Below are 62500 nucleotides of genomic sequence, written 5' to 3' on the forward strand. Positions count from 1 at the left end.
GCTCTTCAGAGTGCAGTTGGTCAGCGTTTTTACTGCAGAATTAAACCAGTGTAGCAGGCAGCAGAATTGGGGTTCACACACTGAACATTCCTCTTTGGGGGAGCAAGGTGCTCTACCAGATAAGCTGAGGCACACAGGTGTAAAGTGTTTGACCCACACTCTTAGGAGAGGCTCCTAAACTGTGGTCCAAAGAGCAACTGCTGGTGATCCTTGGAGAGCTGGCTAGTCACATGGTACCGGCTCCTCCTCCTAAATTCTAGATGTTAAAATGCCTTAAAAGGAGCTAAAAATACATTCAGTAATTGCTTAATGTGACCTTTTTCAGGTCAGCGTTTGCTGCAGTTGCCACAAGCATATTATGTGACTGCAGATTGGCAGGGAGGTGATCTGCACAATTGTGAATGGATGAGGAGGTGCCCCTGAGAAAATCTCTCTGTTAAGATGTGGTCCACAGAAGGACAGTGTCTGAGAAGCCCAGTTTTGGGAATTCCAAAGGCGGCTTCTCTACTGGGGGCATACAGACTCTGATGCGATCTCCATGGGGGGAGAGCTGGACTACAGTGCAGAAATGGACATAGATATTATAATCCTGACATTCATTCATTGCCTTTCATCCCACAGCTGTGGCTTTTTGTATTGCTGGAAAGAGCATGCTTTCCCCCCCCCTCATAAAAGTAAGTTTTATGGTTCCATTGAGATAACTACTTCCGTAAATCTATGAGTCTTTAAGCCCGAATTGTAGGACTGTGCGTCTGCCAGCACCACAGGCCACACACACCAAGGGCATTTGACAAGCAGTAGGGACGGTTTACTACAGGTTTTTAATTTTACTTTTGCACATTGGGAGAGATGATGCAAAATCAATGTGGTGTCTGTGAGGTGAACGGTCGGCTTTGGGGGTTGAAAGTTCCACAGAGGTGGGCTCCATTGGTGAAAAAACACAGCATTCATTTTTGCTATTACAGTAGCTCTTGGATTGACAGCTGGACTGCATCCACTGGACAACCTCAGTGCCTCCTTCAAGGAATAGTCCAGCTAGCTGCTTCATTCAGGGGCTTGGACAAATACAGGAAGAGGATTTCACATCTGTGTGCCTGGCCATGGTTGCAGGGATCACTGCAAAGCCCCCTGGGGCCGTTTCTATTTTTGCCTCCCAGGAGTATCAAGGAAGTGGAATTAACAATCGAATTTGTCCCTAATTCAGGTGATTAACATTTTGGAGTGGGAGAGTTGAAATCAATGGAGGTTAACCTTAAATGACTGCCCCACTTATTAGTGGTTTTATCCACATCTATGCTGATCGCAGTATAACAAAGCAGAAGCTAAAACACACCCCAATTTGCCAGCTCAGTGAGTGGAAGAGCTAAGAAGAAGGTAGAGGTTTGAATCCCAGCTTTGCTCTGGTATGATGGGGACTGGGTGCTTCTAACACCGCTGCAACACTGCTTTCCAGTCTGCCAGGGTAACTCCTCCAGCTCCTCTGTTGCCACTCAACCTACTGGGCTCTGCTGCCTTCCATTCAGTGCCAGCCTATGTGGAACTGGGTCTATCCAGGCTCATAATTCGGGAGCGGGGATTTGGAGCAGCACACAAACTCTGCGTGTGTCCAAGTGCCTTCTCAAGCTAGCACAGACTAAGGAAGGAAGCGGGAGCCCAGTGTATTAATCTCCCATTCAGAGGTACTGGGATGCATTGGGAAGCACTGCTCTACAGCTCCCGCAACAGGCCAGTAAGGAACAGCACTAGCTGAGCTGTTCCGGCTTTAGCAGAGCAGCTGGTGCACCTTCCTGGCGGAGGGTGGAGGTTGCTTGCTGCTTTCATGGCCTTTAGTTTTCCCCCCTCCCTCTCTTGGTGAGTGTCTGCCTGCAGTGGGGGCAGAGGGATGCAGATCCTGGGGGATAGCCAGAGGTCAAGCACGTGAGCTTGAAATGGCCTCTGCTGCATGCGGGGGAGAAAGACAAAAATAGGATTTGGGAAAAGAACAACATTGTGAGGGTTGCACGGTGGAGAGAGACGAGGAAAATCACCACGTGCAGTTAGAGCCCATGGGATCATTGCTCCGCTGAGCCCTTCGGAGCCGTTCCTGACCCCAACCCGCTGGATTGGTTGTACTTCGCTAAGGCTGCCGTATCGTTTTACTAATCTCCCCACCCCCAAACGCTCACTCTGCTTTTCCCTTCAGTTTTGTTATTCAGTCTTTCTCCTGAACAGCATCCCCTTGTTGTCAGCACCGGGCCTTGCTCAGTCAGGTACACTTAGGCATCTGCCTCTGTCACGGAGTCCCCAGGCCATGCTTAGAAACTGCTCCCCACAAAGCCAGGCAGGACTTTGGGGAGCCTCCTTTCCCCTGGAGCAGACTCTCTGCAGGACAAGAAGTTCACACAGCTTCCACCTTTCTGGGTCTGATCTTTGGAGCATTCAGCATCCTCTGCCCCTCCGTGTGCTTCCCACAGCGAGTCCACTCAGGCGGGGTCCTGGGGAAGCCAGAAGGCCCTGCATCCCCACTTCACAGTCAGACGTGACTCTTAGCCAGCCAGTAAAACAGAGGTTTATTAGATGACAGGAACACGGTCTAAAACAGAGCTTGTAGGCAGGGTCGGCTCCAGGCACCAGCATTCCAAGCTGGTGCTTGGGGCAGCAATCTGCAAAGGGCAGCAGTTCCTGTTTTGCTCTCAAGCAGCGTGCGGAATTGCTGCTGCGGGCGGCGGGGGCAGTCTGTGTGCCCTTAGGGCGGCACGTGCATTTCCGCGGTGCGGCAATTCGGCAGCAGGTTCTATGTTTAGCTGTCCGCAGCGGCTTCAGCTAAACATAGAAGCTACCACCGAATTGCTGCAGCCGCGGAAACATGCCTGCTGCCCTAAAGGCACACGGACTGCCCCTGCCAACCACGGCGGCAATTTGGTGCACTGCTTGGGGCGGCGAAAACTGTAGAGCCGGCCCTGCTTGTAGGTACAGAGAATGGGACCCCTCAGCCTGGTCCATTCTGGGGCTCAGAGAGCCAGACAACTCTGTCTGCCCTGACTTCCTGTCCCCGACTAGTTCCAAACTGACAACCCTCTCCAGCCCGTCCTTTCCCAGGCTAGGAGGTCACCTGATCTCTTTGTTCACCTTTAGCCATCCCTTGCAGGGGGGAAGGGCCCCGGCCATTTGTTGCCAGGAGACAGAGTGTCGGCCATTTATGCACACTGGAGACTTAAGAAATGCATAGGGGAAAGTGAGGTAACCACACAGTATTCAGAGGAAACATTAAGAACAATCCCACTTTGTCCCAGCCTCCAGAAAGGAAGACGGTTTATTTGTGGTCCCCTGGTTCACCTGAGTTCAAGCCAGCTTTGAGTCTTCTTTAGCTGCAGAGCTGGCAAGTTCTGTGCAGCTCCACATGTGGCATGTTATGCAGGTTATTTAATAGAATAATGTGCATATGTGCAAAGAATTTGCATGGAGCTGTATGTTTCTGTTTATGGTCAACATACTCTGCCTCAAGGAGTGGTGGTGGTAGGGCATGTAACTGCACAGAACTTGGCAGGTGGGGGTCACCTGGGTGCTGGAGTGTGTCCGGGGTGTCTGAAAGATAGTGAAGCTGCTGGAGTGGAATGGCTGCTAGGGTAGATGGGGGAAGGGTGTGTCTGGTGCTAGCTGGGGGGCTGGTCACTAGGGGGCTGGTCGCTGGAGTGTCCTTGGGGGGCTGGGACGTGTTGCGCCCCTCGTTACCACTGTGCAGAGAACAGATGCTCCGTTTCGCGAAGGATTTTTGAGACAGGGCATTTGTTCTGAAGCAAAACAAAAATGTAACCCGGCTAGATTTTCTGTGAAGCAAAATTCCCCCAAACTTGTGTTCTGATGGTGCAAAACGTTTCATTTCGCTTGTCTTGTGTTTTGTATTGTCATTTACAATAAGCTGCCAGAAGCCGGGATGGGAAGACGGGATGGAGCTCCCCTAGATTGCCCCATTCCACACGTGCCCCTGAAGCTCTGGTGCTGGCTGCTGTCACAGAGGGGTCACTGGGCTAGATGGACTGTTGGTTTGTCCCAGCAGGGCAGCTCTTATGTCCTTATGCAGAATGCAAAGCAGAAATATTTGAAGTGAAAAAGTCATTTTGAAACATTTTGACACTGACGGAACTTTTTTTTCCTGTTTTTTTTTCTTCCAGAGTGAAATTCCAGCAAAATCAACCCGGCTTCACAAAGCGTTTGGATTTCAGTGGCACTGGAATGTGGCTCCATCTAAGTTACTCTGACCAGATGTACCTGTCACCTTTGCCTGCACCTCCTGCTTTTGCTGCTACTACTGCCTGCTGAGATCCCCGCTAGGAGAGGAGAGGTAGAAAGGCTGCCTCCGCAACATGTGCCGCTGGACCCCTGATAGCTGGGAGGAGCAAACGCAACCTGACCCCATTCCCGCAGGTACATCAGGAGCCAGCTGTGAGGTGAGAATGTATGACAGGGCCGCCAGATGTGTGGGTGTCACGCTTGGTAGCTTTGTAGCTGCTGCTTGCACCTCAAATCTGCTTGGGCTAAGGAAGCAGCTTATATGCAAGATGCCAGAGGGAAAAGGCAATTGTTAGAGCAGGGGTCCACCGCTATTTCACCACGTGAATTTGAGCAAATCGCTCACCTCATTGCTCTGTGCCTCAGTTTCCCCATTGGTGAAATGCAGATGGCAATAGTTAATAGTAAAATGCTTTGAGATACCCTGGGTTGAAAGTTGCTGGGCAGGTGCAACTTATTGTGAGTTATTGGTTTGTCGGCAAAGCTTTATATCTTTGCTGTCCAGTGCCTCCCTTTCCCTGTGTCTCTTGGTCTCCAAGATCGGTTACTGACCACTCTGTTCAAAGTGAGAACACTCAGGTCACTGTTGATCAGACGGCTCATTCCTTAACCATTGTCATGACCATACAACACCCTGGTACATCTAGTGTGCTATTAAACGGAGTCCATTTGAAAACCATGCTTCATGGTTAGCACAGGGAGACTGCCCCACCGCATGAGAAAATATCTGTATCCAAGAAGCTCTCCGTGAGTGGGCAGTCTGCAATGGTTGTGTCTATAGCCCACCTGAGGGGATGGTCCTGAATTGCTGCGTGGCAGGAGTGTCTGCCTACCAATCACAGTCATGACCTAAGCCAGTACCTTTAACAAGCACTGAAAAATTCCCTCTAATGGGATAAAGAGGGATGAGCAGCCTCATTCCCCTGCACCCTCTCCCAATGCACCCTCGAAGACACAGCCCTTCCCTCAGGTGGGAAAGGGGCCTGGAGAATGCGATTGTCAAACTCCTGGATGGAAGCCAGCGGTTAATCTCCTACCATGAGACAGCTTGCTGCAGATGCAGCCCCAGACCCCTGGGGGATTAGCGGCGTCTGTAAAGATGCAAAACCCGGATGTTCTATTTTCTAGTCCCCAAAACATGGGGCAGAGGAGTGGGTAGAAAAGCCAACTCTACCCCACTCAGCACACGTGATCTGGCCATTCCTGGAGGCTCTGCAGAGCCCTGCATGTACAGTTGGGTGCCTCTGAGTAACATGGTATTAGTTTCTTATGCTCAGAACCCACTGGGTCCTTGCCAGAAGAGAGCTGGTGCATTAAAAATAACAGCTGTTTTCTCTTCTCCTCAAACAACTTCTATGTCTTGTTCAGGTTGCCATGGAAAAAGGCATAACAGGGATCCATCAGACTGGCTAACAGCTGGAAAAGGGGCAGCTGCCAAAAGCTTCCTGTTACACTGCTAAAATCATGGCTATAAAAAAGTCTCAAACTGAAACAGACCAGAAGAAAGGTTGTGTGTCCCCCACCACCCTCCCCGGAGCAGTGTACAAAACAGGGAAGAGGCTTCAGGATGAACACTTCCAATGTTCTATAGTGTTTTACTCCGGAATATAATGCTGCCACATGAATAAATATTAGAGCCGTGCTGGGGAGCTGTCTGATCTGATGAGAGAGGGACAGAATGGGAAGTTAGGACTCCTGGGTTCTAACCCCAGTTCTGCCACTGTCACCTTGAGTGAGCTGCTTAATCTCCCGCATCTCCTTAATTTGCATAAAAGACAAGTGGCAGAGACGGCCCCCAGGTAATAACCCCAGAGCAGAGACCTTCCCCAGCTGGTGCAAAGCAGACACGAGGATTCTCTGCCACTCCCCTGCACAGCCTCCCTCGCACAGGCATGCTGGGATGGGTGCAGGTATGCGTCAGAGATGGTCGGGGGTGTATCTGTCATGCTCTGCATTCCAGCTATGCTGAGCTATAGGAAGCTGTGATGAGTTAAAGCAGATCCCAGGGTTGCTCTAACTTACCCTGGAGTCCAGGCAGGCTCCCAGCTATGCTCAGAATCTGGGGGTTGGGTGGAGTGTAAAGGTGGCTTGGAACTATCTTTACCCCCTATTGTGGGCTGCATAGGCTGAAAGGTGCAGTTCAGAATCTGGTCTCCCAGGTCTAATTCAGACCCAGTGTAAGTGGATGTAAAACGGTTTCCTTGTCTTCAAAGCAGCTAGCTAGAATGTCTTACCCACCACAGAGGGTAGTTGTGGGAGTTAGATCATATTTATCAGCTGGTTTGGGAGTCTCAGGTGTGCTTACTACAGGTGGGGGAGGGGTGGTTTTTGTTTTGCTGTATATGGTTCATTGCCTTTCGGGCCCATGGTCTGAATGGGATGCTGCTGATTGTGTGCACCTGTTCCTGCAGCTAGGCGGATACTGAGCTCCAGCCAGGCGGAGCAGTGACTATTTATATAGATATATTACACGGGAGAGCAAGGAAAGTGCTTTTCTGTGGCCAAGATTATTTGGAACATTCCTTTGAAAAGACAAACTGGTGCCTGGCCAGAAGCAATAACCAGGGGAGCCGAGCAGCTGGACTGAACATTCCATGGCAGCAGGTCAGGAACAAGAAAGGATGGAAGGAGCAGGGGGCGTCAGGTTCAATCGCGCTGATGAGACCCCAAGGTAATGTCTATGTGGAGGTGGCTGGACGTTACAGACTGGGCTGGCTGGCTTGCATGCTTTAATCTGTTAAAGGTTTACAGTGGTTAAATCAATGACTTATGGGGCATCCGGGCATATTGGCTCTGCTGCACAACAGCACAATGCAGTCTTTATCTAAGTAGAACTGCTGGGAAGAGAACGAAGGGACTCATCTGAAGATGCCTTCCTGGGCTGCTGTCCTTCAACCTTCCCTTCAAAGAAAAAGAAAAAAATCCCTCCCTCCAAAAAAGAAATCAAATCTAAGGAACAGCAGGACTTTCTCATATCACTCCAGCTTGGAACGTCCACATAGGCAGCAGAGCAAATGTTTGCTTCTTAGCAGCAAAAAACAGTGTTCTGAGTTGACTTCCATTCATCCAGGAGGCTTATGATGAAGCAAGGTCCATCTTATTAATAGATTTAAGGCCAGAAAGGGAATCATTCTGATAATCTAGCCTGACTTCCTGCATAGCAGAGGCCAGAGAATTTCACTGAGAAATTCCTGTGTCAAACTCAACAAACTTGTGGCTGAACAAGAACATGTCTTTGAGGAAGATGGCCAGTCTTGGTTTAAGACCCCAAATGATGGAGAATTTCTCACATTCCTGGTTAATCTGTTCCAATGGCTAATTATCCTCACTTTTTAAAACATGCCTCTTATTTCCAACATCAGGAAAGTGAGGCTAAGCAGGAGGAACTAGAGGTCTGATAAATAGAAGGATTCTACTATCTCTGGAGGTGGCAATAGCCTCTATCAAAGATCTTCCTCTCTCTGGAGAAGCAGCGTAGAAATTGTTCACATGATCCTGCTGTTTCTTAAATGTGGGATTAGCTGCCGATCTCTGACCCACCACAGGCCTCTCTTGTCCAGAGGGGGCATTCAGCAGTCTCTTCTCTATTGTCTTCAGAGGGAGTAGGGAACAAAATGCTAACCACAAAGCCACCTTTAACCTTCCTCAAAGTTCTCTGCTGTAGCAGAACCTGGTGGTGCATGTCATAGCGTTTGTATCTGGTTAAAAAAATGACACTTCAACTGACCAGTAGCCACAGTGGATCACATTTCCAGCCTCATCTTGTGCACTATCCTGCCCAGTTTTTCACTGTTACAGCATGTGCAGAACGGGATGCACACCATTTTACATGGGGAAATGTGTTATTTGGAGGTGACACAGGAGCGGATTCATGCCTGGTTTTATACATATAAAGCTTTTGACACCGGAATTGCAATAGCTGGATGTGCAGCTATCAGTCCAGGACCCTCCCCATTTTGGAGGGTTCTGATCTGAATCCCTGAATCCTAGGGGATCTTACGTCCCTGTCAGATCCAAAAGGAATTTGGTTCTTGGTTCAGACTTGCATGCAGCCAAAACTACATGAGACACAATCTTGCCAGAACGGCTCACAAAATTACAGCACAGTTGAATCCAAACCCCAGCACTGCTACATTAGGGTACGTCTACACTGCACGATTATTTCGAATTAGCTTAAACCAATATTACAAAACAGATCTAATAAAATCGGTTTAGCGCGTCCACAGTGGGATCCCGAAATCGATTGTTTGCGTCCATGGTCCAAAGCTACCATCGATTTCAGGAGCGGTGCACTGTGGGTAGCTGTTCCTCAGCTATCCCATAGTTCCCACTTCCGTGTTGAGAGCACAGTGCCTGATGGGGCAGAAAACATTGCCCCGGGTGGTGCTGGGTACAGCCTCACCCCTCCCTTTGTGAAGGCAGCAGACAACCCTTTGGCGCCTTTTTCGCGGAGTGCATTGAGCAAACGCCATAGCACAGCAATCTTTCCCTTTTTTTTTTCACGTGGTGGTGGGGGGAAATAAACTGAGGAGCTGTTCCCTGAACCACGCCAGACACTGTGTTTGAACCTACAGACATTGGGAGCTCAGCCAAGAATGCAAATAATTTTCAGAGACTGCTGTGGACTGTGGGATAGCTGGAGTCCTCAGTACCCCCTCCCTCCCTTCATGAGCGTCCATTTGAGTCTCTGGCTTCCCGTTACGCTTGTCACGCAGCGCTGTGTATCCTGGAGTTTTTTATTCAAACGCTTTGGCATTTCGTGTTCTGTAACGGAGCTGGATACAACAGATTTGTCTCCCCATACAGCGATCAGACCTAGTATCTCCCGTACGGTCTATGCTGGAGCTCTTTTTCGATTTCAAACTGCATCGCCAGCCGTGCTGATCAGAGCTCCACGCTGGACAAGCAGGAAATGTAATTCAAAAGTTCGCGGGGCTTTTCCTGTTTACCTGCCCGCTGCATCCGAGTTCAGATTGCTGTCCAGAGCGGTCAGTGCTGCACTCTGGGATGCCGCCCGGAGGCCAATAACGTCGATTTCCGTCCACATGAACCCTAATCCGAGTTATCACTATCGAATTTAGCGCTACTCCTCTCGTTTGGGAGGAGTTCCGAAATCGATTTAAGGAGCCGTTTAACTCGATATTAATGACGACGTCGTGTGAACAGATACAGCGTTAAATCGGTATATCGGCCATTAAACCGATTTAAAGTCGCAGTGTAGACCTGGCCTTAGTCTCCTCTGTAGCCATTTAACGGAGACTTCCTGTATCTCTTTACATCATCAGATCTCCACCTCATTTCAGATTATAGATGAATGACAGATCTTTCCCACCCCAGCCCTCATTTCTTAACTTCTCTCTCCCATTACTACCCGTATTTAACTCTGTAAAGCAATCTTGGGGAGATAGTTTTGTATGACAGACGCTCCGGTTTCCTTCTCCAGCCCTGTAGCTCGAAACTTGTACCTACCATCCACAGGAGTTGGCCCAATAAAAGCTGTTCCATCGCCCATCTTGTCTCTCTGATACTCAACAAAATAGTTGTGTCATGAATGAACACGCTCAACGTATTGACAGCCAGATTCCATGGCTTTGTTACATTATTCTAATATATCATAATTTACGCTCCCCAGCTTGTCAAAATCTTTCTTCTCTCCCTGAGCAGCATTATGTCGCCGTTCACAAGGTCTATCTGCACTGAGAGCAGTGGATTAAAGTTGGATGATGGTAGGACCTGTTAATCTATTAGGAGAACAGCTGTCTGGTATGACCCCCATCTGCTGATTTGTAGCATGTTGTTCAATGATTCAGAATTTGAAACAAATACCTGGTTGATTACAAAAACCATAAGGCAGATTTTCATAGGGTCATAAATTCTAAGGCCAGAAGAAATCACTGTGATCATCTACTCTGACCACCTGCATAACACAGGCTCTAGAACTTCCCTGAAATAATTCCTGTTTGAACTAGAGCTGATCTTTTAGAAAAACATTGTGTTGTTTCTGGTTGGGGATCCTGCTATGCAGAGATTGTAACAATCTTATCACTTGCCACCAGCTTGGTTCTAGTCTTGGTCAATTTCAACCCAAAGAAGATGAAAGAGTTGGTTACAACAGTCATAACTCCAGGTCACGTTAGTGTAAAACCAACAGACCCCGGTTGTTGGTGGGGAGAACTGAACATGGGACCTTGGGAGTTTATTGCATGAGCCTCTACTGCATGAGCTAAAAGCCAGCTGGCTCTTAGCTAAGGCTGTAGAGGAGACTCATCATCTCTAACTGGTTTCGGTGCCACTAGATGGGACAGAACACCACACCCAGGAGGTGTGTGTATTACTCTGGCCCTGGTGTTAAAGGTCCACCTAGTGAGGGAGAAGCCTGTGTACTAAAGAGAACCAAGTGCTATTGAAAGAACATGGGGAGAACTCAGATAAAAGCCAAGGATGCCCCAAATCAGTAGAGTCAAAGCACAAAGCGAAGTGAGGGTCAGAACAGCAAACTGTAAAAATGGCCCCTGCTTTCTCAACAGCTCTGACCACCTTTTGCTTGGATGGAGCCGAGAATCAAAGCTCTCTGATTTTAGCAGTGAGGTTGGGTGTGTTTTTCAATTTGTCATCAGCCGGGCACCTCTTTGTGCTGTGGCATCAGGTTCCAGCTTCTGATCATGCACCAACTTGCCTGTGACTCCCCTTGGAGCACATTTACATTGTGGCATCAGACACGGAGGACAGAGAAACTGCTGTTTTTAACCTTCATGGGCACCCGCACCCCTGCCATGGACAGCAGAATGCAGTGCAGTGATTCCACGTGGCCAGGTTAATTTTGTTTCTGGAGGGGCATGAGATGGCAGATGCCGTGTTGGGGCCTGATCCCGAGAGGTGCTGAGGACCACAGCTCTCGCTGCTGTGCTGACAGCAGTGGGGAAGATAGGGCTCCACAGCAAATCAAATATATGGAAAGATCATGGGAAGAGCAATGAATTATGTTCCACCCAGGTAGTTCCTCTGATCACAGTTAAAGCTGGGATGGTCCCTCCCCACATCCTGCATGCTCTTTACTAAAATAGACGTGTGTTTTAACTGGCTCCTTTGCTGTGGTTTGGCATCTTGTGCACCAATCCTATTTTGTGAGTCAGAAGAAATATGTATGGTCTTTCCTATGTGTTGCTCGTGTGTGCCCATTCCATAAAGAACTGCACTGCTTCCCATGGGGCAGAGTCCTCCACTGGCTTCAGTGCAGCTCTGCTGATTTACATCAGCTGAGATCTGGCCCGGGAGCTGGCTTTCAGTGAATTAAGACCCTTTGAGTCCTTTAAATAATCGCTTGCGGTCGAGGTCTGTATTTACTGTGTAATTTCACCCAAGTGATCTCACTGCTGGACGTTATTTTTAAAGTCACTTGCAATTTTTTTTTTTGTATTATTAACCCAAATACCAGAACAGCTGGGACCCAGAGATACGATCTGTGTTGTGATAGGAAAGCAATCAGAATAACAGTGCTACTAGTATATCAGTGGAGCGTAAAGCCCTCTTGTAAACACTGAGCCCAGTCCTGCTTTCACTGAAATCCATGGGAGTTTTGGAGTTAATGTCAATGTCACATTACCTGATGTCAAAGACCATTACCTACACACTTACTAAACATTCCTAATAATAATATTTAACATTTATATAGCCCACTCATGTTCAAAGTGCTTCACAGTCATTCCATGTGAAGGAGGTGAATACATTTTATCCCTGATGAATGGAGAAAGAAACAGAGGCAGTGAGGAGGAAGCAGCTTGGGCTAATGGCTAGAGCACTGGACTGGGAATCAGGAGACCTGAGCTCTATCCCTGACTCTACCACTGAGCTGCTGTGTGATCTTGGACAAATCATTGCACCCCTGTGTCTGCCTTGTCTATTTAGACTGCAACCCCCAGGTCTGCCTTGTCTATTTAGACTGCAAACTCTTTGGGGCAGGGGCAGCCCCAAGCACAATGGGGGGTCACTAGGTGCTGCTGCAATACACATGGTTAGTCACCATTTAAAGTGGCTTGCCTGAGAGCACCCCACAGCAGATGGGAATTTGGTAACTTCTGCCACGTGCTCCTTCATTCTTCCAGCCTGGGCTGCCTCCAGCATGCATTAGGAAGAAAGTTGGTTGGTTAGAAGCATCCTTTAGTGGGTCATTTCATTGTGACTTAATTTAAAGACTGATCTAAAGAGCGAATCTTTCACTCCCCCTGGGAATCCTAGGAGTTTTGTTTGTAAGATTACTCAGGCGATTTTGCAATATCTGCTATTCTGGTAAAATAGCTATATAAAGACATGTACCATAAAGTGCTATTTTTGCAAACCTGGGTTGCCAGATCTGATATCAGCACAGTGGAGTCTAGCTCATGTTTGCAGGCACACATGGGGCAAAGGAAAACATCAGGCTATTAGCGTCTAAAAGAATCACAGTTTTGGGATGTAAGCTAAACAAATTCCACCCTAGACCTAAATCCTCAATAACAGGGGAATTTTATGATGATCTTTGCAAGACCTTTTTGAATCATATAAATATTTACACTGCGCTGCCCCATGAGGTTGTTTTCCCCCTCGGCTTCAGGAACGATTAGCGCAGCTCTCTCATGCAGCAGCATCTCTGACATGTCGTCTTTGCTTTTGTTGCCCTGATTTATCTCTCCAAATACCTGGCAAGGGCTTGGGTTTGAAAAAACACTTAGCTGTGAACTGTGATTAATCTTAAACGCACGCAGCCTGTGTTTCCCAAAAGGGAAGGACTGCTAATGTCGTCCCCTTGGTCCACCTGTAGCAAAGTGGTGGCAGGGAATGGGCTGGGTGGGCTAGGGGTGCTAGGAGCTGTGTCCTTTACCCTGTGAGCTGTGCAAGGACCAAATGCAGCCTTGGTCTGTGGTCTCCCAGCATGCAAGGACTCGAGGTCCTAGCTGTGATAGAATCACTATCAGCACCATAGGGATGGGTTGATGAGCACTCTACACCTTCTTATAGGTGTTATATGCACTTCCCTACTGTGCTTTCACAGATCCTGGTCTAGATTCAATCCCTTTGCACTGGGCTAGTGCAAAGCAGCTGTAAACCAGTGAAGCCAGCTGGCTGGGCATTCCCCTAGGGCGAGGGCATCCCTAGATCATCTTAGAGTGGGAATACATAACACTTATACCCCCATCCTCTGGTGTAAGGACTGCGTTGCTCACAAGGCTGGGAGGAAGATGGCATGGCCAGAGCACTGCTATACTCTGGTAATCTCCAGTTTGCATAGTAGCCAGCTGGAGTGCTTTAGAACAGCACTGAGGCTGCTCTAAACTACGCTAGGGAGTGGGCCCAGGATCAGGGAGCTGCAAACAATAACTGTGACCCCCTCAACTGCACCTACCGCGAATTGGACACAGCAGAGCATCTGGGTCGTTGGCCCTGTCTCTCAGATCTGGTGTAGAAACCCAGGCTGTCCACCACAAGGTGAACAGATCCCTCAGACAGGAGGGCCCTCTGATGAATGGCTGTAAGTTTTGTCTTTACTGGCTACTGGCATGGCCACAGGGCTTGGGACTCTCAGCATGAGTCAGTTGTTACAAACGTTTGGCAAAAACCATTGCACAGAAGCAATACCACACAGGGGAGATGGCATGGCCTAATGGTCACTTGCCCTCTCTGAGCCTCAGTGTACCCCTCTCTGAGGTGTGTATGCGCTACTAACCTCAGGGGTGCTGTGAGGCTGAATTAATAAATGGTTTTGAGATCCTGAGGCGAAGTCACCAAGCGACTGCAGAGTCTGCTGCTGCTGCTTCAGGCAGCAGGGGGGTAGTCCATACCATGTTTTGGGGGTGATTGAAGTGGAGGCATTTCGGGGCTTGCGTTAGTTTCATTGAAGCCAATGGACTAGTTGTGATGTAAAGGTAGAGGGAGATCAGAATCAGCTCCTTTGACCTCCTGCTAGGCCTGGCACCTTTTCAGAAGGCTGCAAATCAGGTTGCTGCTCTGAATAGGACAGAGCGAAGCCGATTCACACCAGCTGAAGGCAAGGCTGTGAAAATGGACAGAATCGAGTGTGCTGCCAGGAAAGTGTTTTGGCCTGTGTTGTGTTCATTAACACATAGTGTCAGGGCTGCCCAGAGGATTCAGGGGGCCTGAGAATTGCTGCCGAAGATCCGGAGTGGAAGAAGCTCCAGGGGCCCAGGCCCCGCGAGAGCTTTCCGGGGCCCCTGGAGTGAGTGAAGGACCCTGCTCCAGGGGCCCCGAAAAATTCTCGTGGGGGCTCCTGCGGGGCCCGGGGCCTGGGGCAAAATGCCCCACTTGCCCTGCATAGTGTGAGTTTCAGGGTCTGGATTTGCAGCCCTTACTCATAGGAGCAGTCTCACTGGGCCAGATTTGGAGCTCCCTTTGGAGCTACTCCTGATTTAAGTAAGTGTGCGATCAGGACTGTTTGTCTAAAGACTGCAGGATTAGGCCCTGCATTAATTAGGCCTGGTGACCTGACTTTTCCAGTGCTTTGCCTGTTTATGTAAGGGCTTTGCTAACTGCACCATAAATTACAGTCAGTGCCAGTAATGGGTTGTAGTTAACGGGCGGGTGTTTTGATAAGACTGTTTTATGTGAGCTGCTAGAAGAATAAGCCATTTTTGCATGGGAGCTGCAGTAATGACCAGTTACCACATTTATTGAAATAGAAGTCAGTATAGAAAAATGACTGCTTCTATGGCAGTCCCAGCATGACCTCTGGATTCCCAGTACTGACAAGGAGCTAGCTGATGCATCTAGCTAATAGTATCACCAGAGCCTGTCTCCAAGGCACAGGCAGGACTGTTAGGATCAGAGACTATTTCTGGCAGGTTTAAAAATAACTCCCTTGTTTTCATGGATGACAATCAGAATAGTAACGCTGTAACGATGGATATTAAAAGAGAGCTGTTCGTCCAAAGGGAGCCCACAGCAATTTGCAAAGCAGGAGCCCAGGTCTGCATTCTCTCCCAATAAAATCCCTCAGAGCCCTGTGTGAGCAAGGCCATGTCTACATTCCGGGTTCCCAACTTGGTAATATTTAAAAACTGGACACTCCAGTCAGGGTGCTGGAACCTCCCCTGTCCCGCCTCTTCCATGAGGCCCTGCCCCTGTCCACTCCTCTTCCCCTTCCCCCTCATTGCTCGCTGCTTTTCCCCTCCCACCCCCACACTCGAGTCACCTGGCCACCCTATCTACATTACGGGAGCTATAGTGGGGTAGCTCTGGTGCCATAGTGAGGCTGGCATCACCCCGGAGTGTAGATGCAGCCTACAGCAATGCAAGGCATTTTTTCCCTCACGATAGGTAATCCACCTCCTCATGCGAGAGTAGCTAGCTCTCCGGAAGCATTCTTCCATCCCCCTAGCCACATCCATACCATGGCAAGGTTGGCATAGCTGCCGTGCTCAGGAGCGTGGATTGGTCATACCCCTGAGTGTTGTCACTAAGGCGACCTGAATTTTAGGCATAGACCAGGCCTAAGAATTGCATGACGGATTGCCAAGCAATCACATGCGTCTGTGTGATCCAACTAGACAGGGCCGGATCCTAATCTGGTATAAATCACCATAGCAACACTGACTTCAGTTTACACCACCTGCTCTGATTTACACCAGCTGAGTTTGTTTAGCTTTTGGTTAATGGCTTGAGTTTATTATTAGGGGATTTTTGAGGAGTGGAGGGGTTGCTTTGTTTTGCTTATTGTGTTGTTCCCGAGCAGGCCCTTTGGTTGGCAGACTCATTAGCCCCTCTAAAGCCTGCTGGAGCAGGGAGCTTTGGAGCTGACAGCAACAGCCAGTTGCTACAGCAACAGGCATTCTACAGATCTCTTACAGCAAATGAATGTATGGAAGCAGTGAGACCTAGTGGTTAGGACAGGGGGCCAAGATGCCTGGGTTCTATTCCTGACTCTGCTGGGAGTCGGGGGGAATTCCATGGAGTTCAGGGAAGTTGCTCTGGATTTTCACTGGCCTAAAGGGGAGTTGACTCAGATCTGCTGTGTTTGGTCACTTTCTGGAAAAAGTTGGCCTCTAACCTTCAACTAGCTGTCACATGAAAAAATATATAAACACCAGCTGAGCTATTAAACTGGGCCAGACGGATTCCCTTCCCAAAGTCTCTGAGATAGCTGAGACAACACTGCTGCTCACGTACTCTTTGTGTTATGGTAGCCCCTAGAGGCGCCACTCAGAGATCAGGACCCCTTTGTGCTAGACACCGGATATCACATGAATAACAAAAACCTGGTCCTAGTCCCCCCCGCCCCAACACTTGCAGTCCAGGTAAACCAAGTCCCACGTTATTGCTTATTTTCTTCGGATGCTCCGAGTTTATTTAGACAAGCACCCCCATAATTACCCAAGTCATTACCTGAGGACCAAAGCAAAACCTCCCTGGCTACTAAATTTCAGAAGGGATTTAAGAGTTGGAAGGACAGCCTGGTGGATAGCGCACTGGGCTACAGCTCAGGACACTTAGGGTGTCTCCCTAACTCAGCCACATACTTCCCGTGTGATCCTGGGCACCCTGATCTTGCCTGGGGTCTCTCTGTGTTTCTGTACGAGAGATGATCATGTAGTATAGACCCAGACGGAGCAGTGTGCAGTGGAGATGACATGATCACATATACATATGTATTTATTACAGAGCAACTGCACTTCCTTGGGTGGCAGCTGAAATAGTTGATAGGCTCGTGGGGAGCCATGTCATTTGAGGTGGGCTTGGAAAGAGGAGAGGGTGGGTTCCTAGAGAGGTTTTTTTCTTCTCCTTTTAACAGCTTCTTGCAGCCGCCCTTTATTAATAACGGAAGTATTAGTATTGAATGTGCTGCAGGCATGCTGTGCAGCGCAGGGTGATGCTGTAGTGTCTGGTGGGGGGTGGGAGCAGGACTGTAGCATACAGAATCCCCCAGGGGAACCACAAGCTGGTGAGTTTCTATCCCCTTTCACCGTGAGCCTTGGAGGCCTTTTCGGCAGGTTTATTTGTTTGCTGTGAGGAAAGTCCCCTGTGCTGATGGGAAATTGTATCCAGCGGAGCCTGAGAGAGGCAGCAGCTTTCCTTACAAGGAGTTTGGCTGGGACTCAGCTGGCGAAAGTTGCAGGGAGCCTGAGCTCTTTTCCTCCCTGCCTCATTCATTCACACGCAGGCTGAGGTCTGGAGCCAGCAGCTGTGGGGACGGCGCAGATGCTGAGTTCCCAATGATTCACTCGGTTTATCGGTGCCTGGTGGCTGGCTCGTTCCTCTGGATTCGGTGTGTGGGTGCAGCTCTGGCCTTGCCTTGAGGAGGCGTGTGCGTGCGTGCATGTGAGCGTGTGTGTAGGGAGCAAACCATGGATCTGTGGATATAAACAACAAAGCCTGTCCAGCAAACTCATCCTCTTTGTGTCCCTCATGAAAATCCAGCTCTGATTTCAAGGTTAGAGGACTAATTTATCTTCTGTTTCTGATAGCGGGAGGGGAGGGCACAGGGGTAGAGGTCAGTTGCAGCCTTGTCTTTGCAAAGCAAGCATCCTTTTCCGTGTGTTCATGGTGGGTTCAGTTGAGACGGGGTGGGTGGGGGGAATTGCAGGAAATACACAGCAAAAAACTTAACGTGAATTCTTTCCTGCAAGGAGGCACGTGTTGCGGGGAGGCTGCGCATTGCAGGGCCGCTGCTTATTTAAAGGATGCAAAAGAAATAGCACTCAAGAGAATGGTGAATTTTTTTTGTGCTCCTTTCCCACGACACTTCACGGCCCTGATTTCCCAAGCCCTATTGCTGTGCGCTTCTCCAGGCTGGGAAGAAGTTAGTGGTGCCCCGCAAGGGAGGTTGGAAATGACAGGTGGTGCTGAAGATGAGTTTGGTGCAGAGAACTGGGAAGGAGTTAGAAAGAGGAGGAGGGAGTGCCTGTCTCCCCAATAACGTACATCTCCCCTATGCTCTTCAGTCCCGTTGAGGCAGAGGTGGGCCTGGGGGGAGGGATAGCTCAGTGGTTTGAGCATTGGCTTGCTAAAGCCAGGCTTGTGAGCTCAATCTTTGAGGGGGCCATTTAGGGAACTGGGGTAAAAATCTGTCTGGGGATTGGTCCTGCTTTGAGGAAGGGGTTGGACTAGATGACCTCCTGAGGTCCCTTCCAACCGTAATATTCTTTGAGTCTATGATCTGTTGGGGGTGATGGAGCTGGTGGAGAGGATAACCCTTAGCACTTGCATAGCTCTGTAACCTGAGCTCCTCCCCATAGGGTGGTCAGTCTCCTTGTGATGCTCCCATGCTTTCTCCTTGCTCTCTTTGAAAGGCAAGAGAATGTCCTCGATGTTTGGCAAGCCACGGGCCACCCCCAGCACCACTGACCGTCACCTCCCCAGCCTGCTGCCTGAGTGCAACGTGGCGATCTTAGGATGTAGAGGATCTGGCAAATCAGGTGAGAAGGAAAGAATCACCGAGAGAGAGAGAAAGATGCAGCTGGAAAGAGAGAGCCCCAGGGCTGGGCTGAGAGATCTTGGGGTAAAACATGTTCAGCTCATGTTCATTTTAGGCAGTGCGGCCTAGTGGGTTGGGCACCAGACTGAGACTCAAGGGATGCTGGGTTCTATTCCTGGCTCTGCTACAGAGCTGCTGGGCGATCTTGGGCAAGTCACTTCCCTTCTTTGTGCCTCAGTTTTCCCATCTGTAAAATGGGGATTTTGATCCTTTATGAAGGACTGTGAGATCTACAGAGCAGTGGTTTTCAAACTTTTTTTTTCTGGGGAGCCAGTTGAAGAAAGTTGTTGATGCCTGCGACCCAACGGAGCTGGGGATGAGGGGTTTGGAGTGTGGAAGGCACTCAGGGCTGGGGCAGAGGGTTGGAGTGTGGAGGCGAGGGCTGCAAGGTGGGGCCAGGAATGAGGGGTTCAGGGTGTGGGAGGGGGCCAGTGGTGGGGGGTTTGGGTTGCAGGAAGGGGTTCTAGGTTTGCGGGGGCTCAGGGCTGGGGCAGGGGATTGGGGCGTGATCCACAGTTTGTAAAACACTGCTAAAAAGGAAATGTGCTATATAAGTTCTAGGCCTTGTTATTATTTCCTTGAAGCTATGGGTGTAAAACAAGCAAGTAGGTTAACACTTTGCCCTGCTGATCCACCTGGTAATAAATGGGAATTTACCATAGAGACTCAGCCTTGCCTTGGTCCTGGGCTTGCCCTGTGGTTCCCAGGCCTCACATGATCATGCCCAGGGAACCAAAAGCCAGCGCCCATTGGTACTGGAGGTGAGCATAGCAAAGTGCTGCTAACATGGCATTAGTTCACCTGAATGTTATGAAAGTGGCAGATCCTCACAGCTTCCATTGGATTAACGTCAGTTGTGCTAAGGTGTCCGGGGGAGTTGTCTTGGTGAAATCAAATGTAGTTCTGTAGGAACTCCATTGCATTTGAGCATTCATCACAGGGCCAAACGTATCTCGCCGGTTTCACAGCAGTCATACCAGACACCCACGTGGCCTATACAGTTTGAAATGTGGCCCAGGAATCTTCCAGGTGAGGAGAGCTGCCTTTGGCAAACAGAACTTTCCTCATTCCCTTTGTCCTTCTCCAGCTGGCTGAAACCCCACAGAGACAAAATTGTGATGATCAGAATTAAGGCCCTGATCCAACAAAGTGCTTACGTGCATTCTTAGCTTTAAGCACGTGACTTGCCCTATTGAAACCAACGGCGCTGCTCATGCACTTAAAGTTACAATGTGCTTAAGTGCCTTGCTGGGTTGGACCTACAGCTCAAAACCTTTAGAGTCTGTTTACTGTAACCATGATGACTGCATTTACACTGCCTGCTAATGCATAAACGTAATCGGGTTTGCCTGTTGGCTACTGGTAGACTCTATAATATGTAGCCAATTTTCCAGCAAAGCCTGTTCCACCATCCTACAGTTATTCTCACTGAAGTCAACACACATGCACAAGGCAAGAAGGATACGGTTCCTGAAGAGGTTTCCTTGAACTCCTGGGGAAAGTTGGGTGAATCTGTAGTGGGAAATTGCTGCTCTCTGGAAAGGCATTTTCTTTGTGTTGGCATTTAAGCAATTCTGACTAGAACTGAGTGAATAATAAATTTTGGTCCAATTTGAACTGAAATTAATATTTTCAGGGAGGTTTTCCCCTGAAAACAATTCACTTTGGTGCTTTGTTTTGAGTGGTTCCCCCCCTTTTTTTAAATGACCCACATTTCTAAACAAAATGCCATTTTGAATCGAAAAGTCGAAATGAAATGTTTCAAAATGGTCAGGAGAAAAAAAACGCTTCAACTTTTCCAGGTTTCCTTTTACATTTTCTTTTTTCATAGATTCATAGACTCTAGGACTGGAAGGGACCTCGAGAGGTCGAGTCCAATCCGATGAGTTCAATCCCCTGCCCTCATGGCAGGAACCAAATACTGTCTAGACCATTTCCCGCATAGACATTTAATCTAACCTACTCTTAAATATCTCCAGAGTGGAGATTCCCACCTCCCTAGGCAATTTATTCAGGTGTTTAATCACAGCTGAAGTTAGGAACTTTTTCCTAATGTCCACCCTAATCTCCCTTGACTGCAGTTTAAGCCCATTGCTTCTATGTATCTATCCTTAGAGGCTAAGGTGAACAAGTTTTCTCCCTCCTCCTGATGAACACCTTTTAGATACCTGAAACTGCTATCATGTCCCTCTCAGTCTTCTCTTTTCCAACTAAATAAACCAATTCTTTCAGCCTTCTTCAATAGGTCAGTTCTCAACCGACCTTTAATCATTCTTGTTGCTCTTCTCTGTGACCCTCTCTACATTTCTCCACAATTCTTTCTTGAAATGCAGGGTGCCCAGAACTGGACACAACTTAGTTGCTCTGGCCTGCCATGCAGAGTAGAGGAAAGAACACTTGTCTATCGTGCTTCTGTTTCACTGATTATCACATACTTGTTAATGATCAGACCACGTGAATCGTTTTTTGAAATGTCACACTCAATTTAATGCTCCAAAACCGTGTCACTTGCAGATCTCATTTTTGCACAGTATCTGCCTGTACTGACAGTCTATTCCCTTTAGTGTGTGTGACTGAGGTATGTCTTCCTAATTATGAATCAGGTACTACTGCGTTAAGCTCACTTATCTGAACTTCATCGGCATGAATAAGTTCAAACCCAACGCTGCTGAGGATGCAGTCAAAGAACCCTAAATACAATACAAGAATTAGGGAATTCTAAGTTGAAACAATGGCTTTTGATAGAAGTGAGATCAAGTGCCACATATAGCCGAGGCTTGCAGAGTTCACCTGATTCGGTTTCAATCTTCTGCAAACCTTTGTAAGTACAGCGTATAGACAAGCAGACCTATTCTTGTAATTAAAGCCAGTACAAAGATGTGAATAAATTGTATTTCTTTTTGAGGTGTTTAACTTCTTTCTTCCTCCAATTGACCAGTGATTATCGGTGCACTCAGACAGGAGATCCAAAGTAGTCAAACTTGTGCCCACGAACTTTCAACTGGACAGAGTATAGCTTTCTTTCTCCACAAACCAAGTTGCAAAATTTTCTAGCCATTTGGGTTATCCTGAGAGACAGACCTTCTCTGTCCAGCTGACGGTCTATCAGCACAAGAGAATTCCATCTCCCCATGGGAGGGGCGTGTTTCTGAATGCTGTGTGGTGTAGGGTTTACATACTCAGTTTTTGCAGTATGCAAGGGGATCTGAGATAGGGTAGATCATGGTCATCAGAATCACATTGTTATGCATATCAAGATGTGGACCATCTAGGGTTGATCGTGCCTTCCGTAAACGATGGAATGCTGGTAGGGTCTTTTAGCTATAGACCAGATAAGAAAACCTCCTCTAGACAATTTCCTCACATGTTCTTGCAAATAGATGCTGAGCCGAACATGTGATACATCTGTATTGAGGTCTGATACCAGCAACTAGAAGTCGGAGCGAAGAATCTGACGCCAACATTGTTTCTTTATAACGCACCTGTCACTAATCGATCTATTTAGGATCTGTAAATGACTCTTCTGCAGAACAGCGAGTACAGAACACAATGAGACTTCAAGAACTCAAACAAGCTGTCGTCAACTATGACACCCCTAGATTTGTCTCCTTTCTGCATGACATCCTTCTAGAGACAGTCTTTCCCATTTGTAGTGTGAACTGCATGGTTCCTTCCTAAGTGAGACCACTTAGCATTTGTCATTTAACTACAATCCTGGTTTACCTCAGACATTTCTCTCTAATTTGTCAGATCATTTTGAATTGACCCTGTCCTCATAAGCAGTTGCAATCCCTCCCAGTTTGGTATCTCTGCCAACTAATAAGCGTACTTTCTATTGCACAATCTAAGTTGTTGATGGAAGATATTGAACAGAGCCGGTCCCAAAACAGACCCCGTGCGGAACCCCACTTGTTATCTTTCCAGCAGGATTGGGAGCCATTAATAACTACTCTCTGAGTACGGTTATCCAGCCTAGTTATGCACCCACTTATAGTAGCCCATCTAAATTGTATTTGCCTAGTTTATTGATAAGGATATCATGGCGAGACGTATCAAATGCCTTACTAAGTTAGGTATACCACATCCACCGTTCTCCCTTATCACAGGCTCGTTATCTATCAAGAAAGCTATCAGATTGGTTTGACATGATTTGTTCTTTTCAAAATCCATGCTGGTATTTCCCTATCACTTACCACTTCCAAGTGTTTGCAGATGATTTCTTTAATTACTTGCTCCATTATTTCCCTGGCACAAGAAGTTAAACTAACTGGATCTGTAGTTTCCTGGGTTTGTTTTTATTTCCCTTTTTATAGATGGGATATATTTGCCCTTTTCCAGTCTCTGGATCTCTCCTGTCTCCATGACTTCCAAAGATAATAGCTTAGAGGCTCAGATACCTCTCTATTAATCTCTTGAGTATTCTAGGGATGCATTTCATCGGGGCCCTGGTGACTTGCAGGCATCTAACTTTTCTAAGTGATTTTTAATTTGCTTTTTTTTTTTATCTTCTAAAAACCTATTCCTTCCAATAAGCATTCACTATGTTAGACATTCCTTCAGACGTTCTCAGTGAAGACCGAACAAAAGAAGTCATTAAGCTCTCTGCATTCAAGTTTCCCGTTACTGTTTCTCCTCCTCACTGAAGCAGTGGGGCCTACCCTGTCCTTGGTCTTCCTCTTGCTTCTAATGTATTGATAAAAAGTCTTCTTGTTTCCGTTTATTCCCATAGCTAGTTTGAGCTCATTTTGTGCCTTTGCCTTTCTAATCTTGCCCCTGCATTCCTGTGTTGTTTGCCTATATTCATCCTTTTGTAATCTGACCTAGTTTCCATTGTTTATATGACTCCTTTTTATTTTGTAGGTCATGCAAGATCTCATGGTTAAGCCAAGGTGGTCTTTTGCCACATTTTCTATCTTTCCTACCCATCAGAACAGCTTGCTTTTGGGCCCTTAATAGTGTCCCTTTGAAGAACTGCCAACTCTCCTCAGTTGTTTTTCCACTCAGTCTTGATTCCCATGGAACCTTACCTATCAGCTCTCTGAGCTTACCAAAATCAGCTCTCTGAGCTTACCAAAAACCAAAATAGTCAAAACTATTATTCAGATTTGACCTGAATGCGGAAATAATTTCAGAAAAATTATTCTGAAAAATGGATTTTTTTCTCTATTTTGCTATTCACTGAAAATGTTTTGCTCTGTTCTAATTGTGATTAACTCTGATCCTCTCTGCCACCCACCCAACCCCAAAGAACAGCAAAGACCTTAGACTTTCATTCATTCCTTTTGTTCTTTGAGTGAACTGATTCAAGCGACCTAATTTCTGCATCAACACAATGCTCCTGGTGTGAATTTTGACACTCAACTAGCTGTTACTTCCTGGCTGAAATGTCTCTTGCATTCTTTGAGAAAATGGGGTATAGAGGTGGCTGCTTCTAACAGACTAGCCTGATATGAAATTTAACCCATAACGAGCAGCAGAATGAATCTACTCAATATCAGGCTGGATCTTGCTCTCCTTACCCAGACAAAACACCCTTGAATTTTGATTATCATTTGTAGCACCATGGTGCAAGGCATGGTACAATCACTTGCTAAGTGACGTTACTGGTCCCAAACAGCTTACAATTTAAAAATCATTTTCAACTATGAGAGTAGGGACTGCAGGATCAGTCCCAAATGCCTGATATATAATAGAGCTTTCTCCTTTCATATATTATATAGACTATATGATACTAACCCTGTTATCCGCCTCCCTTTGTATGGTGCTCTGCATCCACAGATTGCAAAGTGTTCTATAAAGGAGAGAAGCATCATTCTCCCAGCTCTACAGATGGGGAAATTAGTGCACAGAAAGGGGAAATTACGCATCTAAGGCCATGCAGCAGAGCACAGTCCAGGCTGGGACTAGATCCGAGGTCTCCGGAGCCGCCAGCCAGTGTCCTGTGCGCTTGGTCACACTCTCTGCCATAATGGCTGGCAGCGTGTTATAAAACGATGACCGGTAGGTTGTGGGTAGCTGTGTTACATACGAGTGGCTGAGCCGTGAGAGAGTTATGAAGGGCATCTCAAAGGAATGCCAGTAAACCCTTTGTAGTACCCACCCCACAGGTAATACGTAGGCTACCGAGCAGGAAAGCTAGTTGAGAGAGTTATCAACAATTTGATTGGGGGTGTGTTTTGTGTAACTTCACCTCCATAAAGCCAGAGGCCTTCGTGCAGCAGGTTTGACCATGCAGGCCATGGAGAGGGAGGAGAAAAATGTAGCTAACACATCTGAAAATGCCCCAGGAGAGCTTTTTTGAGCTCCAGGCTTGGGAGCTTCTCGCCAGTGGTGGAAAGGTCCCATTTCCAGCCACAAGATGTCAGCCCCTTGACCTCTTACGAGTGCAGACTGAGTACTGCCCAACCTGCACCGCACATGGCGAGAAAGTTGTGAGCAGCACAGGAGTGCTGCGGAAAGGCTGCCGTTCAGCCCCATTTAGGGTGACCAGATAGCAAGTGGGAAAAATCGGGACAGGGAGTGAGAAGTAATAGGAGCCCATATTAAAAAAAAAGCCCCAAATATCAGGACTGTCCCTATAAAATCGGGATATCTGGTCACCCTAGCCCCATTCAGCAGAACACTTAAGCACATGTTTAACTTTCCGCACCTGCTTAAGGGCTTGAGCCTGTGCTCTTTGAAGTCAATGTTCTGGCTCCTGTTCCCGTCAGCATTGCAGGGTCAGGCCTCAAGAGCTTTGCTGAATAGGGATGGGATTGAACGCAAAACAGGTGTTTAAGTGCATTGCCTAATCACAGCCTTTATTTCCTTGCTCCTGTTACATGGCAGGGGTCAGTATCTGCAGACTCCAGTGGCAAATGAGCAGAGTAATTGGAGGGCGGCAGGGGAGGGAATTCCACATTTGAAGGAAGAAGGAGTAGGTTGATTTTAAAAAATAAACAGCTGGTGCCTTGTGGAGGATTTGGAAGGGTAACATAAGGCCTGGTGGAGCTAGATTGGTAGGCAGGGTTCAGGGGAGCAGTCAGAAGTACATGATGACCACAGTTATCACATGGAAAGCACGACCGCTCATCTTCCATATGTTTCTGTCTGTACAATGTTGCATAAAGTAAATAAACATGAGAAAAGCCATCCCATAATTTCTAGTTAATGCAAATGACTTTACTCTGCCCTAAGCCTCCCTATAGCTTTGCACTCAGATTATATAGAGGGCCTGTGACTATGTCCTCGGACAACAAATGTCCAACTCAGAAATGCCAAATGATGCTGTGCTTTTCCCGGCAGTACCTACTGTGCATTTTAAACTCAGTCTGGTTCAAGTTGGCTGGGGCTGGGAGGGCCCAGTGCCATTATTTGGGCTGTGGTCAGTTGCAAGGTGTAATAAGTTAGAACTGGTTTGGTTTTGACACCTGGGCAATAAGAGAAAATTTGGGCTAAATCTTTCTGTGGGTGGGATCGCTGGAGGAAAGGAATCCTATAGCCGGATCCTCAGCTGGTAGTTATTGCTACAGTGCCATTGACTTGTAGACTTATGCCAGCCTCCATCAAGCTCAGCTAGTCAGTGTCAGAGGTGGGATTAGAATGTAGAAGTTGTTGGTCCCAGTCCTGGGCTCAAATCCCATCTCTGAGAAACTTCTAGGGGAACTGTGTTAGTGAAATCTAATCGGTGATCCTTTGAAAGTGTGCTGCAGCTCGGCAAAAGTGAAATGTGTAATAGTTTGTATCACTGCACAGATGGGAACTCTGGGACTAACCCTGAGGGAAAGAATACGTGTAGGGATGTTTTGATTTCATGCGCAGAACTAAACGGGCCCATGAACCATTTCTCAAGGGAGAGTTTCTCCGTTTCCCTTTCCGCGCGGACGCAAGAGCTACTTGCTACTGATGTGAAGCTGAGTTGCATAGACACGAACAAAACTGAGACTAAACAAAGCTTGTTTCACCTTTTACAGCACTGACTGTGAAGTTTCTAACCAAGAGGTTTATAAGTGAATATGATCCCAATTTGGGTAAGACATTTTCTTTGTAGTTATTTTTCCCTTGGTTGCAATCTGCATGCCATTTCCTGGAACACTTGTGTGCTTGTTCTATAATTGCTGTGATTTAAAGCCAAGCAGTTAGTTTCTGCAGCTTTCCTTAGCTAGCTGGTACCAAGCTGGCCTTCTACACTAGCAGATGAGAAAACATTCTTCCTTTTTAAGTGGACAGTAATTCTTTCCTAGGTCTAGGTTTTCCATAAATATGGCATTTTGGGGAGTGGGGGCGGGGGTGTGGGAAGTACGGTACTTTGAAAACAACTAAACACTTGAGAAATATAAAACAATGAGAACTTAATTACACTGAAAAAATGCTGATTGAAACCCACTTTTCTCATATGTAAATCTCATTTTCCAGGCACTTTACACCGGTGCTTCCGAATGTCATCGCATGTGCTGATGATATTAGCCGCCTCTTTATTGTATTTCTAAGTGCTTGTGGAAATCATGGAAAACACCAGCTTTTATTGTCTATCTGAAAAAATATTTATATACGATTCCTCCTCATTCTTTCCAACCGTTGGTGCTTCACCATTCCTTGTACTGCACTCCCAACTCTCTTGTTAGTTCAGCAGTGGCTGGGTCAGTTCTGAGTTCAGCAGTGGCTGGGAGGCAGGTTTGGAGGGTAAATCTGCTTTAGACTCCGAGTAAACCAATGGGCCGGACTCTTCCATCATTGGCACCAATGTGAATCAGGAGTCAATGGGGTTACACTGATAAGAGAGCAGGATCTGCTCCACTGGTTGTGGATTAGTGACAGGCGCCATGGTTTGTTCTCATGATTTTCGGTTGGTGTAAATAGGCATAGCTCTATTAGTGTCAGTGGAACTACACTGATTTACACCAGTTCTGTTCTATTCTGTTGTGTGTAGGTTATTATATTGCACTCATCGCTATTGTGTGTGAGTGTCTTCCTGGAGGGCATTCAGTACCGTAACTAACGTCAGTCACACATTGTTTGTTCTCTCATCCTCTCACTAGTGGGAGAAATGTGCGCAGTGGGGTGTATTGTTTTGGTAGGGCGTTTTCGCTCTGTGTGTGTGTGCGCGCGCGCACGCACATAGCTCTATATTGTGTCAGAGATGGCAGATCCAAGAAATGCACTGCGCACTTGGAATGGAAAGTGGAGATGGTCCTTAGATCCTTGGGGAGTTCACTACACAGTCTCAGACCATCCCTTGGGAACTTCCTGTCTTCCTCACAGACAAGATTTACCCATATTGAAGAGAGCTCCATTGTGCCAGAGGAGCGAATAGAATAGATTATAATAGACTAGATCATGTGCTCCTTATTTGGTTAAGGAAAAAGGAATTATTCCTGTTCTCTACTTGTCATTTCACCATATGCAGCTCCTTCGCTACTGGTTCTCTCAGCCCCAGGCACATTCCAGCTGGTATCTTGTTTTACAAGTCACATAAATACACTCCTGTGTGGGAAAGCCTATCAAGGGAACAGGACCAGGCTGAGAAAGGCTAGATGACAGAAATCACAACTCTTGTCTCAAGAGGTTGACAAGAAAAGAAAACTGAATCTGTCATTACAGACAGCAGAGATAAGAAAAACAGCTTCCGTAGTTATGGAGGTAGCATTGGATTACCAGACCGATTAATAACTCTAAAGGACGAAGTGACAACGAGTCCTGTGGCACCTTACAGACTAACAGAAATATTGAAGCATGAGTTTTTGTGGGTGAATAACCACTTCGTCAGACGCACGTATTCACCCACAAAAGCTCATGCTCCAATATTTCTGTTAGTCTATAAGGTGCCACAGGACTCTTTGCTGCTTTTACAGACCCAGACTAACATGGCTACCCCTCTAAAGGACAAGATGATTTCAGAACTATTCCTTCTGCAGTCTTCCTCAGATAAACTTCCCAGTGAAAGCGGTGGGAATTTGGCTCTGAGCAAGGACTATGGGATTTTGCCCAGCATTTGAGAGCCTTTTTTCTTATACTCATGTTCATCAGCAGGGGCTGCCAGGGATATGTGCCCCTGTTACAAAGTGATCTTTCACAAAAGGGGTAAAATTCCCCCTGCGCAGCAGGTCAGAACAAGGACTATGCACCATTTAAGTCCCTACCTCCTACCCCAACCCTGAGGAAAGAATAAAGGGACTTCTGCTGGTGAGAACTCCTAGAGAATCCTGGAATTTCTCCACCTAGGAGAGAATGGGCAGAAGTTGTCTTATTTTTCGTTTCTTCTAAATCTTCATCCAGACATCTGTGAATCAGGTACAGAGGACAGCTGAAAAATACGTTGTGATGACATGGAAAGGCTTATGTTCCAGTGTTCGGCAGGACTGCACAGTGGCCAAGTTCTTATTCCTGCCAAACAGAGCTGTTTGAAAATTCATAAAAGTTCATAACGGGAGAAAGACAGTTAGAGACACTAGCAAAGCAATGTAGTTATTGCCAGACTGGATCAGATTATCTAGTCTCTACCCTGTCTTTGAAAGTGGCAACCACCACTGGCTTCAGAGAAAGGTGCGTGTACTCTGCAGTAGACAGTGATGGGATAACCTCTCCATAGGGAAAGTTTCCTCCTGACCCCCATTAATTAGAGTTGGTGATGCCTTGAAGCATGAGGATTTATATACTTCACATCATTCTTCCTTTATTATCTGCAATGTATTAATAATCTCTTAAAATCTGGATAGTGTATTTTCTTTCCTCACCAGGCTGCTCATCCTGTATCACAGGCATAAACATAGTCTTGTTATTGTAGAGTGGATCCAATCATGAATTTGGAGTTATTAATTGAGAATTTGTTTTTTGCTCCTTGGCCTCTCCTCTATTAAGAATGAGATGAACTTTAGAAACCAATATAAGGAGGCGGGGAAGAATTAGAGCAAATTTTGCACCTACCGATCTTCCATAAACATACTTCACACCGAATTGCCACCTTACATACCGCTCAACGTTGCTCAAACAACACCAACACCTTCCATACGATCAAAGGGCTTTGCCAGCCTCCCAAATGCTATCTGTCTGTCAATTTACGATTGGCTGCTATTCTATTCTTGCACAATGGGCCCCTCTCGATTGCCTTGGCACTCCTGGGTTTAAAATGATAACGATTATCAATAATTCATAACGGTTGAAAATGTTCAAAAATGTTTCAGTTCCTGATCTGCCCCCACCATGTTTAAGGACCTCATCCGCAGCCCACTGATGTCCAGGGAAGGGCTCAGGTTGAGTTCAATCCACTTTTGAACACTCTATAAGCCCCTGAGTGTAAACCCAAAACAACTCATTCATTTTAATGAGCTACCCAAGAATAGAGCAAAATTTGGCTTCAAAGAACCAGCCTAGAACAAAGCTGATGGTATTACAGATGGAAATGGACATTCTCTGTAACAAAACCAAGAGAGCAAATCTCGGTCCTGAGCTATCATAAATTAGGAGTCACATCCACTGACCTCTGAGCTGTCCTGTGGCTAGAGACAGCGCTCACTCAGAGCCCTCTTTACATGGGCAAAGGAGTTTGCATTGGAACAAAAGTGTGTGATCCAAAGCCCGTCAAAGTCAATGGAAAGATTCCCATTGATTTCAAAGGGTTTAGGTCAGACCCTAAGAGAGGCAGCGTAATTGCTTAAAGAAACAAAGCTTCCTAACATATTTATTTTCTTTCCCCTCAAGGCCTGCTCTAAAGCCAGGAGAAGTCAGTGGAAAGATTCCCAATGGCTTTTGGATGTGGCCTATGTGTGTTTTGGTGTCTCAGCTGTGCACTGCTCCATCTGAAATTGCAAACTAGCAATTTGGGGAACGTGTTAACTTTGATAGGAAACTAATATCCCAGAAATGAGCAGCTGATGCAGAAGTCCGCAGATAACTATATTTTGCAGTTACATGTTCTGGGCATTTTTTCCACGGAATCTCTGTTTTAGTAATTAACAACTATTTTTATGGGCCCAAATCCAGGACATCATAAGGAACTGCAAATGATTTATTGTGGCCATTAGCCAAGAATGCGCTAAAGACCTAATAACTCAGCAACTTGTGTTCCTAAATATCCTTTCCTCAGATCTTGTTCAGGAACTCATTTTCAAAGAAGGGAGAAGAGAGAGAGAAATCTCCCATATTTTAAAGCCTCTCAAAAATGACTGTAAATACGTAGCTGTAGAAATTGCTGAACTTTCATAATTGTTATTTCACAAGTAATCTCTTCTTCCCCATTTCTCAAGAAAGAGGCAGCCATTGCAGCATAAGTTAACAGACAAGAACACCATCATGTCTCTGGCTCCTGATTCTGCATAGCTCTGCTTTTCTTACCAGATCAAACCTTTTCTGAACAGACCTGTGCAACAGCTGACCTATCTTCCCCTCTGTCAGAATATGTACATGTGCATTAGATCCATAGGTCCATTGTGAAATATACACCCTTGATTTCCAGTTGAATTGGTGTCTTTTACCTTTACTGATGGCCAAGAAAGAAGATATATTGACGAGTTCTTGATTTGTGATTTTTGGATTTTTGGAGAAAAATACTGAAGCTCTTGTCTATATTGTAATACTTAGCACTGGTAATTGTCACAAGGCTTTGGAGACACTGGCCTGGATTCATTGCTGTGTTACTCCAGTTTCACACCAGTTTAATACTACTGGAATCAATGAAGTTATGCAAAACTGACATAAGGCAATAGCAAATCAGGCCTACTAGCTTTCCCATTCCTCCATGAGGTAGGCAAGTAAGCTTTATAAAGAATTGACTACTCTGTGTGTGTATGTGTGTACCACTGCTCTGTACTGGATAGGATCAGAATTGCTTGACTGTGTCTCATATGCCCTCTATTGCTATCAGTTACAGGAGATTTTCCTATAGGTCGAGTGTGAGTGGCATCAGTGTTTGGAGGAGAAAGACTTGCAATCTATTCCTGCTGTCCGCATGAATTTTTGAGATGAGATGGTGTACAGCATAGTGACATCTCTACTGTGGTGTTAGGTGGCCACAGACTTGTTAAGAAAATTATTGACCCATTTTCCAGATGGAGAAATGAAGGCAGAAAAGGTTAGGTAACAAGGCTGCTGAGCAAGTGTCAGGAATTCCTGGTGTGTACACCTGCACTCAGACTACTAGCCTGCAGTACTTTCTGGGTATGTCTACATAAGGATACAAATCTGCCACTGTCCTGGCTCAACTGACCTGGGCTCGCGGGGCTCGAGCTCCAGGGCTGAAAAATTGCCGTGTAGACATCTGGGATCGGGCTGGAGCCTGAGCTCTGGGATCTTGCATCTACACAGCGATGTTTACTTCTCGGCCTGAGCCTTCTGAGCCCAGGTCAGCTGTCCCAGGCCAGGCATGGCCATGTCGCAGGCCTTTTGGAACTAGGGTGCTGGGACTGCAGCCGCAGTTTGGAGTAGGTTCCATCATATACACTGGGCTTACAGTTTGGTTCAATGGCTCTCAGCACCCCCACTTATACAGATTATTCTAGCACCCCTGTTTGTGCAGCAGTACCCTCTGTCTGTGCACACATGAAGCCCTGTGACAGTTACTACCAAGTACCTCTGCCTAGGAATGTTATGGCTGTCAGCTAACAGGAGTCTGAATGTTAGTTAGCAAGAGGAGCTAGAATGGGCGAACTCTCCTGGCTGATTCATTTAGAGGAGATCCTACAGTACTCGCTCTCCTCCCTTCTTTTAACAGAATGTTTCTTTTCTGCCCTTTCCTTGTGATGTGTGCTGATATTTTGTTGCGTGGAACAGTCTTGTCCTGGGCCATGAAACTTCCAGCCCTGGCAAACAGCGGCATGCAAACCTCTTTCCTTTACTCTCATTTCTCAAAACCGAACTCTTCAAGATAATTGAGATGTGAATTCGTAACCCAGGTGAAGTAAGATCAAAGTGCCTGCAGTGAGCTGCAGCCCTCATGCCAGAGATGTGTCATTCCTCTAATAAATGCACCACAAAGGAAGTTCATCAGATGAATTTATAGCGGAATTCACTTACATAAACCCCTTGCTATTGCCAAGTAAGCAACACATTAATTCTGAAATGGGTTAAACGCTTTCCAGTTCCGGTCTGAACCATTTATGACCGGATTTATTTTGACGGCTGACCTATGTGCTACTCTCCTACTGTAGACTTGTTTGTTAAACCAGGTTTAGCAGATATGTCAAAATGTTTATGTTTATGATTGTGGGGAAACGATGGTTCTTACTCAACCTAAAAAGGAGATTCAACTTTTGGTTTAAGAGGGATGACCACTTAGCAGAAGGATACAGCTGAAGCAGGAGGTTATTTTCACTTGACACAGTGCCCAGCCAAGCTTCCAGTGAAATGAAGGGACTTTTTCAATTGACTGTGATAGAAGCAGGTTCAAGCTCCGAATGTGGAGGAGCTAGTGAATTCTATTGTGGCCAAAAGAAAAAAATAAAAACATACTAGTGGACTTCAGTGGAAAAAATGACCTTCAAATTGCCACTCAAAGTGCAGCAGCAGTCAAGAAAGTGAACAGAATGTTGGGAATCCTTAAGAAAGGGATAGATAAGAAGACAGAAAATATCATATTGCCGCTATATAAATCCATGATATGCCCACATCTTGAATACTGTGTGCAGATGTGGTCGCCCCAGCTCAAAAAAGATATATTGGAATTGGAAAAGGTTCAGAAAAGGGCAACAAAATGATTAGGGGTCTGGTACAGCTTCCATATCAGGAGAGATTAATAAGACTGGGACTTTTCAGCTTGAAAAAGAGGTGACTAAGGGGGGATATGATAGAGGTCCATAAAATCATGACTGGTGTGGAGAAAAAGTAAAGCAGGAAGTGTTATTTACTACTTCTCATAACTCAAGAACGAGGAGTCACCAAATGAAATTAATAGGCAGCAGGTTTAAAACAAACAAAAGGAAGTGTTTCTTCACACAATGCACAGTCAACCTGTGGAACACTTTGCCAGAGGATGTTGTGAAGGGCAAGACTATTACAGGATTCAAAAAAGAATTAGCTAAGTTCATGGAGGATAGGTCCATCAATGGCTATTAGCCAGGATGGGCAGGCATGAAGTCTCTAGCCTCTGTTTGCCAGAAGCTGGGAGTGGGCTACAGGGGATGGATCACTTGATGATTCCCTGTTCTGTTCCTTCCTTCTGGGGCACCTGATATTGGCCACCATTGGAAGACAGGATACTGGGCTAGATGGACATTTGGTCTGACCCAGTATGGCCGTTCTTGTGAGAAGCCAACCATAGAATGCACGTATAGTTTGCAATGGCCCATAGGTATTATGGTGGTAGGTAGGTAGGTAGAAAGTCCTTGTGAGCTCTGTGGATTTTGAAGTATAGCCTACATTAGATCTTAAGGCTTGTTAAGAGCAATGGGTGAGCTGAGTGCACTGATACTTGATTTGCGTATGCAAATGCAGGTTGACCCAGGCTACATAGGTTCACATCCAATGTGCCATATGTTGGTTGTGGATGCAAACACAGATGTGTGTGTGAAAATACAGCCTTTGTTTTACCTGGGAAAGGGGGCTTAGGACACCTGTGCGGTTGAAGCGGTGACTCAACAGAGAGCTTTGTGCAGATACAAAGGAGACTGAGGGATGCCAGCGGTGCTGGCCACCAAAGGCCTCATTGAGACAGGACTGTGGAGAAAGAAACTCACTGAAATTCTTTGGAGGCTGTTGTACCAATAAGGGGCTGGATCCGTGGCTATCACCAGGCAGCTCACAGGAGAAGGCAGATGCTGGGGGTGGAGGCTTCAGACAAGAGCATAGAAATCTCCCTATTGCATCCCCTGATCCTGGGGCTGCTATATGCAGAGCCAACCCTTCTGAACCAGGCTGGAGCAGCCTCTGGGCTGCTCTAATTTTCACCGGCTCATGGGGCTGAAACCAGTTAGGGATTGGCACAAGATGGGGACATCCAGACATGTCCTCTTTCCTTTCATCACAGCCCACATGACAGCAGCAGGGAGGGCGTGTTGAAGGCATGTGTCTATGATTGGTTTTGAGCCACCAAAGGGTCCATTTTGAACTGGGATGACCCTTGCGAGACCAGGTTCTACAGCCAGCATCCACCTGCAGTGTGGCACAGTGTCCGTATGGGCTGGAGGATCTGGCCCAATGTTCCTTACAGGGAAACTGATGGGCTAGTGTCAGTAACATCCGTGGGCCAAAACCATCCCTGGAGTAACTGCCACTGCCTTCATTGGCATTACAGCTGGGTGACTTTGCTCATGCGACCAGCTCAGTCTGATCAGCACTTTATAAATACCAACAAGCAATTAGAGTCGATCGTTTCCCAAGAATCTAGGAAAATGGGGAATGTTTCCATCTCCAATCAGACACCTGTCCAAATAGCTCTGTTTTCCAGACTCACTTCTGCCACAAGCCCCGTCAGAAACTAGCCAATCAACCAGCTTTAGGGGCCGATGGGAATAATTGGCCCTTCTTTTGTCTCTTTGTAATAATAAACATATGGCAAATGTATCTCAATGTAACAGCTGTGTTGATTTCATTGTGTCTTTCTCCGCGGCATCCTTCATGTGCCACCTGTCTTGGAGGATACGCTCTTTGGGCCTGGGACAATGTCCTTCTACATGTTTGTGCAGAATCTAGCACAGGGGGCCTTCGGGTCGGAGTAGGGCCCTTAGGTAATGCAGATATGAAATAATAGCAATGCTACAGGTATAACCGTGGTCTAGTCGAATTATATGGCTAAGCTCAACGCTGACACTTCTTAGTAGTGCTTACAACGATGGGAAGCGTGGGAGGTGTGCTAAGCAGTGAGGGGGGATGGCTTGTTATGCCTTTCTAATTCACCCACTGCTAGCAAACCTAGTGACTAGAGCCTTGTGATCAGTGCTGTTCTTCAGGGGCCAGAACCAGGGACTAGGCACTGACTTTTATTTTTCCGCAGAGGTGCTCCACCCCCACCCCGCCCTGAGGCCCCCACCCNCCCCCAGTCTGCCCCTCCGCCACAGCCATGCCCTTGCTCCGGGTCTTCCTGCCCCTTCTCCAACCCCTCCCCCATGGCCCTCCCCCAACTGCTACTCGCTGCTCTCCGCCCTCCCCCAAGCACCTTCTCCAGCTGCCAAACAGCTGATCAGTGGTGCCACCGAACAGCTGTGACTGGTGGGTGCTGAGCACCCACTATTGGTTTTCCGTGGGTGCTTGAGCCCCGGAGCACCCAGGGACTCGGCTTCCATTGAGTGGAAGATGTAAATACCTGGGCTGAGCCTTCATGGAGTGTGTGGCCCAGAATGTGAAAGGCTGTCGTCCCACCAGCTCCCCGCTCACAAGAGCGCATCTGTATTGCAGAGGACACCTACACGTCAGAAGAAACTGTGGACCAGCAGCCAGTGCTGATGAAAGTGATGGACACAGCTGACCAGGTAATGGCCCAGGGCTTCTCCAGGGGATCGAAGGAGGAATTCTCTGTGCCTCTAGAAAAGATGGCAGGTCCCTGCTCCCCGTGGAGCATGCAGCAGAGTTCTTGATAGAACGGGGCAGAGACTGTGAAAAGGTCTCTGCATGTTTTGCTGAGAAGTGTCACATTTCACCAGGGGTGAACTGTGCCCCTGTGCAGAGGCCACAACAAGGCATATGTCCAGAGCACCTCAGTGCGTAGGCCGTTCTGGCCTGCTGCACAGGGGCCAATTTCATCCAGAATGTCGACCTCGTCATTAGAGAGAAAAGAAGCAAGCAGGGAGGTCAGAGCTCCAAGTAGCTGACTAAGTGAATCAGATATTTGTACCCAAGCCAGTCAAGCGTAGGGTTTTATCCTGCTGCCTGTCACTGTGGTATCTGAGTGCCTTCCACATAAAAGTGATAGTTATAGCAAGATCCCTAGTGATTTCATTCAATCTCTTGTTCTTCTTCCTAGCTGGGGTGAAAACTCCGCTTGGGGTAGAGGGTTTGTATCTGTTGCCTAGGAGAGCGCTGTAAGTAATAACGGTGAGATAGCTAAAGGAACCCAGTGCCTGGAGCTCACTGAAGTGCAAGAGGAGCTGGGCACCCAACTTCCTAAGGATCCTTGGAGAAACCTCCAGCCTGAAAGGGCCGTAACACCACTGGGGCTGCTTGTCCCAGCGAGAGCTGACCGAGCTTTGGCCCAGGTGCTGATCTCCATTCCACAGAGTCCCCCCACTGAAGCAACCCCTCTCCAATCTCCCACTGCCCCCAGGGCAGGCTGTGCTGTCGTTCCTTACAAGCCCAGGCTAGCTGATTCACTTGTACGGTACGTCAGCGATGTCTCTGCAGTGTGACACAGACAGTGACTCGCTTGTGTGTATATATTTTACTGTTTGTAGCTCATGGAGTAACTCCAGATTCTATGTGTAACCGAGACCAGCTGGCGTGTCTGTGTACAGGTGACACACAAGAAGGGCAGGAGCTCTGATCCCAGACTCCTTCCCGCTGCTGGCATCACCAGGGAAAGGGGGCTCGATGAGAGTGACCTGTTCCTTTCCCAGCCTGATCCACCAGCTTCATTGCCAGCTGCAGCAGGATCAGGGCCACGGAGAAGTGAGCTTTAAGCAACCTGTGCATACCCTCCCCTCTGCTGATTTGTACTGAGTATATGGTGTCCATATTTGGGGCATCTGGTCGCATCGGCTTAAGTAACTTAGAGGGGAGTCCTGGTGTTGCTGTGCCCTGGGACATTACGTAGATTTAATCTGACCCCTCTGCTCGCAGATAGTCCTGTCTCTCATGGGCCTGCTCCATGACCAAGCCTACACCAGTGTCCACTGGGGTCAGTGGAAAGATTTCCAGTGCCTTCCACTGGGCTTTGGACAGGCCCCCTGGAGTTTGCCAGTCCATCCCAGAAGGCCTCCACACCGGCTCTCCCTGCCACAAGCAGAATTTCTTTGTTACAAAGAAACCCACCAATTAAATGACTCAGTGCAAAAGGCTGCCTGAAAGGCTAGTCTTTCTGGAAGCCTGCCTGAGCGAAAACCTGCTGCTGCCCGGCGTGCTTTTGATTGCTCTGATTCGGGGGAGCATGAGCTGTTTAATATCATTGATTCGTTACACAAGGAACTTTTTCATGCCAAGCCAAGTCCGCTCTCAAATGGCCTTTTGAAATAGGCTTAGTTTTGAAACAATGTACAAAGCCCGAGACGAGCAAATGCCCCCAGACGGGCTCTGATAGTGGCACCAGGGACCTGTGATAATGCTGTCCTGTGTTACTCTGCTAGGATGTACCGGTGAACTGCGAACGCTATCTCAACTGGGCCAATGCCTTCATGGTAGTCTACAGCATTGACAACAAAAGGAGCTTTGAAGGTTGTCATCAGTACCTGGATACCATTTCCCTCCACGCAAAAGGCATTCAGCATGATTATCCCATCCTCCTGCTGGGAAATAAGCTGGATTTGGAGCAATACAGGTAACAATCTTCGATCTGTGCCATGCAGAGGGTAATGTTGCTTAGCTCAGACGGGCTTGTGAAGATGTGCTCTATGCTGACTTTAGCCTTTCATTTATTTCAAATTTCCCCATTGCTAGCCCCGGAGTCCTCTCTTCATGTGCAGAAGGGCAGCGACAATGCAAGCTTCCCTGGCAAGGTAGCTCACCTTGATCTGGAGGGGACAAGGGAGTTTTTGGGTTCCAGCCAGGCCTGCATGTCTCTGCTGAGAAAAGGGGACAAGTTAGTGCCGATGATCGTGGTGATTCTGTGATGTGAACACCTGTTCACCGAGCTCTGGACTGAGCCATGAGATTACATTACACCAAGCCGTGGGGTGTTTCTCCTTCGGAACTGAACTCGCTTTTGGGTTGAAAACTGCAGCGAGGAGAATATGTTTGGCTGAATCCCAGGGATCAGATGCTGCCGTCCTCACTCATTAATTGTCTACTTGAAGTCAGTGAGTCTTGCCAAAGGGCTGGAGGAGCGGCTCTGATGTTAATGTTTGGGGGAGGCTCTGAAAGCGTGAACGCTTTACTGGGGCTACATGTGAGATTGTCATTTCTGATGATTTTCTCGCAGAGAAAGTAGGGCATTTAGCTGCATAGTTGACGTAGGATTGGCAGCCAGGCAGGTAGATATGTGTTTATTCTGTTAAGGTGAACTGAAGGGAACACATATCTCTGTCACCTGCTGAAGAACTCGCAGATGTGTGTGTGAGGGGGGCCGCAGCTGGTCAGCTGTTCGGGCTTAACTCCTATGAGCTTCAGAATGTGCATCCTGCTAGCTACTCCCTGAAATGGCTGAAGGGTTTGTTGGTTTACAGTAGAGACCTTCTTAAATGGCAGATCTGTTTTACAGATGAAGCGGAGCCATTAACTTCTATTAAATGCCTTCTTTATTGCATCTGAGGGCCTAGTCTCTCTCTCTCACACACACACACACACACACACACACACACCCCCATCTGACTCTTGGCTGTCATTGTCCTGTTGTCCCGCTCCCTCTGCCCTTCCTTGGCCGGATGGCAGCCTGCGAGCGGCTGCCCATTGTAGGGATGCACCCACTGATTCAGTTCCGGTCGCTCTGTTGTTCTGTACCGCTAAGCTGCACAATCCAATTCTGAATCTTTTGTTCGTTTTCCCCTAGTCCCTGATTGCTGGCTGTGGGTGTGGCGTGAGGACACCCCTTGCCCTGTGTGACCTTGCCTCCTGTTCTGAATATTTCCCTCCTCCCCACTCTTCCCTGCCCAGTGTCCGCACTGGCTGGAAGGTGATTTGCTTAATTTGAGGTTGCTGCTATTTTTAGCTGTTTTTTTAGGCTGCATTGTAACAATGCATTTGAACCCGTTCCAGCTCCTTGTGTTACATTGTCGGACTCCCCTGCCTCCTTTTCTCAGAGCTCTTTATCCTGTGGTTCTCTTGGCAGGGGCTAAATGCTTTTGATGTGTTTGCCTGGCCTTGCATGCTACTCTGGGCCAATACTTTAGAGAATACCTCCCCACTTCTTGCTCATACCAGGGTCATGTGATTAGAAATCCTGGTGGTGCTAGTGTCTATTCCAGCCACAGAGACCCATTGCACACACAGGGAGGGGTTTCCCATTTTTCCTGTTGAACTGATTAAAGCTGGAAGGAACTGCAGGGTGTCCCCTGTGCCAGCCTCCCCCCTCCTTGTAAAGCTGACAACAATAACCTACAAGTAAATCCAACCTGTTACTGGAGACCTCGCTCTGTTTGCCAAGATAAACAGCGGTCACAGCTGGAGCTTGCAAAGCTCCCTACCAGCATTTTGTGAAGTCCAAATAAGCCCCTGTCACAGATCTAGTTGAACATCTCCTCCTGGGTACCCACCAGGCTGCACCCACCTCTCCGAGCCCCCAGAGTCTGTTCCTGTCTCGGGGTCCCTAGGCACGCTCTTGGGGTGCCTCTATCAAGCACCTGACAGCTTAGCCTCCTGCAGACACTGGGACAAATACTGACCCCTTAGGCTTCTCCACAGTTTAGGCGCAGCCTGTCCCAAAAGCCCAGCTGTATGGTGTTCTTGGTCCACAGATTAAATCTTCAAGGGCACAGCGTGGGTGGAACACGCGGGCGCGCACACACGCACACACACACACACAGAGTTTGCATGGGATTCTAAACCACCGTAGCTTTTTAATTGCACGAGAAATACATAGGGCTACACAAACATAAACCCTCCATGCATTTCCCTCCCTCAGTTTCTGCAACACTCCAGAGCGTTTTTCGAGCTGGAGTCAGGGCCCTGGTGGGGGTGTTCAGGGTCCTTCTCCTATAGCGCCTGGGTTGCGTTCCCAACCCTGGAACACTCTCCTCCCCAGGTCAGCTTGCTTTGGTCCTGCAGTTAACTGGGCCCTCTCTGTTCCGAGAGCACCCGTCTCTTCCCCTCTCCTGCCCCAGAAGTCCTGTGTGAGTTATAAAAGTCTCCCCTTTGGAACCCCCCCGGCCCTGTGGTTTTTAAAAGCATCAGCACTGGTGTTCTTTTGTCCTGTCTTCGGGGATTCTACTCAGCAGGTCCAACTTTCTCTCAACATCTTGCCTCTCTGACCCATAACCGCCAGCTGTCTCCCCATCCCCTTGGATGCTTCTCTTCCCCCCGTTTCCTCCATCTGTTCCATGAGTCTCAACAGGTTCCCCTCACCCTCACCCCTGCTGTCACCAATGTGATGACACCCCTCCCAGGACTGAGCCCAGGCTGTCTGGATCTGAAAGCACAAGCTGCTGCTGCTTGAGTTAACAGTCCAGATCTGTGAGTTTGGTGGCACCTGCATAAACCTCTGTACGTGCCCTAGCCGCAGGATCGGGGGTGGAGACACAGAGATCACAAGTTACACCAGCATCTCACAGACTCCACTGCAGGGTCTCAGTGGGTTGCTCTGTGCATGCTGTCCTTATCTCATCAAGAGTCTGGCTGCCCCATCCATGGGCAGGGAAGATGGCACGGTCGTTCAGCTCATTCACCCAGAGGCTCATCTACCCATTGTCCTTTAGAGAAAGCCACTCGCCTGCTATCCCGGCAGAAGGATTAATGCAGCAACATTCACTGGAGAGAGAGAGCTCTGGGGCAGTGGTGTATTAACTTATCGGGGCTGGAGGAGCCAAGGCCCTGGGCAGCAGTAAATGAGGGCGGATTCAGCAATCAAACGAGGGAGGGTGATAGTCTCAAATGGAGTATCCATCTGTGTTTTGATTCACTTTGGCTGAGTGTTTCTCTGTGGTCCATGGACTGTGGTCATGTATCCTTAGGGGCAGATCTTCTGGCAATATAGGCACACAAACGAGTGTGCAAAGCATGCCTACAAGTGTGCACCCAGTGCTTAATTTGTGCCAGGGCTTGCCAGGGCTGAGCCTCTTCAGTTCATAGCCCCAGCAGCTGTGGGCTCAGCAGTTCATAGCCCCCGGCAGCCCTGGGCTCTGCAGTTCATAGCCCCAGCAGCTGTGGGCTCAGCAGTTCATAGCCCCCGGCAGCACTGGGCTCAGCAGTTCATAGCCCCAGCAGCTGTGGGCTCGGCAGTTCAGAGGCCCTGGCAGCTCTGGGCTTGGCAGTTCCTAACCCCAGCAGCTCTGGACTCGGCAGTTCCTAGCCCCGGCAGCTCTGGGCTCCGCAGTTCAGAGCCCCGGCAGCTCTGGGTTTGCCGTGTCAGTTATGAAAGTAAAAATATTGCTTGAGCCCCGGCACCAATTTCATTACAAATTAAGCACTATGTGCACCTAATTTAGGTACACAACTAGTTCAAGCTGCATGTGCAAACTGAGTAACTGCCCACACACATGCAACCGATGAGATAATTGCTCATGCAGTTACCCAATGTTCATCCATGTTTGTGGTTACTGTGTGCGCAAACAGGCATGTCTGTTAGCCTGGTCCTTGCCGGGGTCTGGTCGTTGAGGGCCATATTTTGCTTTCCATACTCTGGCTGAGTATTCTCTCACTACAAGTAGCCCAACTGATTTCACTGGGGCTGCCCACAGAGTCAAGTCCTACTCTGTGTGAGGAATGGTAGCAGAGCATGGCCCCTGAATGTTGGCTGCGCATAGTCTCAGCTCCAAGGGGAACTGGTATGGTTGATCACAACAGAAGTGCCACAGCCGTGGGGCAGGGAGTGAGAATAAGCCACTGGATGGAGTTTTAGGATGGTTCCAGTAGGATATAGCACCATCTTGCCAGGAACGGCAGTGTAATAGCCCTCTGTCCCGGTCCCAGGCACCAACTGACACCAGCTGCAGTAGCAGCTTGTTGTCTGGCCAGCAGAGATTTGTACCCCAGCATGATACCGGCTCCATCCAAAGGTCACCTTGTCTGGGCAGCATTCTCCAGAAAAGGACCCCAGTGAGGGAGGGTTGAAGAGGGCATATTGACACATTCCCCATGCAGCTGGGCTGTGCCCAAGTTCCTGGAACTGAAGGGGACCTGGCAAAGGTTCTAGTTACTCTCTTGCAGTGGCTTTGTTTGCTCCAGGGTGCCTGAGTCACCCTGCTCCCTGCAGGGCTCACCAGGTTCCCCTCAAGGCTACAGCTTCTGGCACAGTTTCACCTCCCTCCCAGGTCAATGCCATCAGCTTGATTGCTCCCTGTTGTTTTGTGCTGGGTGCAATGTCTGATGTAACAACAGCAGCTCAATGGGTTTCAGGGAGCTCCTTTTTCCTTCCAGCTATGAGGACGGATGAGCCTGACCTGAGCAGTCCAGGCCTGCCTCTCCCTAAGTCTCCAGGGGTTCGAGAGAACAGGTCAAAGTCAGGCTCCTGGTCAGGACAGCCAGGGCTCTGGTATTCAAGGCATGGGCCAGGCCCATTACTAGCTACGATCTTTCCAGAAATCGAGGTTGCTGGGGCAGACAACAATCTTCTCAGGCTTGGGATCCAGCCAGCCCCAAGCCCCTGGGTGTGGCTCCCCTAAGGTACCCTCCCCAGTCATGGCCCTTCCCCTAAGCATCTGTATGAGCAGGAGGAGAAGCTGAGATGGCCTTAGCCCTCCATTCCCCAGGGGCCAGCAGTTGGACACCTGTGGTGGGCTTTTTATAGAAGAGTTCAGGTAATCAGTAGGGTTTCCCCTCTGGTTTTTCCCTCCCAGTTACACACAGAGTCTAGTGATTTTCTGGAAAGTGAGTTTGGGTATTGAGTTTGGGTTGGAAAGCAATGACTGATTGATCGATTGTCCAGGGGTAAGGAACAAGGTCACAGTTCATTGCCCCTGTGCCATTGGGTTTGGTAGCTTTAGCATAAAGATACAATCACAGCACAGTCAGGCTTCATGTCGAAATATATGGAGCTCTGATTTCATCCTCCTAGCTTCAGTCATCACTGAGTATTTCAGCGCGTCTAGCCCCCGTTGCCTGCTGATTCATTCCAGCAGCCATGGCACCTGCAAGCCAGTCTCCCTGTCCTGAAGAATTGTACAGCACATGGGTTTCTATCATATGATGCAGTAACGCAGGCCAAAATGCCAAACCAACAAACAAATCTATTTCACCATTACAACCCGCATGTCAGAAGGGAGAGAAGTATTCTGTGCCCCAGCTGCAGAACAGCATGACTCTACATATGTGGTTCAACGCTGAGGTCTCGGACTTTTGCATTTCCTGACATTTTCATGTTCAAATTTGCAAACTTGATCGCATGTTAATATAGACATTTGGCATTTAAAATCTGTAGGGCTTGATCTGCTATTGGAAGCCAATGGAAGCTTTGCCCTTCACTTTGGTGGGTTTTAGATTGGGTCCATAGTGAGTTCCTAATGAGTAATTTCATGACACTTTAATCATAGAATCATAGGACTGGAAGGGACCTTGAGAGGTCATCTAGTCCAGTCCCCTGCACTCAAGGCAGGGCTACTTATTATCTAGACCATCCCTGAGAGGTGTTTGTCCAACCTGCTCTGAAAAATCTCCATTGACGGAGATTCCACAACCTCCCTGGGCAATTTATTCCAGCGCTTAACCACCCTGACAGTTAGGAAGTTTTCCTTAATGTCCAGTCTAAACTGCCCTTGCTGCAATTTAAGCCCATTGCTTCTCGTCCTATCCTCAGAGGTTAAGGAGAACAATTTTTCTCCCTACTCCTTGTAAAACCTTTTATGTACTGAAAATTGTTCTCTGATGTCCCCTCTCAGTCTTCTCTTCTCCAGTCTAAACACACCCAATTTTTTTTCAGTCTTCCCTCATAGGTCATATTTTCTAGACCTTTAATCATTGTTGTTGCTCTTCTTTGGACTTTCTCCAATTTGCCCACATCTTTCCTGAAATGTGGGGCCCAGAACTGGACAAAATATTCCAGTTGAGGCCTAATCAGCAGGGAGTAGAGCGGAAGAATGACTTCTTGTGTCTTGCTTACAACACTCCTGCTAATACAAAAAAAGCGAAGATCATTCTGGGATGTAACAGTGTTACACTGTTCACTCATATTTAGCTTGTGATCTACTATGACCCCCAGATCTGTTTCTGCAGTGCTCCTTCCTAGGCAGTCATTTCCCATTTTGTATGTGTGCAACTGATTGTTCCTGCGTAAGTGGAGTACTTTCCATTTGCCCTTATTGAATTTCATCCTATTTACTTCAAACCATTTCTCCAGTTTGTCCAGATCATTTTGAATTTTAATTCTATCCTCCTAAGCACTTGCAACCCCTTCCAGCTTAGTATCATCCACAAACCTTATAAGTGTATGCTGTATGCCATTATCTAAATCATTGATGAAGATATTGAAGAGAACCAGACCCAGAAATGATCCCTGCAGAACCCCACTCAATATGCCCTTCCAGCTTGACTGTGAACCACTGATAACTACTCTCGGGGAACGGTTTTCCAACCAGTTATGCACCCATCTTGTAGTAGCTCCATCTAGGTTGTATTTCCCTAGTTTGTTTATGAGGAGGTCATGTGAGACTGTATCAAAAGCCTTACTAAAGTCAAGATATACCACAGCTACCGCTTCCCCCATATCCAGAAGGCTTGTTACCCTGTCAAAGAAAGCTATTAGGTTGGTTTGACATGATTTGTTCTTGACAAATCCATGCTGTTACTTATCATCTTATTGCCTTCCAGGTGCTTGCAAACTGATTGCTTAATTATTTACTCCATTATCTTTCCGGGCACTGAAGTTAAGATGACTGGTTTGTAATTCTCCAGCTTGTCCTATTCTCTTTTTTATAGATTGACACTGTATTTGCCCTTTTCCAGTCTTCTGGAATCTCTCCCGTCTTCCATGACTTTTCAAAGATAATCGCTAATGGCTGAGATATCTCCTCTGTCAGCTCCTTGAGCATTCTAGGATGTATTTCATCAGGCCCTGGTGGCTTTAAGACATCTAACTTGTCTTAGTCATTTTTAACTTGTTCTTTTTCTATTTTAGCCTCTAATCCTACCTCATTTTCACCGGCATTCACTATGTTAGATGTCCAATCCCTCCTAACCTTTTTGGTGAAAACTGAAACAAAAGAGACATTTAGCATTTCTGCCATTTCCTGTTACTGTTTTCTTCCCCTCATTAAATAACAAATCTACCCTGTCCTTGGTTTTCCTCTTATGGCTAATGTATTTGTAGAATGTTTTCTTGTTACCCTTTATGTCTCTAGCTAGTTTAATCTTGTTTTGTGTCTTGGCCTTTCTAATTTTGTCCCTTCATACTTGTGTTGTTTGTTTATATTCATCCTTTGTAATTTGATCTAGTTTCTACTTTTTTGTAGAACTCTTTTTTGAGTTTCAGATCATTGAAGGGTTCCTGGTTAAGCCAGGGTAGTCTCTTACCATACTTCCTAGCTTTGTGGCATCCAAGGCCCTAAGTCAGTGCATGCCTAACTAAGCCTAGGAATAGTCCAACTGGCTTAAACCCATTGATTTTAATAGGACTACTCACATGTTTAATGTTACGTTTTTGCTGAATTGGGCTCTGAACCCTCCTTTTAGAAGGGTACCAGTGTAATAAATTGTGGCTGTGCATATCCAGGCAATAGAGTAGTTAGTGTGAAGCAAGCCAAGACCTAATGAAGTCAATGGGAGTTTTTTCATTGACTTAAATGGATCAGGCTCTACAGCAGGCCTGCACAACATGTGGGCCACATGGGCCCGCGGAGGCTCACTGTGCGGCGCGTGGCAGGGAATCAAAGGGCTCTGGGCTGCCCGCAGCCACGGGGAGCCCTGAGCCCTTTAAATCTCAGCCACGGCTGGGATTCATAGGGCTCTGGACTGCCGGGCAGCGGCGGGGAGCCCTGAGCCCTTTAAATCTCAGCCGCGGCCGGGATTCGTAGGGCTCTGGGCTGCCCGCAGCCGCGGGGAGCCCAGAGCCCTTTAAATCTCAGCCGCGGCCGGGATTCAAAGGGATTTGGGCTGCCCGCAGCCGCGGGGAGCCCTGAGCCCTTTAAGTCCCGGCCGCGACTCCAGCGGATGGGCTGGGGCTGGGATTTAAAGGGCTTGGGCTCCCCTCAGCGGCAGGAGCTCTGGGCCCTTTAAATCCCTGCCCCAGCCCCACAAAGCTCTGGGTTCCCCCAGCCGCTGGAGCCCCGGGCCCTCTAATTTGCCCCTGAGGGCTCCCAGCCACCTCTTCAGCTGGGAGCCCCTGGTTGATTTAAAATCAAGTATCACCTCCCACCCCCAACCTTCCTTTTTGGCCCACCGTTGTTTTGGTGGGGTGGCGCTGGGGAAGGAGGGCTTGTTTATGCAGGGCTGGGCGGTGCTGAGGCGGGGTGTTTCCGCAAGGCCGGGGGGTGTCGGCCCTCAGCTGAGTAATGTGGCCTTCTCCCCTTTACAAGTTGTGCAGGCCTGCTCTACAGCATAAATTCCTTTATCTAGTGCTCAAGTCCTCTCTATGAGCTGCCACTTTGTATCAGGCTGTTGCAGTGGCTACGGCTGGCTACTAGAGGGAGAAATGATCTCAGGCCCTGAGCCGTGGGTTCAACCTGCACATCAGCTGTCATGGTTTATGGTCTCTGCTTGGCTCACACACCAGTTCCTGTTCTCCTTTGTCAGACAGGTCACCAAAGCCGAAGGGGTGTCTCTAGCTGCCAAGCACGGGTGCTTGTTTTACGAGGTCTCTGCCTGCCTGGAGTTCGAGGCTGTGCAACATGTGTTCCATGAAGCTGCGCGGGAAGTGAGGAGGGAGATGGAGCGGAACCTGGTGGTCCGACCGCTGTTCATCACAGAGGAGAGGCCTTTACTACACCTTGCTTCCCCAACTGCAGTGGCCTCCAAGCACGGCCTGGCTAGCTGCACACTCAACACTCTCTCCACAGTCAACTACAAAGAGATTCCCTCCGTGGCACAAGCCAAGCTGGTCACGGTGAAATCGTCACGGGCTCAAAGCAAGAGGAAAGCTCCCACGTTGACCTTACTGAAGGGCTTTAAAATATTTTAAGCCTTGGCCCCTCCAAGGGATGGGAAAGGAGCAGCCACTGGATTTCCTGGCATCCCAAGGAACCTTCTCCAACTTCTGCAGTGGCATATTTGACAATCTCCATGGCAGCAGTGGCTTACAGACCATCTTCCATGATTTACTGACAATGCACTTGGCCTTAGAACTACAGCTAAGGACTTTGGTAGGGATGCAGTGAATAGGCCCGGGATTGAGTGCAGAAGAGTTTGAAACTTTGTCATAACTTCCTTCTAAATCACTGACTATTTGTCCAGTCCCTGTAGCTCAGTATTGACATGATATTTGTACATTAGTTCTAGCATTTGCACTGAGTGTTTGTAGAGCTATTTGTTATAACAGAAGCAGAACAGAGAGAGGGAGAGATGAAGCCTATGTTATATTTGTCACATCAGCAGGATGAGAGGCTGAATGCCCTCGCCCCGTGCGTAGGGTAAATAAACTTTACATTGTTCTCCCAAGAGGCCAGATCCTCTGCTTGTACATGTGTATCACCACTTCTTGAAAAATCAGCTCCCATAAATGCCCACTAGCTGATTAAACAAGAGGTGTGGCCCATGTAATAACTGAGTCCAGAGTATCTAAATGCAGTGATCATGTAGAAGGCACAAATGTAATGGTCAGTTTGGTACCCTGTAGTGGGAATATTTGGTGGTTGGAATATACGACTTCACCAGAGCCAGGATAGTTTATGGAGATGTATTGGTTTTCACAAAACTTTTGTCAGGAAGTTTTTAGACAGAGAGAAAGCAGCTGAGTGGCTCAGGCATTCAGCTGGCCTGTGGGAGAGCAGATGAGTTGTCAGTACGCTGTCCTGGGGTGAAGGAGGCCTGGGTTAAAGTTCCTGCTTCTGGCTGATTCACAGCAGAATTTTCCTCCCAGATCACTTTGACTCTGGCAGGCCAGGGACATGAACCCAGGTCTCTAACATCCCAGGGGCCTCTCTCTCTTTGCACCCTCGAAAGTTACCACAATGTGGAATTCAGGTACTCCGGACAAGCTGTAGTATTTGGCTCCTGTTGTTAGTGCTGAAGATCTGCAGTGTGAACGCATAATGTCTGATGAATCTGAATAGAAGGTAGTCAGAGATACATGTCGGAGATAAGGTTGTTTGGGGTATCTTGACTCTGAATTTCCATACGTTCCAACATTAGGGGGTTTGGTTTTTGTAGGATTTTTTAAAGGGTTTCTGTAACTGAAAATTTCTTAGATTTCCAGTGTTTGTTAAAATGTCAGTGTTCTTCTAAGGTTCTGTCCCCTAAAATAACTGATATGTATTTACAGCCCTAACTGGACTGGTCTGCAAATCCAGAGATTGTATCCTATGCGACTCCCATTGAAATCAATGGAAAAACTCCCCTTTGCTTCCATGGGAGCAGGAACAGGTCCATTGTTTAGAGATCTGCAAATCTCATTTCAGGTAACTTACTACAGCGCGTGTGCAGATGAAAGTCCTTATTGCTAGTATTGTTCAGCGACAGTTAGCAAAATGTTGACATAACCTGCTCCAAGGTCAATACATTTCATTTAATGACCACAAAGCCCCCCCTACTGGACTGTTCGCACACTGCAGCTGGTATGCCTTCAAATCAGCAGTGTTTGCAATTTGCTGTTAAAGCAATAAGCAAGGTGAGGTTTTTAAATGAAATGAAAAAACATTGCAAATATAATTGCAGCAGAATAAACACTTCCAGGTACAGTGTATAAAAACAACACCTCCGCACTGAAAGAACTTGTACCAAAAATATATTTTGTAATGCTTTTTTACAATGCAATGTTCCTTTTCAAAGACTTTGCCAATGGAATACTCCTTTACTGGGTGAATTTAAACAAAATCGTTTGTGTATAAGATTGATATATTTTCCATTTTTCTTAAATTATTTGTGGGTGTCTCCATTTGATGCTCTCTGTGCAGAATGCTCAATAACCTTCAACCAAGGGCAAAATTCACAATAAACAGGCCATTTTCCTTAAGAAAGGTTATGTACTTTATTTTCCTTTTTGTACCTGATTTGGTGACAGTAACTGCTCTGATTCTGTATGGAATTGCACTTCTCTGCAGAGTAAAGTCATGTATCTATAATTACACAATTTCAATCAACTACTTTGGAAAATATTTTAATAAAGGCAACTTTTGACGAAGCATCAGCACATCTGCTTAGCTTCAGCATTTTCTTGATGAACCTTCGCAGAGTTTTTTTAAAAGCATGCATTCCCTGGCTGACCGCAGTAAAATCCTCCCCCCTTCCTTGTCTGGTTTGGCTCATATAATTGTTTTGCAGTGGAAGCGAATAACAGATAAGAGAGGGTGGGCAAAGCTGGCATGTAGGAGTAGCCTTGGAACCAAACGACAGCAGCAGGTAAGGATCAGGCCATATTGGCATCAAAGCAGGTGAGACGAGACCAGATTATATGAGTCAAGAGCGGCTCATGCTGAGGAATCTCCTCTGCCATTTCTTTTTATTCCCTTTGATAAACTGTGCTTAACTTCCCAAGCTCCAGTCAGCATGAATTTAGATACATGACACTTGGTGAAATATTTGTCTGGGGTCTAGACTCAGATTGCGCTCACTGTTACATGTCCTCCTCTGGCTTGTCTGCATACAGGGCTGTCACGTTGCCATCCTTCCACTGAACCAAAACCTCCCCTGGTCTTTGTCCTTTCGGCAGCAAATCTTGCATTAAAGGATTCAAGTTATCATCTTCCTTCAAATCCACAAAGGGTGGCTTGGCTTCTGGCTCAGCTGGTTTGGCAGTTTTGGCAGCTTGTTCATACACAAGGATAATCTTTCTAGTTCTAATGGGGAAGGATACAAAAAGAAGCAAGAAGTGAAACCGCAGGCCCAGTGCAGGTGTTCGTGCAGCAGGTGTGAAACCGGTGTATGCGCTGCTCGGCATGGGACGTACATTAGCTGCTGATGTATAGAAACCCCAGAAGCATCCAGGCATGTAAGTGGAGTGAAGTGATTTAGTACCCACATAGGCAACAGGTTTGTATAATTTTTGGTGGTGCCCCAAATGGTGTTGCCAGCCTCCACCCGACCCCGCTCCCGCCCTGTAAGCCGATATAAAATGAAGCTACAGTGCTTCGGCACCACAAGATTACAAGGGTCAATTAAAAGTGGAAAGTCAGAAGCAGCACTTGTCTGCTTCAATATACGATATTATATTTTATTGTACCTATTGTGACAAAGTGGGAATGTTCTTAATGTTTTCTCTGAATACTGTGTGGGTGCCTCAGTTTCCCCTGCAAGGTGCCAACTGAAGGTGTTGGGGACAAAGAGATCAGGTGGCCTCCTTGTCCAGAAGAGACACAAAGACCAGAGGAGGGAGTGGCAATTTGGAGCTGGCTGGGGAAATGAGGAGAGGCCCAGAACTTGGGTCTAGGCTCCTCACCATCCAAGATGGATCTGACTGAGGAGTCCTGTTTTCTGAACCTACAAGCTCTGTTTTAGACTGTGATCCTGTCGTCTAATAAACCTTCTGTTTTACCGGCTGGCTAAGAGTCACGTCTGACTGCAGAGTTGGGGTGCAGGGACCTCTGGTTGCCCCAGGACCTGTCTGGGCACACTCGCTGTGGAAAGCGCACGGTGTGGAAGGTCATGCTGAATGCTCCGAGGTCAGACCCAGGAAGGTGTAAGCGTCTTGCTCTGGAGACAGTATGCTCAGAGAAAGGAGGCTCCCCCAGAGTCCTGACTGGCTTTGTATGGAGTAGTTCCAAAGCATCCCAGCATCCCCTTCCACACCATGCGCTTCCCGGAAGTTCAAACAGGCACTGACACTCTCTCCTCTGGCCTTTGTCTCTTTTCCAGGCATTAGGAGGCCACCTGATCTCTTTGTTCTCCAACACCTTCAGTTGGCACCTTGCAGGAGAGCGGCCCAGGCCATCAGTTGCCCGGAGACAGGGTTTCAGCCATTCTCTGTGCAGACGGCATCACACTGGCAATCTAGGGCTCTACAACAATCAAACCCCGTATCCCACCATCTAGATCCTTGAGAAATGCATAGGGGAAACTGAGGCACCCACACAGTATTCAGAGAAAACATTAAGAACATTCCCACTTTGTAACACCTGTATACTTTAAAGAGGTGTAAAATAATCAAGTATTGTGCTAAACACAATGATACTCCAAACTGACCACCAAATTTAAGTTGCACATTTTTCCCCTCAGGTGAGGACTCTGGGGTGGGGCTGAGGATAAGGGGTTCACAGTGCAGGAGGGTGCTTAGGGTTGGGGGGCAGACTCTGGGGTGGGGCAGGGCTGGGGATAAGGAACTTGGGATGCAGAGAGGCTTCCCCAGGGCTAGGGCCAGAGAGGACTCCCCCACCTCACTGGCAGCAGCAAGCTCCAGGGGAGGGACCCCTCCTCTCCCCCCACCCCGGCAGCACAGTCACTCTGCACCACAGTCACTGCACATGCTCCTAGGGACTATCTCAGGTCCAGAAAGCCCACTTGCCTCCCCTATGGTGGGTACTGGGGCGGGGGGTTGCCATCACGTGTGGCCTCCCCTGCTGCTGCCCATGGGTGCCGGGGGGTGGGGGAGAGAGGTCCCAAGCACATGTGTGCCTCCTTCCCCCTCCTCTCTCCCTCTTCCCCTGCCCCGGTGCTCCAAGAGGCTGCCTGACCTGATCTCTATAGCCTTAGGCAAAAGCAGCACAAACCAGGGAGATAGGCACTGGCTGTTTTCTTTTCGGCAGGGAAGCTCTGAGGCGGGGGCAGGGCCAGCTCCAGGCAGTGCCAGGGGAGAAATCCAGCTCCAAATATTGGTGGAGCACAGCCCTCAGCCTTGAATATTCCTGGTGCTTGAGCACCTTGAGCCCATATAACCTGCCGCCCCTGCCCACAGCTGCCGTTTATATTACTGCAAAGAATCCAATGAGAAAACATCATTCCCCAAATTGTCTATACCAGGGGTGGCCAAACCCTGGCTCGTGAGCCGCATGCAGCTCTTCTACAGTTCAAGTGCAGCTCGCAGAGCCCCCCCCCATCCCTTCTCCATCGACCAGACTGGGATTGGGGCAGGGGGGAGCTTGGGGCTTCTGCCAGAGACAACTGGTGCCTGCTGAGAGTGGGGGGGCACAATGTAAAGCTTTGCCCCCACAACAGCTTGAGTCATGTGCCCCTCACCGGGCATGCCCCCCTTACCCTCAGCAGCCCCTCCCTACAGCTCCCAGGCATTAGCTCCGTGGAGAAAGGCAGCAGCAAAAGCAGCGGCTCTCCCTGCAGCCCCCTGCTGTTTGCCACTGCCTCTCCCACAGCTGCAGCTCCCAGCTTGCCAGCTCCAGCAGCTGCTGTGCAGGGAGGGGGCCTGGCGACCCCATGTGACCTAGCAGGGCCAGCAAACTCTGGCAAAAATCGGGGGCAGGGGGGCACATGACTCCACTTGTCGTCCCCCCCGACACATCACCTCTGCCTTCTGCCCAAAGGGGAGGGGGGCTCTCAGGGCTTCATTCCCATGGGGCATGCCTGCCGGGCTTCAGCAGGAGCAGAGCTGAAGTCCCGGGACTCCCTACTCTGCCCGGCTGAAGTCCAGAGACTCCCTTCCCTGCAGGGCTGAAGCCCTGAGCCCCAGTAGGCGCCTCTTGTGGTGCCGAAGCCCAGCAGGTGCGCCAGGGCTCCTGAATGTCTGAAGACTGTCATAGGCAGCTCGGAGGGTCAGTAAGTTTGGCCACCCCTGGCCTAAATCAAATGCCTAATGCTTTGCTGCTGCTGCTGCTTTTTTCTTTTAGATGAAGAGAAAACTCTTCTTCTGATAGCCTGAGTGAGGTGCAAAGATTGTTACTTTAGGAGAAGACTCATTCTCAGCTCTGTGGTACCCGCCCAATAAGTTTTAGTCCAGCAGAGTGGCGTAATACTTGTTATTCCAGCAGAACCTAGATTACGAGGGTTGACACATTCTCTGATGCTTGTATCTGACCACGATTCACTCATACTGTTGCTCTAGAAACCAAACGGTGTGAAAGTTTAGTTTGAATAGGTGAGGCAAAGGGGCAGCTTTATCTATTTTAGGTATTTATTCAGCCCCCGTTTTTGGATTATCTGAGTTCCTCACAATCTTTTTTAACTGGATCTTTCTGTCTAGTAGCTCTGTGAGGTAGTGGCATGCTATTATCTCCAGTTTATGTATGGGGAAACTGAGGCAAAGACAGGCTAAGTGACTTAACCAAGGTCATACATGAAGTTGGTGGCAGAGCAGAACAAGAAACTGAACTGACCACTAGGCCTTCCTTCCTGGTCTAAAGGAATGAGCACAGACCTGAAATTTCTACCACTGTGAAAATGGGGCATTAAGATGCTAAACCTCTCTAGGCATCACTTACTTCATCCATAAAACAGGGATAACAATTGCCTGCCTTCGCACGGTACATCAGGAAACAGGTCAAAAGCATGATGGAAATGCAAAGTGTTAATTCTTATTAATCTATTATTTCAGATGTGCAAGTGATTTTTTTTTTTTGGTGCCTGGCACACAATCATAATAATTTATCTGCTGGCCACGTGGCAGCCATCAGATGGCAACAGCTTTCAGGCTCTACAGACGTGCAGTGCATTCAAATTAGCAACCTAGTGGGTAAGTAAGAACTGGAATCGGTTTGAAAATGGCCCCGTCTTTGTGTGGACACCCACTGGAATGATTTCTTGGATCACCTCTACTTAAAACCAATCATAATAAAGATCCCATTTAGAATAGCATGTTCCTCAAACAAAATCCCACAGGCCGTGTCCTGGTTGGTGATGGGTGGGCGTCGGGGGGCAGCATGTATCACCCACACACCCTCTGGGTGGGGTGTTCTGTCCCATCTAGTGGCAGCGAGACCACTTAAAGAGAGAATTAAATGAGTCTGTTCGACAGCCTTAGCCAGCTGGCTTTTAACTTATGCGGGAAAGGCTCATGCTTTAAGGTCCAGAGGCCACAGGTTCAATCCCACCCGCCGACGACTGGGGTCTCTCGGCATTACACGTGCAGAGAGCCTGTACACCTGAGGAGGGGGAAACCAGTATCCCTGCTCTGGCTGCCTCTAAGGACAAGCACTGAGGGGCTTAGAGCCTTGTCCCGCTCAGGAGCACATCCACGGGGCACTCTGTACAGGGTTTAGCAGCTGTCCCTCCTGCAGGCGCTGCCCTAGTCTCTCTGTGGCCTTGTTCTCCCCTGTGCCCCAAGAGTGAATTTTACAGCTTCCCTGTACCCCTAAAGTTCTGCGCGTCTTACCTGTTTGCCATGATATTTATTCCCAGAAGGAGGAGGCCCAGAAACAGAACCACAAAGGACAGGACTAGAATGGAGTAATTCCACGTGGATGCTGGCGGGGAGAAGCATTGACAAGTGAAGTCAGCGTGTGCAGAGCCATTCTGACAAGCCTGTTACATCCACGTTCTGTCGGGGGTGCTCCAGGCTGTGCGGGGTGGATGAGTTTGGTGCAAACCAGCTGCAGGATTACGGGAGAGCAAAGGGGCCTCTGCTGAGCTCCCTTCAAAGAGTCATAGAGTTGGAGGCCAGAAAGGCCCACCAGGTCACCCAGTCCGACCTCCTGTAGGTCCCAGGCTACCAGCCCCACCCTGTACCCGCACACTGACCCAACCACTGAAATGAGACCAAAGGATACAACCCACAGGAGGCTAGGTGTCTTGGGGAAAGAACAGGAGAATGCTCCACTGCCCCAGACCCCTGCAATGGCAGGGAAATGGTTAATGAGCTATACCCAGGTAATCGGGGCAAGTGACCCGCACCCACAGGCTGCAGAGGAAGGTGGAACCCCCTCCCCCAGGTCGCTGCCAATCTGACCTGAGGGAACATTCCTTCCCAACTCCACCTATGACGATCAGTTAGACCCGGAGCATGTGAGCAAGAACCAGCCAGCCAATGACCTGAGAAAGCAACGGCTCGCTGCCACCTCTGCCCCTATTGATTTCACAAGTGTTGTGAAAGGCAGGACAGTTTGCAGGGTAGCCCGTGACCTTGCAGGACCTCCAAAGTGCCCTTACGCGGCCTGCTCCTGAGGACACATCACTTAGGGTGTGTACCCCAACTCAAGAGCACCCCCCAAGGCAGCTGCTTGTCAGGAGTGTAAAGGACCTGGCAGAATTAAACCTCGAAATGGGAGAGTGGGCTTTTACCCAAACAGAAGGAGGGAGTTTAGGGCTGAAGCAGCGAGTGGAGGTTATTTGTCCTGGTGTGTTATCAGCAAGTAAACACAGGCCGTCCAGACCTGAAGTCCTTACTCAGGCAAAACTCCATTGACTTTGGGATTTGGCCCATTAAAAGCTAATATTTAATGATCAAACTCCATGGTATGCTCAAGCTATTCTGTACACTCTTTTTTGGATTTAATACCAATGTTTTCTGTACCAGTCTCTGGAGCCAGCTCCAGCCCAGGATAGCCTGGCTTTTTCTGCTGGGTGCTAGGACTCTGATCCTGCACTACAAAAGTCAAGGCGAGCTTTGCTCATGACCTCAGTGGGAGTGAGATTGACCGTACGTCCTCAAGTCCACCCACGTGGATCCGTGCCTCCTGCTCTGCTGAAGCAGCCCATGATCACAGACCTTTGCTTCAATGGCTGGAAGACCCACTGGGCAGAAAGATCGACCAGCACACTGGAGCCGTTTCCAAGTGGGATGTAGAAATTTGCAAGGGAGATCTCAGTAATAAGATGTCCCCCATCCCACTTGTATTTGCCTCTTGATTCTAGAGCAGGCCTGCACAACGTGTGGCCCAGGGGCCGCATGCAGCCCGCACGGGCTCACTGTGTGGCCCGCGAGGGGTGAGTAGGCAACTGGTGGATGAGGGAGGGGGGCTGAAGAGGCAGGCTGGCAGTGGCGGGGGATGAGGAGGCGAGCTGGGGGGGTAGGGGGCTGAGGAGGCGAGTGGGCAGGCGGGCAGTGGTGGGCTGGAATAGCGAGGGGCGGACAGTGGTGGGAGGTGAGTAGGTGAGCTGGAGGGGTGGGGGGGCTGAGGAGGTGAGTGAGGAGTCAGTGGCTGACCTGTTCGACTGATCTGGTCTGGCTCCCAGCCCCTCTCCAAGGGTTGCAGCTGTCTGGAGGTGCTGCCTTCCACGCCTTCCTCAGTCACACCTCATTCATTCAACAGCACCGTGGATTACAAAGTGGGGGAAGATCTTATTCTACATCTAGCAAAAAGAAGCTTTTCTTTTACCTTAATTATACTACCTTAGGGGCCCACTATAACATATTACCAAGGTTCAATACTGCTGGTTCGGTGGGGCAACGCTGGGGAAGGAGGGTTTGTTTCTGTGGGGTGGGCAGTGCTGGGGGGAGGGGGAGGAGTACTTAGGGGGCCTGGGCGGCGCTGTGGGGGGCGTTCAGTGGGGCCAGAGGGGTTCGGCCCTCAGCTGTTTTCTTTGGAGTAATATGGCCCTCGCCGCTTTACGAGTTGTGCAGGCCTATTCTAGAGGCCCTGCCAGAGCCAGGGAAGGACCCAGGTTTGTAACATAGGCAGCTACCTCTGGAAAGAGCTAGTTGGGAATTTTCTGATGAAACATGTTTTGGGAAAGGGTGATTTATCAACACTGAAATTGTTCATGGGAAAAAGAGCCAGTTTTAAAAATCACCCAAGGAAAAAATTTTTTTGGAAACTCAAAAACTCACAGGATGGGAAAACCATTTCTGGCCACCCTCTACGGTTGGAGTAACTCCCCCTTGCTATCTGCCACTAGCCAACAAGGTTCACAACCAGACGTTTGATTCCCCTGCAGCCCTGACCATCTACCATGTTTATTTATGGTACTTACAATCTCCTCTCCGGAAAAACCACACCATCTCCTGTAGTTGTTCTTGAGACATAGGCATTCCAGGAGTGGGATTGCCTTCCACCTCGTCATGCATTTGTGTGCTGGTAAGAGCCATAGCGAAATATCTACCACCCTCTGTCTTTACTGTTGAAAAACAGAAAGATGGATGGAATGTCTGTTTCTGTTGCAAATACACAAGATGGAAGAGCCTCACTACTGATTCACAGGGCTAAATTTCTCTTGTTTTTCATGTACGCTCATGCAGGTACAACTCAAGTATGCAGAATGGGGGGTTGTGGGCACAACCAGTTGCATGCGCTAAAGTGAGCTTGCAAACAGAGTCTAGAGCTACAAATGTGGCTCAGGGTATCCAAGGAACAGGAATCTGTGCGAAATATTCGTGATTGCTCCACGTGGATCTTTGTTACTAGTCAGGTTTTCTTACTGAAATCAGGAATTCAGTGGCACTCTTACCTTTGAGTTCAGTGAGACCAGATCTAGTTCTTTTATACTCAGGTTTTACCTAAAGGGACTCAGAAATCTGAAGTTGACTTTCCACCTTATGGGACCTATAGCATCAATACCTATCTGCAGGAGACAGCTGTCGAGTGAATAGCGTTGAAATTTTTCAGCTGATTGGCTGACACTGAGGATCCCGTTCGTGTGCGATACACAGGATGGTAAGAACACAGAAACCTCACTGCATATTGTTAGCAAGTGTTGCATGTGTTTAGTGAGTGTCTTTTCTTTTTGGTGTCTGATGCTTATCTGGCTTCTGATCACAGACGCTCTGCCCCCTACTGACTTGCCATCGGGAACTTGGGCTTTTTGTATTCGCCAGAGCAGCTTTATTCTTATCTGCAGTCAGGTACCCATGGGTGCTGCCCACCGAGTGCAGTGTGAAATTAACACACTTCCAGTTTGCATGTGCTGCACTTTCACAGGGACTTGACCGCACGCTGTTGGCTCCATTTGTAGACAGACATTTCCTGGTGCCTTGATTGATCAAGGAATTGTCTTGCCAAGACCAGTGTTGGAACTCTGAAGTGGGATTACAGTCCTCTAAAAGCAAGTTCTCATCTGTCGTGCTGGCTTGTAAACACAGCTTGACTTCAGCGTTTTGAATGAGAAAACCCCATGTGCTTGCAAAGAAACCAGAGCTTGAGCACAATCATCCTGTACGGATGGGACAGTTATCTACAAAGCATGGTACAGAGAGCAATCAAGTCAAGCAATCTTTAATGTCTATGGGGAGTAGACAGGACTCATGCAAAAGCCACACAAGCAGTGAATTGCATGGAGCTCAGTTTCCCTGTCTTGGAAGGACAGAGTCAACTATCCTGGGATTTGACCCTGTTGTTCCAAGGAGCCTTAGTGTTTCAGGGCAGAAGGAAATCCATTGCAGTCCTTTATAAGCTGCTGCTCTGCTGCTGGGGAAAGAGGAGATCCATGGCCCCATTAATGTCCCAGCCTACAAACCAGCTGCTCAGCTACATCTGTGATCTGGCTTTCTGGGGATTGCGGGGAATATCAAGTTCAGTTACTAGACCTTTTATTGTTTCACTAGCTCATCATGGGTATTTCAGTCTTTAGCGAGGTGAGCACCCGCTCCAGCCCGGAACTTGGAAGGGGTTGGAAAAGCCCTGCAGAGGGCTGGGGCTGGGCAAGGTAAAACCCTGGCTGATTGGGGGAAGTGGCTGCAGCTGGGGCCATGCTCCCAAACTAAGTAACTGGGCCTTGTAAGAAGGCCAGGGACGCCAGAAGCACCAGTCGCTCTCTGATGGGAGAGGGAGACAGGTCTGGCTTCTGGGGAACTCACTCAGGGGACCTAGAGAGAGTAGGGCTGGGGAAAGGTCTTAGGAGCTGGGAAGCCTTAAGCCAGCAACTCCCCAGGCTGCAGGGCCTAGTTCTAGACTCACCTAGGTATTGGGCTTGCAGAGAAGCAGCCTGAGGGTGGGTAAAGGCAGCCACTCCAGACCCCTTTGCCTATGATGTGTGGCTGATACTGCAGTGAACAGGGGCTAGATGGAGACTTGGCAGCAGCCAAAACTGAGGCAAAGTGGGGATAGTAGGTTGGGGGTTCCCCAGGGAGGGAAGACCCAGATCGGTGGGGTACTGCCAGGGATCAGCATCCCAGTTCCAGGGAGGAACATGGGGGCCAGAGGACAGGCGGATCACCGGCCTGCAGAGGGCGCTCCAGAGCTGGAATGAGCTAATTCCCGACAGACCAGGAGGCAGTGCCGCAGGGGTGAGTCCGAATCTCTACTCAGTCCTAGAGATGTGCTACGGGCAGTTCGAGAAAGACCCCCACTGTAGCGAATGAGTTTGGGTCACAGTGTGCCCACGGTGACATTCGGGTAACGACTCTGACGTCAATGGGATTGCAACAGCCTAAGTGAGGGCAGAATTTGGAAGTAACTGTCGCTAAGCTTACTCCAGATTTACGCCAATACAGATTAGAGGAGAACTGGCCCATGGCTCAGCATGTAGACAGCCAAATGATCAAGGAGCTAGAGCCCCACTTGTGTAAACACATGACTGCAAAAGCACACTTATATTTACACACGTGGGTGCTGTGCGTGCATGCGCACACTCAGACAGGTACCTGTGTTTGCCAATGGCCAGATAGGCATTGAAATAGCCACTCCAGGCACAAACCTGTTTTCAAGCCAAATGTGGCCACTGGGCATGCAGATGTGGGCAAGCAAGGGTGCATCTAAGTAGGGCCCCTAACACTACGCCCCAGAGTGATTCATTTTGTAACCCTGATCGCCAGTGCCACCTGCTCAGCCTGATGTGGGTAAGAGTTCCAGGCAAGGAGCTGTCTTGGTATTTGGGGGCTGATGCTCACACTGCCCTTTTACCGAGCAAAGACTCTACCTTGCACCAGTAGGAGGAGGATTATCCAGAGTGAGTTCATAGTTGTGTGAACATGGAGAGGGCTTCTTTGAAGTATGGTACTTGGAAACCTGGAAAAGTAAAAAAGTCAAGAGGTTATGGATACTTTTTTGATGCCCTGAGAACCTGGGTTGTGGTAGCTCGATAGGATTGGAGGGCACTGCGTATATCAATGCAAAACAATGTTGCTGTTGTAAGAGGCTCAAAAGAATCGGAGATGTCTATTTCCCAGTGTCCAGCACCTGAGCTCTGTCTCATTTTAAACACATGAGCAATGGGAGATCCAGCCCATTCCAAGATCAGCCCATTCAGACATATGTTCTGATGTCCAGCTTCGACATCTGTGCTGCTTTTCTTCTCATTACACCAGGCCAAGCTGACAGGATGGGATGCAGAGCTGATTCCAAGAGCCACCCAGGGAGTGGCCGTCCCCTGAGCTGCCCTTGGCCTGCTGCCAGGAGCCAGCAACTTTCCCAGCAAGGCTCCTTTCCTCTGTTCCTTCCTCAGGTGGCAGCTGCTTCCCTCACTGGCTCCTCTGCCATCCAGTACCAGCGATACGTCTTTTGAGAGCATCTGCTGCCAGTCAGAGGAAAGCAGAAGTGACCAAGCCTTGAGAGTGGAGAGCTCAGCTATCAGAAGGGAGAGGAGGCAGCTCCTGGTATCAGGCTGAAGGGAAGGTGTCTCCTGTTCCTTGAGTAGCTCCTAGAAGCAGGCACCTCTAGCTCCTCTCAGCAGGCCAAGCATCCACCACCCATCCCTTAAGAAGTCCTCAGCTCCTACACTTTCTCTGCCTGTTTGTCCCACCGCCAGCATGCCTCAGTCCCGGCTGGAGGGATTGTGTTCGCTGATCGTTTAGTCTCTGTGGCCTATTTGATCCTTCGCAGCTTTGTTGAGCCTGCCAACGAGGGGGCTAATTACCACAAACGGACGTGACTGTGTGTGAGGGGGATACTTGCCTGCTAAGACCTGGACTGAGCACATGAGACTCAATTTATTCAGGCCACTAGATGGTAAAAACTTTCACTCCCAAACTGCTCTGGATTTAAACTGTGACTTACCTCTAGGTAAATGACTCTTCATCCCATCACTAGTCCCTGAGCTACTCTGTCTTCACATTTCAGTAATTATTATAACCGAGATTTTTGCATCCATTCCATGCTCTTGCTTTACTTTGCAATAGCTCGGGTTGATTCTTCTGACCCCAGAGCTGCCCCTGGTAAATTGCTCAACACCAGATTACACTGCTCAATGCAGGCTAAGAAGGACCCTGCTGACTATTACATGAAAAATCTGTCCTACTGGTTATTCACCTAACGATTGCTTTTTTCTGGCCGTAGGTCATGGATTACAATTTCTTAACAATTCAAAGTTCATATTTTATGGCCAGCTAAGCATGCAGGCTCATTTCCTCATGACAGAAAGTCATGCTATAGGCAGTACATGTGCAAATGTGATTATAGCACTGCCTTTTAGAGAACGAAACCTCTAAAACCCCTGTCCGGAGGATGTATTACTGCACTCTTCATTAAGTTTATAAGCCTACAGACAGATCATTCACCATAGAAAGAACAAGCAAACTATGGTGTGCCACAGGAAGCAACTTATCTGAATGTTACCTCCCAATGAGAAGTCCAATGCTGAATGTTTTAAATCGTGAAGGGATGTTTTCTGTGTAATTCCATGTTCATAGAATAATATTTGACATTTATATAGTATCTTTTAGCCCAAAATGCTTCATAAACTATGGGCAAAATCCTAAAGTCCTTGCTCAGATCAAACTCCCATCGACAGCAATGAATTCAGGAGAGTGATGTCAGAGGATTTGACCCCATAAAATACCAATGAAAGGCAGCCACCTCTGGGGTGGAGAGCAGCAACTGAGCAGCGTTTTGCATATGAGCGGGAGAAGGGAAAATTTTGGTAAAGGACATTAGGGCAAACCCCCTACTATTATGGAAAGGGAGAGGGGATCTTTTACATCTACATGTTTCTGACAGGAGCTCCATATTTAAAGCCTCATTCATCTCTCTAACACACAAACCAAACTGCACTGAATTCCATTTATCTGCCTCCAGCATATGAAAGCCTGAACTGAGCATGTGGTTCCAGAGAGCTTTGCATATCAAACCTTAACCACGGACTTTCAAGCTGCCCTTTCACAGTTATTCTGATGTGCTGCATTTCACATTTAAAATCGTTGGCTCTTTTGTTTCGATACCGAAAAGGAGGGGGCTGGTCACTAGGATGGGCTGGGCCCAGGGTGAGTGCAAGGATGTTTCACGCCTTAGGAGAAACTTCCACCTTGTGCCCCTCCCAACCCACCCCTCACCCCCCACGCCCTGTGGCAGCTCTCCACCC

The 62500-nt window shown here is 48.2% G+C and overlaps 2 protein-coding genes across 5 annotated transcripts; one reads left to right on the top strand and one right to left on the bottom strand.

The window, feature by feature from the left end:
• The first annotated feature begins 4295 nt into the window (after positions 1–4295).
• RASL12 (RAS like family 12) lies at positions 4296–49646 on the top strand. 4 transcript variants are annotated; one of them, XM_032766002.2, is made up of 6 exons: positions 4296–4427; positions 18546–18671; positions 26683–26739; positions 36032–36105; positions 37912–38102; positions 47096–49646. In XM_032766002.2, exons 2-6 carry the CDS (start codon positions 18554–18556, stop codon positions 47478–47480), a joined length of 825 nt encoding a protein of 274 aa, XP_032621893.1. In that variant the 5' UTR covers positions 4296–4427; positions 18546–18553; the 3' UTR covers positions 47481–49646. The 4 variants fall into 4 exon arrangements, with proteins under 4 accessions (XP_032621893.1, XP_032621892.1, XP_032621895.1 ...); XM_032766001.2 differs by lacking the exon at positions 4296–4427 and adding an exon at positions 17189–17686; XM_032766003.2 differs by lacking the exon at positions 4296–4427 and adding an exon at positions 17973–18173.
• Positions 49647–49738: 92 nt separating this feature from the next.
• Positions 49739–60164, bottom strand: SLC51B (SLC51 subunit beta). Its single transcript, XM_032766007.2, has 4 exons — positions 60125–60164; positions 57245–57388; positions 54708–54798; positions 49739–50292 (listed from the first exon to the last, which is right to left on the bottom strand). Exons 1-4 carry the CDS (start codon positions 60162–60164, stop codon positions 50070–50072), a joined length of 498 nt encoding a protein of 165 aa, XP_032621898.1. The 3' UTR covers positions 49739–50069.
• Positions 60165–62500: the final 2336 nt, after the last annotated feature.

Source organism: Chelonoidis abingdonii, chromosome 9, assembly GCF_003597395.2.
Source record: "Chelonoidis abingdonii isolate Lonesome George chromosome 9, CheloAbing_2.0, whole genome shotgun sequence".
Lineage (NCBI taxonomy): Eukaryota > Metazoa > Chordata > Testudines > Testudinidae > Chelonoidis > Chelonoidis abingdonii.

What these genes read in the sequence shown, in the direction of transcription:
- RASL12 (XM_032766002.2), top strand. Translation starts at nt 18,554, where the DNA reads ATGTCCTCGATGTTTGGCAAGCCACGGGCCACCCCCAGCACCACTGAC. An exon ending in TAGAGGATCTGGCAAATCAG is followed by an intron (nt 18,672 to 26,682) that starts GTGAGAAGGAAA and finishes CACCTTTTACAG; the next exon opens with CACTGACTGTGAAGTTTCTA. An exon ending in TGATGGACACAGCTGACCAG is followed by an intron (nt 36,106 to 37,911) that starts GTAATGGCCCAG and finishes TTACTCTGCTAG; the next exon opens with GATGTACCGGTGAACTGCGA.
- SLC51B (XM_032766007.2), bottom strand. Translation starts at nt 60,164, where the DNA reads ATGAACTCACTCTGGATAATCCTCCTCCTACTGGTGCAAG. An exon ending in CCTCCTCCTACTGGTGCAAG is followed by an intron (nt 57,389 to 60,124) that starts GTAGAGTCTTTG and finishes GTTTTTCAACAG; the next exon opens with TAAAGACAGAGGGTGGTAGA. An exon ending in ATAAATATCATGGCAAACAG is followed by an intron (nt 50,293 to 54,707) that starts GTAAGACGCGCA and finishes CTTCCCCATTAG; the next exon opens with AACTAGAAAGATTATCCTTG.